The sequence below is a fragment of the Vigna angularis genome, chromosome 11, assembly GCF_016808095.1.
Source record: "Vigna angularis cultivar LongXiaoDou No.4 chromosome 11, ASM1680809v1, whole genome shotgun sequence".
Taxonomy (NCBI): domain Eukaryota; kingdom Viridiplantae; phylum Streptophyta; class Magnoliopsida; order Fabales; family Fabaceae; genus Vigna; species Vigna angularis.
In genome coordinates this window covers 22844823-22916172 of record NC_068980.1, presented here as the reverse complement: position 1 = coordinate 22916172, position 71350 = coordinate 22844823, and the positions used below count along the sequence as shown (strand labels likewise).

The 71350-nt window shown below is 38.7% G+C and overlaps 5 protein-coding genes and 3 long non-coding RNA genes across 17 annotated transcripts in view; 3 read left to right on the top strand and 5 right to left on the bottom strand.

Moving 5' to 3' along the window:
* LOC108332549 (protein ACCELERATED CELL DEATH 6) overlaps positions 1 to 7452 on the bottom strand; it is a 16820-nt gene extending 9368 nt beyond the window's left edge. The window contains exons 1-2 of the mRNA XM_052871113.1: positions 7301 to 7452; positions 6439 to 7198 (exon numbers count right to left, since the gene is read on the bottom strand). Coding sequence (XP_052727073.1) covers positions 6439 to 7126 — 688 coding nt within the window. The 5' untranslated portion in view covers positions 7127 to 7198; positions 7301 to 7452. The remainder of the gene's footprint in view (positions 1 to 6438; positions 7199 to 7300) is intronic.
* Positions 7453 to 11647: 4195 nt separating this feature from the next.
* LOC108332503 (uncharacterized) lies at positions 11648 to 18697 on the bottom strand. 10 transcript variants are annotated; one of them, XR_001832506.2, is made up of 8 exons: positions 18263 to 18695; positions 18080 to 18177; positions 13962 to 14038; positions 13175 to 13227; positions 12993 to 13070; positions 12837 to 12895; positions 12578 to 12682; positions 11648 to 11903 (listed from the first exon to the last, which is right to left on the bottom strand). It is a non-coding gene; the product is annotated as an uncharacterized LOC108332503 (long non-coding RNA). The 10 variants fall into 10 exon arrangements; XR_008246224.1 differs by having other exon boundaries at positions 12993 to 13227; positions 18329 to 18697; XR_001832500.2 differs by having other exon boundaries at positions 12993 to 13227; positions 18263 to 18696.
* Positions 18698 to 20140: 1443 nt separating this feature from the next.
* On the bottom strand, positions 20141 to 22697 carry LOC108332619 (protein ACCELERATED CELL DEATH 6-like). The gene is made up of 3 exons (XM_017567940.2): positions 22149 to 22697; positions 21197 to 21818; positions 20141 to 20479 (listed from the first exon to the last, which is right to left on the bottom strand). The coding sequence occupies exons 1-3, from the start codon at positions 22695 to 22697 to the stop codon at positions 20466 to 20468; spliced, it is 1185 nt and encodes a 394-aa protein (XP_017423429.1). The 3' UTR covers positions 20141 to 20465.
* A 15530-nt stretch (positions 22698 to 38227) lies between these two features.
* LOC128194772 (uncharacterized) lies at positions 38228 to 39759 on the top strand. Its single transcript, XR_008246130.1, has 2 exons — positions 38228 to 39172; positions 39272 to 39759. It is a non-coding gene; the product is annotated as an uncharacterized LOC128194772 (long non-coding RNA).
* Positions 39760 to 42185: 2426 nt separating this feature from the next.
* LOC128194673 (WUSCHEL-related homeobox 5-like) lies at positions 42186 to 42723 on the top strand. The gene is made up of 2 exons (XM_052870236.1): positions 42186 to 42474; positions 42563 to 42723. Exons 1-2 carry the CDS (start codon positions 42186 to 42188, stop codon positions 42721 to 42723), a joined length of 450 nt encoding a protein of 149 aa, XP_052726196.1.
* A 3572-nt stretch (positions 42724 to 46295) lies between these two features.
* On the top strand, positions 46296 to 47807 carry LOC128194770 (uncharacterized). Its single transcript, XR_008246125.1, has 2 exons — positions 46296 to 47240; positions 47340 to 47807. It is a non-coding gene; the product is annotated as an uncharacterized LOC128194770 (long non-coding RNA).
* A 2591-nt stretch (positions 47808 to 50398) lies between these two features.
* On the bottom strand, positions 50399 to 52657 carry LOC128194672 (uncharacterized). Its single transcript, XM_052870235.1, has 2 exons — positions 51707 to 52657; positions 50399 to 51595 (listed from the first exon to the last, which is right to left on the bottom strand). The coding sequence occupies exons 1-2, from the start codon at positions 52655 to 52657 to the stop codon at positions 50399 to 50401; spliced, it is 2148 nt and encodes a 715-aa protein (XP_052726195.1).
* A 309-nt stretch (positions 52658 to 52966) lies between these two features.
* Positions 52967 to 55528, bottom strand: LOC128194671 (uncharacterized). The gene is made up of 4 exons (XM_052870234.1): positions 55408 to 55528; positions 54337 to 55260; positions 53504 to 54087; positions 52967 to 53368 (listed from the first exon to the last, which is right to left on the bottom strand). The coding sequence occupies exons 1-4, from the start codon at positions 55526 to 55528 to the stop codon at positions 52967 to 52969; spliced, it is 2031 nt and encodes a 676-aa protein (XP_052726194.1).
* Between the last annotated feature and the right edge of the window lie 15822 nt (positions 55529 to 71350).

Here is a 71350-nt window from a genome sequence, read left to right as displayed (position 1 = left end):
ATTGTTTCTTATTAAAAGTCAAATTACTCAAATTAACCCGAATTTAAAGGTGGAGTTTATTTTGGTTTAAAATAAAAATTAAATTATTTTATCTAAAAAAAATTAAAATCGAAAATTACTTTATTAAAATAAACTATTTAAAAAATTAAGAGAATTCAATTACAAAAATTTTATGTACTTCCATTTCTTAAAATGGTTGAAATTTTTCATTTAAACACAAGATAATTTACAGAAGCACCTAATAAAAGCTTGTACTAAATTCTCCATGACACTGCTAGATTGTCTCAGATTGATGGTCTACTTATCCTTATGTAAAACTCTTTCATTATACCTTTCAATCATAGGATTTAACATAGTCTAATTTAAGGAGAACAAAAATACTTTGTGTTACGTGCTTGGCCACGTAACGTGTCTACTCCTATGAACAAACGTACACACTGAAAGAAATGCTTTATTATTGCAATGCTGAAAACACAAAACACAAAACACAGCCAATGACTGGGAGCAGGTTCTCCTTCAGTCACCCGAGAGCTTAACCTCTCTTACAGTAATAGATAATAAAACGTATATCCTAATCTTCTACAAGTCTTCCTATTAATATTAATCACTCCTTCCATAAAAGGTAAGGAATAATTAGTAATTATAATTATTTGGAAAGAATATAATTAGTAATTATAATTATTTGGAAAGAATCACTCTATCCTTATTTACTGTATTTATTGCTAATTTATTCTGCTGATCACACCTCCCCCACGTCCCGCCTGATCCTCTGCTTGTCAAATAGACGAACGCTGTCGTTCCTCCTTGTTGCGGACGCTCGTCCTTATTTAGGACGTTCGTCCTCGCCCCTTATCCCGGACGTTCGTCCGTGTCCTGCTCGTCCGTGTTTTGACGTTCGTCCTCGTCCCTTGTTGGGACGCTCGTCCTCGCCCCTTGCTCCGGACGTTCGTCCGTGTCCTGCTCGTCCATGCCGCTCGTCCTTCTCCCTTGTTGCCCTGCTCGCTCGTCCTCCTTCCTCCTATATCTCCTTCTTTCATACACTCGCCAGGTCCTAACATTACCCACCCCCTGAAGATCAACCTTGTCCCCAAGGTTGAAGTCGGGATACTGGTCGTGGATGGTAAGGGCGTCTTCCCATGTTGCCCCGTCAGGACCCTCCTCTTGCCATTCGACCAGGACTTCCTGTCGTACGTCCTCCCCCTGTCGTACTTGCCTGCTATCCAAAACTTTGACCGGTCGTGGAGACGGTTCCTCCATCTCCAACTCTATAGGCAACTCCTGCTCGACCTGGTGATCCCCTACTGCCTTCTTTAACTGGGACACATGGAACACGGGATGGATCCGTGCTGCTGTTGGTAATTGCAGCTTAAAGGCGACTGCTCCGACTTGCTGGATGACTAGGAACGGCCCAAAATAACGAGCAGCCAGTTTAGACTGTACCACGGACTTCATCGTCGTTTGTCGGTGGGGTCTAATCTTCAAATAAACCCAATCTCCCACTCCTACCTGGGACGGCCTTCTCGTCTTGTCTGCCTGCCGTACCATTACTTCTTGGGCCCTGGCTAGATGGAACTTCAGCTGGCGGAGTGCTTCATCTCGTGTCTGTAGCTCCTGACTGACGGATTCCACTAACGTTTCTCCTGGGACGAACCTATGCAGTGAGGGAGGTGGCCTCCCATAAACAGTTTCAAATGGAGTACATTTGGCCGATTCCTGATAGCTAGTATTGTACCAGTATTCCGCCCATGGTAAGACGATGCTCCACCCCTTGGGTTGTTCGGAACAAAAACATCTCAGATACCCTTCTAGGATCCTGTTGAGGACCTCGGTCTGCCCATCCGTCTCAGGGTGGTAGGCTGTGCTCATCTTTAGTTGAGTGCCTTGTAGTTTGAACAACTCCTTCCAAAAATTACTTAAGAACAGTGGATCCCGATCACTTACTATAGATAATGGCACCCCATGTAATCGAACAATCTCTTTCACGAAGATTTCAGCTATAGTGCGTGCGGAATAAGGGTGTTTTAAAGGTATGAAATGACCGTATTTGCTGAGACGGTCCACCACCACTAATACAGCATCATATCCCCTGGACCTGGGTAGCTTAACGATAAAATCCATGCTTATCTCCTCCCAGATGGCGTTGGGAATGGGTAGCGGCTGCAGCAGTCCTTGCGGTGAGGAGGTTAAATATTTGTGTTGTTGACAGATTAGACAACTGGCAACGAAGTCAGTCACTGCTTTCTTCATGCCCACCCAATAAAGAGATTGCGCCACCTTTCGGTACGTCCGGTAGACCCCTGAGTGGCCACCTGTAGGTGTGGAATGGAACTCGGCTATTAGCTTGGGCACCCAGGCCGAACGTGCTGACAGTACGAGCCTCCCTTTATAGTGTAAGCGTTCGTTCTCCAGTGTGAACGAGGGGTGGGAATTTGGGTCCTTCTTTAAGTCGTCAATCACCTTCCGTAACTCCTCATCCGCCTCCACTTCCTCCAAAATTTCCCTGAAATCTTGCCAATATGGCCGAGCCATCACCGTCAGTTCCTTCTCGTCCCGCGACTCATCCTCATCCTTGCGTGATAGGGCGTCCGCTACTTTGTTGGTCACCCCGGATTTATACACTATTTCAAAGTCATATCCCAAGAGCTTTGCAAGCCAATTCTGCTGGTTCTGCGTGGTGATGCGTTGCTCCAGGAGGTACTTCAAACTCCTCTGGTCCGTGTGAACCACAAACCGTTGCCCCAAGAGGTACGGCCTCCAGTGCTGGATGGCCAGAACCAACGCCATTAGTTCCTTCTCATAGATTGACTTTCCTAATGATCCGTCCGACAATGCTTTGCTAAAGAAAGCTATGGGCTGCTTTCCTTGCATGAGTACCGCTCCAATTCCCCTCCCGGATGCGTCACACTCAATGTGAAACGGCTGGTTAAAGTCCGGAAGAATCAATACAGGAGCAGTCGTTATTGCCTTCTTCAGCTTGAGCATGGCTTCTTCAGCTTGTTCCGTCCATACAAACGACCCTTTCTTAAGAAGGTCGGTCAAAGGCCGGGCAATCTTTCCATAATCCTTCACGAACCTCCGATAATATCCTGTCAGCCCTAGGAAACCTCTCAGAGCCTTCACCGTCTTCGGTTTCTCCCACTCCAGCACTGCCCGCACCTTGTCCTCGTCCATTTCTACCCCCTTCTCTGATATCCGATGGCCTAGATATCCTATCTAAGTTCTGCCGAACTCGCATTTCTTCCTGTTGGCTACCCAGTGATGTGCTACTAGCTCCCTTAGTACCGTCTCCACGTGCTCCAAGTGTTCTTCCCAAGTTCGGCTATACACTAGTATATCATCAAAAAATACCAGTACGAACCTCCTCAGATAAGGCTGTAACAGTTGGTTCATGGCGCTCTGGAAGGTGGCTGGCGCGTTGGTTAGGCCGAACGGCATGACCATGAATTCGTAGTGGCCTTGGTGCGTCCGAAAAGCCGTTTTCTCGATGTCGCCTGCTCCCATTCGGATCTGATGATAGCCGGATTTTAAATCCACCTTTGAAAAATATTTGGCTCCCCTCAGTTCGTCCAACAGTTCTTCGATCAATGGAATAGGGAATTTGTCCGGTACTGTAGCTCGGTTTAGGGCCCTGTAGTCCACACAAAATCTCCAACTGCCATCCTTCTTCTTTACCAAGATTACAGGGCTTGAATATGGACTCGTGCTGGACCTTATGACGCCTGCTTTCAGCATTTCCGCCACCTGTTTCTCGATCTCCTCTTTCATCACATGAGGGTATCTGTATGGCCGGACATTTACGGGATCCGTACCTTCTTTTAGGGGGATTCGATGAGTCATTCCCCTCGCAGGCGGCAGACCTTCCGGCTCGTGAAACACTTCCGCGTAACGTTCCAGGATTCGTCCCATGACGAACGTCTGCGTCCTGGTCAACCCCGGACCAAACGTGTCTTTTTCCGGAACGAACGGTCTTTGCTCCTCCTCCTTTTCTGTCTCACCCAGCTCCCACATCAGTAACCATATCTCAACTTCCTTCATTTTAAGCAACGCTGCAGGTTCCACCAACCTCCTAGTTAGAGTCGGATCTCCCTTGATGGTCACCTTGGTCCCGGCTTGTATGAATGCCATGGTTAGCTGTCCCCAATTTATGACTACCTCGCCCAGCTTGGCCAACCATTCCACCCCCAATATCACATCCACTCCTCCCAACTCGAACAGGTGGAACCGTTCCTTGATCACAATCTCTCCCACTTGAACCGTGACGGTTTCACAACACCCTCTTGTCTCCTTCTTCCGTCCATCTCCCAAACTCACACTGTAAGGTGAAGTATCCACTACAGGTAATGCTAGCTCTTCTACCAATTCCCGGCTTATGAAATTGTGGCTGGCGCCACTGTCAATTAGAATCAGAACCTGTTGCGTCCCGATATGTCCATGCAGCTTCATCGTTCTGGGTTGGGTGAGCCCTCCTGCTGAAAGAGCAGATAGTTCCATTTGTTCACATTCAACCTCCACCTCTTCTTCCCCTCCTGGCTCCTCGTCTTCGGCCAATATCAGCATCCTCAGCCCTCTTTCGGGGCAATGATGGCCCGGACCAAACGGTCCTCCGCACCGAAAACACTTCCCTTCCTCCCTACGTTTGACGTACTCCGCGTACGGTAAATCCCGCACGTTCCTGCTTTGAGCGTTAGAAAACGTACGCTCACCTTCTCTCCTTGGGCCTCCTCCCGCGTTTGCTCGGGTCTGGTTGTGGCGGTTAGGATCTATCCTTACCACTGTACCGCTCGGTTTTCCCCACGATTGCCCTTTGTTGACGTGCTCCCCGCCTGTCCGCGTGCCCGCTTGGAAAGCTTCCACGTCCCTTGCTAGTCTCATGGTTTCCAATAATTCCGTCGCGTCGAGCAACCGAAGTTGGTTGCGGATCCCCTCCTGCAGACCAGCCATGAAATATCCCATCAACTGAGCTTCGGGTATCCTTTCTGCTTGGCCCACCAGCACTTCGAATTCCTGAATATACTCCCCCACGGCCCCTGACTGTTTGCAGGATGCCAACCTCTCAAAAACTGTCCCTCGGTTTCTGCCTCCAAACCGTACCACCAATGCTTCTTTTAAACCTGCCCACGAACGGTTTCTGGCCTTCTCCCTCCAGAACCTGAACCAATGCCCTGCCATTCCTTCCATGCTGATGAATGCCAGCCGCAATTTTTCGTCCTCGGGTACTCCTTGTAGTTCGAAAAATTTTTCGGCTCTATAGATCCAATTCATAGGATCATTGCCTTCGAACATGGGTAACTCGACCTTCCGCCTCCAAAACGGCTGCTCCTCTCGGGGTCCTCCCTCAGGGCCTCCGCCTTCCCCCACGTCCTCATCATTTCTTCTTCCGTTGACCGATCCTTGACTACCGTCAAGGGTTCCATCGTACCGTCGACCTCGCTCCCCTATCACCCTTACCAGTTCCTGTACTGCAGCTTCCACCCCTCCCATGGATATTTCCATGGACTCCATCCTTCCTTCCATCGCGTTCATCCTTCCTTCCATGATGCGTGGTTCCCCGTAATTGAGATCCGGCAGGTCGGACCAATTGTTACGTGCTTGGCCACGTAACGTGTCTACTCCTATGAACAAACGTACACACTGAAAGAAATGCTTTATTATTGCAATGCTGAAAACACAAAACACAGCCAATGACTGGGAGCAGGTTCTCCTTCAGTCACCCGAGAGCTTAACCTCTCTTACAGTAATAGATAATAAAACGTATATCCTAATCTTCTACAAGTCTTCCTATTAATATTAATCACTCCTTCCATAAAAGGTAAGGAATAATTAGTAATTATAATTATTTGGAAAGAATATAATTAGTAATTATAATTATTTGGAAAGAATCACTCTATCCTTATTTACTGTATTTATTGCTAATTTATTCTGCTGATCACACCTCCCCCACGTCCCGCCTGATCCTCTGCTTGTCAAATAGACGAACGCTGTCGTTCCTCCTTGTTGCGGACGCTCGTCCTTATTTAGGACGTTCGTCCTCGCCCCTTATCCCGGACGTTCGTCCGTGTCCTGCTCGTCCGTGTTTTGACGTTCGTCCTCGTCCCTTGTTGGGACGCTCGTCCTCGCCCCTTGCTCCGGACGTTCGTCCGTGTCCTGCTCGTCCATGCCGCTCGTCCTTCTCCCTTGTTGCCCTGCTCGCTCGTCCTCCTTCCTCCTATATCTCCTTCTTTCATACACTCGCCAGGTCCTAACACTTTGTCTTCACGAAAATCTACTGATAAAATCCACGATAAATAATTAATACTCTTAAATATTTATTATCCGTGAGTAACTAATGTATTTTAATATATGTTTATAAACTTTTGTTGTTATATTGACTTTGTTAAAACTTTTTAGAAAAAAAAATAATAGGAGGAGGAAGTTTAAAGGTATGAAGAAACTGCGTACCTTCATTAGTTGGAATCATTCTGGTCAATACATCATCAACAATGTCCTCGTAACCTTTCTCAATCGCTAAGCCCAGAACTGATTTGTCGTTATTGTTTGAACTAACAAAAACAGTTTCCTCTGCCAATTGCTTGAAGCCTGGTGAAGAAACTAGAATGTTCATAACATTTTTGTGACCGTTCAATAAGGCCTCATGGAAGAAAGTATTTCCTTGTTTGTTGGTTATAAGGATTGCCTCTTTTGCTTCTTCATAATTTCGATGGAGAAGTGCAGCCACCAATTTCTCGAGAGTAGAGATTTTGCCAGCTCTTGCAGCAACATGCAGTGGTGTATCACCATTACCATTTATTGTTAGCAAAAGGTGTTCACCGATTTGAAGTACCTTTTCCACACACTTATCATTTCCGTAGAGAGCTGCTATATGCAGCACCGTGTTTCCTCTAGGCCTCTGTTGCAGTATAGTCTCTTCGTCTATTTCGCTCCAATCGGATTCAGGCTTGTTCTCTTTTATTGAATCGTATGTTTTCTTTGGCAACAACCACCAACCATGTGCTTTAGCTTCATCACTGCGTCGTTCTTCTGAGCTTTCTATCACATTCCTTGAAGGTTGTTCTTCTCCCTTGTAGTTATTTTCCACGTCATTATTATTCATACATATCTTCCCTCCACACCTTAGAAATTTCATCATGCTCCTTTTCTGTAACAATATATCAATATCTGTTCTTCACCTTTCTGCTCTGCTTCCACCAACTTTTTCTGTCTAAAAACACAAAATTGCAGACATATCAATCTACCCGTTTTTAAGAATAATTCAAATAAATAAATCACAACATACACAAAAACACAAAATTCTCAACTTCACCTTCAAGTCTTCATATCCCTCTGAGAGCTTCCCTCCCTTACTTAGAAAACTCAAAGGTTATAGACGCAAAGTATCATACACCAACAACATGTATATGTAGAATCACTTTGAGAGGTTGTTAGGAGCCTTCGAAGAGAAGGTCAAAAAGTAAAAGAGAAAACGTGCGACATTCCCCAAAACTGTATTTTTTTCTCAAAGGAACTTCTAAAACAAAAGATTACATAAGAAAACACTTTCTTTCTCAGTGGGCACCCCCTCTTCCAGAACCTACTATATCTTCCCTTTTTCTCCACAAGAAAAGAATATATAAAATAAAGTCTCCACCAGCTTATGTGTGACAGATCCAATCATCGGCTATGCGATCATTTCGTGTGACAATTAGCAAAATTAATTTAAAATACAAGTTCGAAATAAAATATTAATTCCAAAATTGAAAAGGGCTGACTTATTAGTGTCTAGTAATTAATTACTATGTAAAGTTTCATAAATTATCATTTTTGACATTTTACTAATATTTTTTTATTTAATAATAAATTTAGTAAATCCCTTCATTTAGGAAGTATAAATTTCCCTTACTAAGGAGAAATGGCTATAGCAGAAATGGAATTCCAAAATAGTGGGAGATGCTGTTTGTGGAATTTATATATGTTCCTCATTTCCCTGACAAAATGATTGTATAGAGAAAATAAAGTATAGAAAAAAAGTAATAGGAGGATATTTGTATGCAGGAACTTTATTCACTACAAAAATAATTAATTTTAGAAAGAGTTATTCTTCGGCGAAAACCCCAAATAATTCCCGACGATTTATGTCTAAAATCGCATATATATATTTTTTTATTATTGTTTTTAAAACTTTTTGGTGGTTATTAATAAAAATTGTTCCTAAAATAGATTTTTTTTTTAATTTTATAATACTTACGAACAGATATCCCCTCCCCGCACCTTCGGTCATTCATTTTAGGAACATTTATTTTAATTTCAAGGATACTTTCGAATCCTAAAACCTTCTCCCCTTCTTCATCAAAATTTCCCCCAAACCCTATCCCGCACCACAATCTTCTCTTGCTTGGCTTCTTCTTTGGTTTGGCTTCTTCTTTGGCTTGGCTTCGTGTTCATCTTCTCCTGCGAGGTGGAGCGTCGAGGTGGAGGCGTCGAGGTGGAGGCATTGAGGTGGAAGCGTCGAGGCATTTGTGGGTTGAGCGAGTTCGAGGTGCTCTGGCGCGCTCCTGCACTAACCGTCAAGGTAAGACTTTGTTCGATCTTGACTCTCCGGTTTTGGCTCTGTCGTTCTTTGTTCGATCTACTGATGTTCGATCTTTTTGTTGTAACTCAACATTTTGTCTTTGGTTTGATCTAACACTTTAATAACAATTTTTTAAACATTGAACTCCACAATCTAACAAGGCTCACGTATGTAGAAGTGATTTGCAATGTGGTCTATAAACATATAACTGTATCTAGGTTCTTCTAAATTTCTAGAATCATCGTCACCTCACACATGCTTCTTTAAGTTGACCTTAGTTTCTCACATATGCTTCTTTAAGTTGGCCTTAGTTTAAAACTACATAATCAATTTATAAAGTAAAGTTTATATCTAGTATTTGGTTATATCACTATCCAACACGTCTTTTTTATTGTTTATATTATGGTTGAAATTGAAACAAGATAGTCACAGATTTTCACGGATAAAGATATATCATAATGTTACTCAGTTACCTTTACACAATCTATACATCCATCAATACAATCTATACATCCATCAACCAAATTGCGAACAAGGGCCAGAGCTTGTTCTTGGACAAAAGGCTCTGGATCTGCAGTGTATAAAGAATCAATGAGAGCATTTAACCGTAAAGATGAATCCATAGACTTTGTCAATTGGACCCTTAATACCTCCACATTCTATGAATTTTGACTTCTGTGGAGTAAAGTCGATCACTAGGTTGCTAATAGCACCAAGGGCTGCAACCTGGTAACATGGGAAAAACTATGCTTACTAATTTTTATGAAAACTAACTAAGGGAAAATTCATTTGAACATGATCAATAAGAAAGAAAAGAGGGAAAACAAAGTTCTGTGGAGAAAATGTCATATTGGATATAATTAAAGTTAAGCTTTTAATTTAATCAATATAGGTTAACATGTATACCATTTGTGATAACCTCATTAAGACCAAGATAAAAAATGCTTCTAGAGCTCAGTAATTTGAGTTTATTCAACAATACACCAGATTCTCCTGTAACTTGTCCATTTTTTTGTATTTGACACAATAAGAAAATACTTCTGAATATTACGTTGTACAACAGTTTAATCCAAAAATTAACACTTTAAGTCAGATCACTCTACTCAGCATGAATTGCAATATATCTATGATATCATTCTTCCAAATCCAATGTTAACTTAACGTTACCTTATTTTCTTATTTTAACAAATATCGTGTTTCTCCTTGTGTGCACCTTATCTGCAAATTTGTTGGCTACATAATAGGCTACTGTTTTGTTAATTGATTCTGTCAATATTTGGACAGATTCTATCTAGTGGTTTCCTTGTTAAATGATTTGTCTTTTTTCTTTTTTTACTTGAAATAGTTATAATTTTGATATAAAATAATTAGCAGTATTTATTGGATTCAACGCACTCTGAAGCAAGCATGAGAAATTTATGTTTTACACCGATTAAAACATCCCAAATCCTCAACCCTAGATATTACACTGAATAAACCTTCAATCTAGGGTTCACCGTCGCGATTTGCCTTAGGGATTCTGAATGCAGCTCAGATTTGTGCGAATTGATTTATCTGGTTGCAGGTTTCTGAGCGCGATTTGAATGAAGAAGTCGCTATTGCGTTATGTGGTGGAAGAGATTGGCATCGTGGCGGGGTAGTTGTAGTTGTTGGTGGCGCTGTTGTGCTGGTTTCATGGCGGAGAAGATGATGGCGGGGTAGTTGTAGTTGTTCGCACCACTCATGGTACTAGACTATCGCGATTAGATTTCTCAACTCAAACTCAGGTCAGTTATAAGCGTTTTAATTCTCTTCATAATTACAATCAATGATTGCTTACAAGTCGTTCAGACTATTGCTCTCACAGACAGGATGTAAATACAATACAAAACAGTTTAAACACTCACAGATGCTTCTCTATTTTCTCTTACAACAGTAAGCAATATGACAATAAAACTCGATAATATTTCTTTTTCTTTTTGCTCTTCTCTTCTTCTCTTTTACAGCTCAAATATATTCTTTTTCTTGAGTTTTTTCTTCTCTTCTCTTTTGAATGCTTCTAGAATGGATATTTCGTTGTAAGATTTTTCACTTGACTATTCTCTTATCCTCTTGATTTTTCTTCTAAAAGCTCTTTTATTTAAAGGCTTCATGGTATGTTCATTAGACTTGAGCTTTTAGCCTTCATATTCATGTGTGTAGAATAGCTTATATGCAAATAGGAGAGTAAATTGTTCATGCAGTAGATAGGTCTTTTCTTATAACTTTTGTTATTTTTGAATGTTAAGTATTTAATGTCATTTAATGCTTGGTCAAAACAACAAAGTGTTTTTTTTTTTATTTCTTACTGTTGGGTAGCTTTTAACAATTAATCTCTTTTTCTAAAGATACCAAGTGTTGTATAAAAACTTTATCATTTGGAAAAACTACTGTTTAAGCTCATAGTATCGTTTAGCCAAGTAAACGCTTCTTTCGTATTTGTCTCTTCTTAGACAGATAACGTTTAGCTTGTTTCAAGCTTTCTTTTATATTTTAATATTGTGTTTTTTAGTTTGTTTTGTCAAGGACATCGTCTTGACCTATTTTGTTTTCGAGAGTTAAGTTGAATACATTTTTCAAGTATGATAAGCATGAAGCGTTTAACTCTAACTCTCTTAAACGCTTTAGGCACAATATCGTTTAATCACTACAAAAATTTAGATTTTTATCGGGGGTTATTTTTTTCGTTTATGGCAGTTTTAACCCCCGGAAAGTATGTTACCCAGGGTTAGGAAAACCCCTGGAAAAAGCTGTGAAAACCACTAGGAAAAGCTACGTCACTATTAACGAAGTTTTGCTAGAACCACCAAAATTAGTGAGGATTTTGCTGAAACCGCCAGAATTAACAAGGGTTTTGCTGAAACCGCCGAAATTAATGAGATTTTACTAAAACCGCCAAAATTAGCGGGAGTTTTGCTGAAACCGCCAAAATTAGCAAGGTTTTACTGAAACCACCACCGCCAGAATTAGCGAGATTTTGCTGAAACAACTGGAAATGTGTACAAATTTTCTTTTTTTAGTTTTTTATTATAATAAAATGAGATTATAATAAAATTAGTTTTATTAACCAAACAGACAATAAAATAATATAAAATAAAACTGAATATTATATATAAAATAAACTACATTGTTCATCATATTAATATGTTTATACAACTAATTATTCATATATTAAAAATAAAGATGTTCAATTCTAAATTAACATACTAAAACTATGTTCGTTACATTACTAAAAAAAGAAACTAATAAACAATGTCTAATTTTGTTTGAGCTCCGCTGGCTGTCCATGAAAATCAAATTTTGCAACTTTTCCTTGTACATCTTTTGGTATAGCAAATCCCTGAAATCAAAGACTATATTATAATCAAAACACATTAACCAAAAATAAACCAAAATTAATTAAAGGACTCTACCAAGCAATGCATGTTCAACATGAAAAACTAATGTTCGATATGTCAGATTCAGTATCATTTGCCCAAAGTTCCATCCACCATAAACATCTAATAAAGGCCATTCATTGTTGAACTTTTATCCCTAGGGCAATATTCCCTCGACAATTTAAAGCTCACTGAGCCCATTTTATTAGGTAATTGCATTTGCACCAAGAGCCAAGACTACCCTCTCCCCAAAAGATCTCATCGATATAGCCATTCAACGTTTAACAATAAGAAGCTGAAAATGCATGTGCCAGTATCAGGTTTGCACTTTAGTTATGTGGCAACAACTGCACACCCGATAAAGCCAAGTCCAGAATCACTAAACACAAGGAAGACAACAATACATTTTACATCACCCCCGAGCCAACCTCCAAATTTAATTTCTAACAAAAATTGGACGGTTTCACTAGCTGGACAGTGATTACATCCTTTGTTCTATATGCCATATACCAATAATACAAAAGGCTTAAAAATTGGTGGGGGTCTAAAGGCAATTTATCTTACTTAAAGGACACTGTATACATCAAAGTGAACATATTATTTTAAAAACAAAACAATGGAAATGCAATTAATATACCTGCTCATGTGCATATCTAAAATAATCAATCTTCAAAGGCCGAATGTCGGAGCTGCCACACAATCCAGGTAAAGGTTTGTTCTCAGGTACTACTAAGCTTTTCTCCTGAAAGACATTTCATGTCAAACTGAGGAAAGAGATCACCAATCCGTGGACTATTATGCCAGCACATTATGATGTATTGGATTATATTTAGCACTAAACAAATATTTCAGTATGAGAGAAAGCTAGGTAGATAGTTTTTTGCTGTGTCACTGACCTTCTTTTCTTTCGCTAAGATCTCTCGTATTGGGCAGTGAACTGCTGTGCACAAAGATTCTGCAATCAAAAGATAACAGTGAGAATACTTTCTGCAGAATTGAATGTTCCCTTCTCTAGAAACCAAGAAGGAAATGAAAATATATAGAAATACAACCTTTAGATCACTCCCAGAATATCCATCAGTGCTTCAAAATCAACATCAGGTGCCAAATCTTCTTTCGCTAAAATGACTCTGAGAATTTTTTTCTCAGTTTAGAGCATCCGACAAATTAACCATCAATAATTCAACAATCACGGCAAATCTCTGAGAATTCAACAAGCTCTCACATAACATACCGGTAGAAACTTAGAGGATTTCTTCATCACGGCAAGAGTGTTGCCAAGGCAACCTGAACGATGAAGAATAATAACGTTCAATAATCATTCAGTAGTTGAAGCAAAATCCAGATGAGTCTAGAAACACATTTTAAATCTAAGAATATCACATTTATGGTGAAATAAACCTATAAGTAGGCCCTAACTGTGAGAGTACTTTTGTCCTAGTAAGATAATATTAAACATTTCAGAATGACAAATGAAACATGCAACTGATTCCAATTCATATGTAAATTCCAGTATTAATTTTCTTGTGATGAATGTGAAAGAGGTCATACTAAATAAGACAATCACAATCACAATCACTGTGAATTTCGATAGTAAACAAGATCTATAGATAACATTGTTGACTAAGCATATCTGACAACATCTGACTAAAAACATAATATAAAAGCTATTGATGCATAAATAGAGACATGAAAATAATATATGCAAGAGAAGCACTAGAGTTTGATCAATCAATGCATAGTCATTAAGTATATAATTTAATATATGATCTTAAATTTAAATACTGTTAAAGTGATACCCATTTGGCACTATTGAATCAACCAATTATAAGGTACGCATATTGTTACTATTCCTGGTAAATAGAAGATTGTTCAACTATGCTTCCAGTTTCCCAACTAGCAGGGCAAGACACTTTCATATATACATTCATCCAGGTAAATTGAAGTCAAAGTAAATGATCAAAATTAACTATATTATATTTTAGACCAAGAAAATAAGTCAATTGCTGCGTTTTCATCACCTGACATTATTTCTTGATGTAAAACTTCATGTGGTCACGACCAACAGAACTTTATTAAAAGAGGTGTAGAAAATATTCTGAAAATACGTCATGTTATAAACATAACATAGAAATATATCTATACAATAAGACAATCATGTATCATTGTGAACCAAACGGTCACAGTATCAAGAAATTAACTATTAACATGAATTAATTTAGAATAAAATATAATTATACTGCTCAGTTCTGAAATCACAAACATACAGTTCCTCCAATAGAATTTTCCTTAAGAAACAGTGAAAAATAACTTTTTTGTCTTCATATATATTTTTCTGTACAAAATATATTGAAACAATAAACAAATTGAAAACAATATAATAAATTAATAACTATAAGTGAAATACAATTTGTTATAGAGCAATTAGAGGGATGAATAAGATGGTTATAGAGCCTAATGACAGATAAAATAACACGCTTGTTTTCTATACCTGAGATCAAACCCAATTCATGTCTTTACCAATGAAGCTAGCTGCCACTATATTAAAAGACCATTGACAGCATATGATGCAGGTATCAGGTTCAGAAACATATGTTGGATCCATCACATTCAAGAAACTAAAACTATAGTCTTGAAATATAAAGACTAAAGTTGACTTTATAAGATTAAAAAATGTAATTCAATTTTCATGTTTCTAATAATTTATTAAAGTACAAGACAGTTGATATAGAATGAGATATAAAACAGAACTTGAAATACAAAATATATGTGACCTCAAAAAGCTGGTTTACAATTGGCAAAGGAAATAATTCTTGTACTTATTCCAGGTCTAATAGGAAATTAAATAGGTAGAAAGTGTTGGGAGAAAACTTTAAAGGCTAGAAGGAAGTGTTTAATATTGGGAGAGGTTGGAAGATTTTGAGAGAAGAGGAAAGGCTTGTATTGAGTGCTTCTAAACTTTTTTTTGGCTTGTTATCAAATGATACAACCATCCCCTATTTATACTAATGGCACCTCCTTAACCAATGGTTAGGATCTTGCCACCTCAACATTCATCTAAGGGCTATAATTTATTCTCTAGAACTTTCTAAAACATTCCTATAATTCTAAACTTATCTAGAGACATCTTATGGATAAGCATCTCAAGATATTTTTCTAGAACATTCTAGAATCCTTCTAGATAGGATTTTCTAGAATGCTATTTGGGCCTTTGCTAATTTTGGGCTTTTATCTTTTAGGCCCAACATACAAAATCAATTTATATTCCAACACCCCCTCTTAAACTTGATTTTGTACTCCAAGCAAACTTCTCAACTTCATAAAGACTTCTTTCTTCAGCGGTTTGGTGAAGATGTCTGCTACCTGATCATGTGTCTTCACATATTCCATTTGCACATCCTTGTTGCTGATGCATTCTCTAATGTAATGGTAACGGGTGTGGATGTGCTTACTTCGATCATGGAAGACTGGGTTTTTTGCTAATGCTATTGCCGACTTGTTGTCCACGAAAATCTTTGTTGCCTCCACTTGTGGCAATCTTAACTCCTTTAATAGGTTGCGTAGCCAAACAGCATGACAAACACATGAAGTTGCAGCTACATACTCTGCTTCACATGTAGACAAAGTGACAATAGGCTGCTTCTTGGACATCCAAGTAAAGGCTGTGTCTCCCATGTAGAACACAAATCCACTTGTGCTCTTTCGGTCATCCATATCTCCACTCCAATCACTATCGCTATATCCAACAAGCTTGTAATCGTTAGAAATGGAGTAGTATAGGCCATAGCTTGTCGTACCTTGGATATATCGAAGAATCCTTTTCGCAGACTTGAAGTGAGTAGTTGTTGGAGCTTCCATGTACCGACTCACGACTCCAACGGCATAGAGAATGTCTGGTCTTGTACAAGTTAAATAGCGCAAACTTCCAACAAGACTTTTATAGAGGGTTGGATCTACCTTTTCTCCCTCTTCATCCTTACTCAACTTGATGCCGCATTCCATAGGAGTACCAACTGGATTAGCATCATCCATCTTGAACTTCTTGAGGAGGTCTTTGGCATAGCTTTCTTGAGTAATAAAAATTCCTTCGTTTCCTTGTTTTACTTCAATTCCGAGATAATATGCCATAAGCCCCATGTCGGTCATTTCAAATTCCATTGTCATATCCTTCTTGAATTCCTCAAACATGCTTGGATTGTTCCCTGTAAAAATCAAGTCATCGACATACAAGCATACAATCAAAATATCTTTACCTTGAGCTTTGATATAGAGTGCATGCTCATATGGACATTTGATGAAATTCGCATCTTTGAAGTACTTGTCAATCCGAACATTCCAAGCTCTCGGGGCTTGTTTCAACCCATAAAGAGCCTTCTTTAATTTCAAGACTTTATCTTCTTCACCTTTGACTTCATATCCTTGTGGCTGCTCAATGTAGACTTCTTCTTCAAGAACTCCATTTAAGAAGGCGGATTTAACATCCATTTGATGTATCTTCCAATTGTTTTGAGCTGCTAATGATATAATAAGTCTTACAGTTTCTAGTCGAGCAACTGGAGCAAATACCTCGTCATAGTCGATGCCAGCCCTTTGACTATAGCCCTTCGCCACCAATCTCGCTTTGTATCTCTGAACTTCTCCTTTGGAGTCTTTCTTTGCTTTGTAGACCCACTTGACACCAATTGCTTTGTGCCCTTTTGGAAGAGAGGCTAGCTCCCAAGTATCATTCTTCTTTATTGCCTCGATCTCTTCATCCATTGCATTTCTCCAACTCTTCTTTTCAATTGCTTCTTGGAAGTTCATGGGCTCACAGTCTGCAAATAGACAAAATAAGGTAACATTGTCTAGATTTTCAGTTACCTCATAAATTTCTTGGAGACTTCGGAAATCTTCTCAAAAGTATCTTCATCTAATCCTTGATAAATTAGACAGAGAGCTTTCTTGTCTCTCTTCCTTGAGTCTCTCAAGTTATCCTTTTGAGCTTGAGAAAGACTCTCCAGATTCTCTGGCTCAATGTGGCCCTTCTCGACCACCTCCCAGACATCATGTGCACCAAGGAGAGCTATCATCCTTAAGCTCCAATTGTCATAGTTGCTCTTGGTGAGCAATGGGACTTGAAAGGGAACTCCAGTATTTGCCATTTCTATGAAGATCTTATTGCTCTTGATACCACTTTGTTGGGAGAAAACTTTAAAGGCTAGAAGGAAGTGTTTAATATTGGGAGAGGTTGGAAGATTTTGAGAGAAGAGGAAAGGCTTGTATTGAGTGCTTCTAAACTTTTTTTTGGCTTGTTATCAAATGATACAACCATCCCCTATTTATACTAATGGCACCTCCTTAACCAATGGTTAGGATCTTGCCACCTCAACATTCATCTAAGGGCTATAATTTATTCTCTAGAACTTTCTAAAACATTCCTATAATTCTAAACTTATCTAGAGACATCTTATGGATAAGCATCTCAAGATATTTTTCTAGAACATTCTAGAATCCTTCTAGATAGGATTTTCTAGAATGCTATTTGGGCCTTTGCTAATTTTGGGCTTTTATCTTTTAGGCCCAACATACAAAATCAATTTATATTCCAACAGAAAGGACATGAAAAGTGGATGCATATATAAATGGTGTTGGTGTTGGAAGTAGGGGAGAATTGAAGAAAATTAACAAGAGTGGTTGAAGAAAATTAATAAGATAAGTATGAAATCCATATTGTAGATAATATTGTAGATAATTAATTGACTTAAAAGAAGATTCGAGCAATATAAAACCTGGGGATATTTTTGGATTGCTCATTTTTTTTCATTTATTTTACTCTCTGGGAAGAGTAATGAACCAGGTTGGAAATCAAAGACTAAAGAAAGGACTTTATGAAGAAGCAAAAATTCAAATGTTTTGCTTGCAGATGATGCTAACCTTATCTAGTAGTACAATGCATTTCAAGCCAAGGAATTGGTTGAAGAAACATATAGGTTAACCAAATAGCATGAAAGAAAGAAATAAGCAGATAAGAGTATAAGATGGTGAAAGAAAGACATAATACTTGTTTTGTCTGAAGATAAAACAAGATAATAGAAAATCGTGCACCACTCAATCAAGTAAGAACTGTGAAGAGGCCTAACGAAGTAAAACCAAATTTTACCTGTGAAAATAAGTCGACCAACCAAGTCAAAAGATTTTCCTCACCATCTACTCATCATACCTATGTTTATTTAGTGTTGCTTTGGGGACAATGTTTATCTGTAAATCATAATGAAAAACTAAAATAAAATGAAAAAATCATTGTTAATAATTCTCCAAAAATTAATCTCTAAAAAATAAACACCTTTAACAGGGATTTCTTTTGGAACCAAGGTCGTTGGTTTTACTCCAACAGACTCATGAGCCACACCTTTATCAATAGCAGGGTTACAATCCGACGCCTCAACGAACAAGAAGACACCTCGATGCCTTGCTCAGCCCACAAATGCAGCCTCGACGCCTCGTTCCCAAGCAGGGGAAGACCCTCGCTCAGTCCACAAATTACACAAAGAAAATTACTATCAAGATGTGAATGCCATACTGTAAGAAAAACCTACTTTAAGAAAATTACATGAAGAAAATTACCTGATAACGAAGCCAATAAGACAATAAGATGGCGCGAGGAAGGGGTTTGGGGAAAATGAAGGCAGCAGAGAGAGGAGAGAGCGATTTAGGGTTTGGGAGAAAAATGAAGACAGAAGGAAACAAAATAAAATGAAGACGAGAGGGAGGAACTACGTTTTTGGGAAACTTATTCTGAAAATAAATAAATAAAAGTTTAAATTTTAAGGCAGTTACTTTTATAAACCGTCGGACAATATTTTTTTTTAAAAAAAGGAAAATTGTTACGGACGGTTTATGACCTAAACCGCCGAAATTTATTCGGGATTTATAAAATTACCAAAAATAAAATATATTATTTTTGTAATGAATCTTGTGTCTGAGTGTTTTGAGTTAGATGTTTTTCTGATTACTAAGAATCTAGGTGTTTTTCTAAGGTTTTATGTTGGAGATTCAGGTCGTAGATAGTGTGTTTTCATTCTAAGTTGTTTTCATGTTATTTTATTCTTTTATTTTGATTGCTCACAAACATGTATAAATGTATATTTTTTTACTTCACTGCTATGATATATTTTTACGTACTTTTACCATTCCAACAACCTTTCACTTCCTATTACAATTACCACTTTTTATTTCAGCATCTATTTTCTATTCAACCAACTAAAACTATTTTATGATATAATAATTAAAACCATTTTCTATTACAATAACCAAAAAGTGAAATCATTAAAGTTTATTCATTGCACTTTATTTAGAATATCTAACATTGTTTCTCTTGAATTAAGTTTTTTATCATTTCTAATATTTTTTTGAACTTATAAAATAATTCATCTTTCACTGAGTTTATAAAAATATGATTACTTATAAAAAAAATTATTAATGCTAAATATTTTTATTAGTTTATTATAATTGTCAAAAATTAATATATATATATATATATATATATGTATATATATATAATTCTCTTTTGAAGTCGATTTTAACTGTAATTTCGTCAAATTAGTTGAAATCAAGATATTATTGACTAGGACATTTTTTTAATTAAAATTGATTATAATTGTTTCTTTATGATAATATATGTGGAAGGAATTTTTAGTTGTTATTATCAATTCAAAAAAATTAATAATAACAAAAAAAAAACTCCAACAACATTGTAAAAATAACTTTTATCAATAATGTTACCTAAGACATTGTGATTGATAACCGAAAGCAATTGCACTAATGTCTATAAAGAAAACGCTTTTGTTATAATTTGATTGAACTTTTTTTCAAAAAACTGTGACAAAAAAAAAGTAACATCACATAAACATGATTGAAAAAAGATTACTAATAACCATATCACTATTAAGTTTTTTAATTTAATAAAAATTAAAATACTTTATCTATGTGAGAAAATTAAATTTAACAAATTTAATTTATTATATTAAAAAAAATAAAATAACATCAATTCAAATTTTAATGAATTTAAATAAGTTGATGAAATTTCCTATCAAATCAAAGGAGGGTAACGGTTGAAGGAATGAGAAATTGTCCATTGAGTTTGCATAAGAAATTCTCTAATAATGACATATATTGTAGCAATCAGACTCAACAAAAACATAAGAAAGTAACCTCTTCAAAGAAGTATATCTTCTCACATTGTCCAAATAAAATGCATACACAACCAAACCAATATATAGGATCTCACACAGACAAGCCAAGAGTTTAGAGAAATTACATGTTTCCAACAAAATATGTTGGCCTTACAAACACATATAGCCATAACTAGATGACATCAACTAACTTAGACAAAACACCACAAGGGAGTGTCTTATTAACATCCGCTAATATCATACTATCAAATCACAATTCAAACATGTTGATATGCACCAAGCTCCTTACCCCTAGCTTGAGATATTGATCTAGGGTCACTTTCTAAGTATCATACAGATCAACGAAGGGGTCTTTCACATATTCTTATCTGAAAAATAGTTAGCACACATAATCAATAAAAGAAAAATAGTGATGAATAAATTCTCAAGAATAGAGTTCTCCAACTGTAATAACTGTAATGTAATATCCTTCCCTTTGAAAACATAAAGGAAATCATTCACAGAAAAATGAATCATAAGAGAAGGTTTCATCACACAAACACAATTTCATGGCATCTTATTATGACAATTTGTAGTAAACTTGTAAAATTTATAATGTCGCACATAGACAATTTCTTCCATTTGAATTCGAATTAAGGATTCTCATTCATCTGTGAAATTCAATAAATCATTAAACTCGGATCAATCAATATTCTTGTTAAAATGATAAGAATATAGGGACTAACACAACTGAAAAGCTTTTCAATTGGTAAAAATGTACAGAGTCATCATCCAAGACTTAATATTTATTAATATTTTGATACAATTATTGTTTACTTTTATTCTATATACCAATATATGTATATGAAAAATTCTTTTAGAAGTACTAGTATGACGTACTTGGTTATTAAACTTTCATAAAAGATTTTATATCTCATAAAGCCAAATGATTTTGTACACAAAAGTGATGAGTACGTAATATCATACAACTGTATAAGATAAGATGTACATGAAAACAAAGTTCAATCTCCATCTCAAAAAAGATAAAGAAGAAAACAAAGCCATAAAGATGTAGCATTTTGAATAATGTATCGGAAAGTACCTACCTTCAGTTGAACTTTTCTCAAATAACCATGTGAGAATCTTGAAAGGGACATAAGAAATCCATCGCATTATTGGGTTGCTTGATGCTGAGGGCAACCAGAGAAGAATGTATAGAAATAAAAGTAGAAGAATGAAGATCACACACAAAATCATAATAGTAGTGGCCAACCAACTGAGATCGCTTATAACAAGGTGGACACCAGCCAAGAATGCCACTGATAAGGTTGCAAGAGTGACTCCTAAAAGGGGTGTTGCCACATTAAGGGCAAAAAGAGCCAAAGTTACATCTCCTAATTGAGCCCAAATGAGTGTAATAGTGACACTAATACCACCGTACATGGATGTTGTGATGCAGAAAATAAATGGTTTAAACCACATGTGATGTAGCATAACAGCCATGCCTTCTTTTGGAGTAGAACTGTTAATTCCACCAGGCAAAGTAAAACCCGCAGCAAATGCTACTGTAGTTATAAGGGTCGAAACCACCATAAGAGTGTTGATTCTGTCTTTATAAAATTTTGTGTTTTTGGGTTCTGGCTTGCAGGGGGAAGGGATCTCGACAGAGTGTAACCCTCTTTTAGCTCTTTGTACGCCAGCAGATTTTAGTAGACACCATGTTAGCCGCTACAAATAAAAGTTGTGTTACAAATTTAAGATTCTAATAATAAAAAAATAAATAGTCCAATAATGTCGTAGGAAAGCTATGATGATGATGATAATTTTTTCTTCAGATAATCTAAACGATTAATGTGGACGAAATAAACCACCTTGCTATATTATGTGAGAGCTAATGAAAAATAAAACAAAAATAGTTCCCTGAACATAATCATTCGAGATGCATTTTGATCGATTAAGAACCCTGTTGAACATATATTATCATAGCAATCACTATAAACTAAAAAGACATTTAAATCTTGAAATTTTAAGTAAACACAATACTTTATATATACTTGCCTGTGGGAAGGGCGGATTATCTTCTTGTTTAAATTGCTCAAAAGCATCGAAAGCTGTTTGGTTGTTGTTGTTAAGCCAATGAAGATCAACCCTTTTGTCCCATGTCAAGACTTGCACAACTTTTGGATGACAATATGAGGCAGCCAAATGCAAGGGAGTGTTTCCATCATAATCCTTGCCATTTATCATACCTTTAACTTCATCTTTTGCATTTTGCAACAAGTACGTTATCACATTAGATTGACCCATTATAGCTGCAATGTGAACAATATTTCGACCTTTCTCATCAACTATTTCTTTGGGATTTGGACAAATTTCTAGCAATTTCTTTACTACTTTAGTATGTCCACATGCAGAAGCCAAATGAAGAGGAAACAATCCATCGTTGTCTCTTTCCATATGACATGTAACACAACTTTTAAGTAACAACTGAACACCATGTAGGTAACCTATAGAAGCCGCATGGTGAAGAGCATTTCTTCCTTTGTGATCCTTAACATGAATCCAATCTTTCTTTTTGTTTACTATTTCTTGTAGAATATCTAACATGAATAACCAATTATAAGCACAATCTTCCAAAACAATATTGAATACATGAATTATTTAGAGAAGAAATATTAGAAAAACCATTTCAAATAAAAATATGGATGGCAAAACAAATTAACCAATTACATTATATTTTATTCTCAATTCACCACATCTAATAGTTTCCTAAAGAAAATCTCTTAAATTTTTAAAAAAATTGAATATTGAACCGAGAAAATAGCATAACTTATAATGGATACAAAGTGTTTCTCTATTTTCTTTCACTAATTTTAAAATTATATAGTGAAGATTCTTTTTACATTCACTAAATTTATTAACTATAAAAATGTTAAATTTTACCCGGAATTATTTTTTATGTTACTGGCGTTTTTAATCTTTGATAAATATATTTTTCACTGTTACAAAAGCCATAAAAAAAACATCGGTAAATAATTACCAACGATAATTGTTTAACTATTACTAGTTACGGAAGTTTTCAGAAGAGTTGTTAGAATCTTTTAAAACTGTCTATACTTGTGAGAATTTTTAAAATAGTTGATACTTAATTATTCAATGGTTGTTACTGATTTAGTTGTTTCCTATTTTTCAATCAGGTCGTTAGTAGTGATTGTTAGAATCACAAGATGTGATCTTTTAGTTAGTTATTTCTAAATGTATTTAAATTAAGTTGCATTTAATAAGAAAATACACTTCCAGCACTAGTACAAAATGTGTTTTTAAATTTGCATATTAGATCTCTGTTTACATCAAACCGCTGCCTATTCAGACGCGGTGGCAGTTTCGTAATTAAAGAGACCTTATAGGCCTCGGTTCAAAGAAGACCGGTGCAGAACAGCTCTACTACTTCGGTTTCAAAGGCAACCGGTGCCTAAACATGGTCAGAAAAAATAATACTGCTTCGGTTGCACGCAGAACCGAAGCATAAAGATCTGCAACTCATCAAATCAGTCAAATCAATATCAATAGGCACCGGTTAAATTAAAGAACTAAGGCCGTATAGGCCCAGATCCTCTGTGGTATTACCAAGTGGGCCTAGACCTAATTAAGGGTGAAGCTTCTTTCCCTTAACGCACACCGCACCAGATCCCTTTCTTTCCCTTGCACCAGATCCCTCAGATCCTCCTCTTTCTCTTCAACGCGCCCCAGCAGCCACGCTTCTTCCCTTTCTCTTCTTCCCTTGAACGTGGACGAGCAGAGTGTTGTGATGGAGGTGAGTGGCCAGCGAAGACGTGGAGAGACGCGGCGAGGTCGCGTCTGATAGCGGCGAGGCGAGGCGCGGCGATGCGAGGTGCGGCGAGACGAGGCGCGACGATGCGAGGCACGGCGAGGCGCGACGATGCGAGGCACGGCGAGGCGCGACGATGCGAGGCACGGCGAGGCGCGACGATGCGAGGCGCGGCGCGGCGAGGAAGGCGGTGGCGTGTTGCGAGGAAGGCGGCAGCGGAGTGAATCGATTTGGCATTTTAGGGTTTCTGAAATTTCATTTTCAGATTTGGGATTTTGTTCTTGTTTTTGCAATTTAGGGTTTCAGTTATTCATCTAATTTTGGGGTTCCAGTTGTGTTATCTGAGTTTGTTGAGTTTGTGAAATAGTGTGGTGGTTATCTCCTCTGATTATTCATTTTGTTATCTGAGTTCTTGTTCATTTTTAACGTTTTTCAGTTTGTTTTTCAGTTCATTTTTCAGTTCGTTTTTCAGTTTGGGATTTGAAATTAAAGTTTGAAATTGAAATCTGAAATTGAAATCAGAAACGAAACAGGCTAAAGAAAAAAAATATACTACTACCTCGGTTTAGGTTCTAACCGAGGCTGTAGAGACAAACAAAATGACACGGTTTAGAACCGAGGCAAAAAGGCTATCACCTTTTGCCTCGTCTGAATATGCCTCGGTTCAAAAACCGAAGCCTGTGAGTGAAATTAACCGGTGTCATATCCTCTTCCTGCACTAGTGCAGCCAGCCAATATTCATTTGTTTTTATTCTCTAAAAACAAACAATTGGTATCTAGAGCCCTTTATTCTTAAGGGACCTCTAGAATGGAAGGAGAGTCAACTTCCTTTCCAATAGCACTTCCCATCTTTAATGGGGAAGACTACGATATATAGGCTGTAAAAATGTAATCCTATCTAGAGGAACTAGATTTATAGGAAGTTGTGGAAGAGGATTACTCTTTTCAACCACTGCCAGAGAATCCTACTACGGCTCAAATCAAAAATCACAAGGCAAAAAAAAAAAAGAAGGTAAAGGCAAAGTTGTCCTTGTTTTCTAGTGTTACATCTTCACCAGAATTATGACTCTTAAATCACCAAAAAAAAATTGGATTTTTTGAAGCAAGAATATGAAGGAAATGACAAAATAAGAAGCATGCAAGTGTTGAACCTAAGGAGGGAATTTGAGTTGTAAAGGAGGAAAGAGTCAAGCAGCAAGACACGATACAATTAGGCAACTACTTGCCATTATAGCACAAAAGGGGTGGCAAGTGTTTCATATGGATGTTAAGTCACCTTTCCTTAATGGATTTTTGCAGGAGGAGATTTATGTTGAACAACTAGATGGTTTTGTTATCAAAGATCACGAAAATAAAGTCTGCTTGTTGAAAAAGGCTTTATATGGTTTAAAGCAAGCCCCCAAGAGTGTGGTACAGTAGAATTAATGATCATTTACTACACCTGGGCTTTCAAAAGAGTGTATCCGAAACTACACTTTATGTCAAACATGATGGTGTTGATACTTTAATTATTGGGTTAAATATGTTTTTAGTCCCTCAACTATCATGCGATTTTAGATTTAGTCCCTCTTTCAAACTTTGATACAATTTCATCCTTATCCTTAAGAAAACTGTAATATTTCGTCCTACAAAACCAACGCCGTTAAATTTTCAGTGAACTGGCTAACGGTATGCTACATTTCATGCCACGTTAGAAATTGAAAATATGAAATTTGAGTGAAAATGCTTTGGACTTTTTGTCTTCATCGTTACCATGGATCATTCTCCCTTTGTGCGTCGCATATGGCCCTCCTCCCTCTCTTTGCCTCGGCCTCCACTCTCGAAATCACCACCTCTGCACCAACATTCCACCTCGACTTCGCCGCCCTTCGTCATTGTTGAGACTTTGGCAAGTGTACCAAATCGTTCAAGTAATAAAACCGGTAAGACCGGATATCGTTTCCCAAGAGACTCGTGTCCTAGACACTCGTATAATCTCTAACTAATTTAGACTAAAGAATGATTCCATGTTTTTGGGATTTTCATGCAATTAAATTAAAGATAAAACAAAAAGGGTAAAAGTGATCTTTGATTATGCAAACACTTTGAAATGGAAAGATTAGAAATGATATGGAATGATATTGTTGGGGGTTGATTTCACCTACTTCACTCTTATGTATAGAAAATCACTTCGTCTTCATTAATTAGCCAATGTCAATCTTCTAATTTACTCAAACCCAATCCCTTGGTAGAAAGAGCCTAGACTTACTTCTTAAACACCAATCCCTTGGAAAACCTAACAAGTTCATCCGCTTTAAGAATTGAGATTCAAGACAACCAAAGGTCCTAGTTCTATCCCTAGATACAATTTCCTTTAGGTGTTTAATCCAGTTCTAGATTCACCCAATATTTCCCAATATCAAGCAAACCCTAAGATCAAGATATGGTTGAATTACTCATACAAGCTTTAAGTAGAGGAATTAAACACTAACAATTAATGAAAGAGGCATATAATCATTCAAAACAACTGTAATTACATAAGAGATCCGTGGTTACATCAATCCCCAATAAGAATGAAACTAGCTCTCCATGAATGGAGAGCTTGAGCTTACAACAATGGTGGAAATGGAAGAAGGAGGAGGACCCAAGGATGAAGAAGGGTTGTTCCCACAGCTCCTAGCTCGCCTCTGGACGCTCCAATTGAGAGAAACCGTGTCTGGGATGCCAAAGATATCAAAGCCCTTCTAATTTGGGGTTAAATAAACCCAATCTGCCAAATCAGCAGCAGGCGCGCTTGAGACCGCGCTCCAGCGCGCGAAAACAGGAAAAAAGGCGCTCCAGCGCCCTTTTGTAGGGGGCGCTCCAGCTAGCTCCAGTCCTGGTGCAGAGCCCGCTCCAACGCCCATGGAAAAAGGGCGCTCCAGCTAACTTTTTTCCAGATTCTGGTTCTTCATATTTTTGCTGTTTTTGCTGTTTTCTTGTTTTCTCTGGTTCCAGCACTCTTCATTTGATGCAGAGACTTCTTCCAACTAATTAACTTGTATAAATAAAGGGGTTAATGATCAATTTATCTAATTAAAGCTTAAGATGAAACCACTTCTTAAACTAAATGAAAACTAGGATTTACAAGGTAAAAAGGATGAGAAAGAGTTGATATTTTCTCTAATTCAATACTGAATTCATAGCAAAATATGCCACTATCAGTCATCGTCTATCCAGAAAGCCTCTCATCCATCCTCTTCCTCTCCGTCTACAACGGCACATTGGGTCGTTCCTTAGTGCGCCAACCTATTGCTCGGGTTCATCTCACTTTTAATCTCTCCACTACCCTCTCGCACTCCAATATCTTCAACAACTTCACCTCATCGTTCGGTTCGAACTGAATCCCTATTTCATCTTTGAATTATGTAGATGAAACCAACCCTAATATGAGTTTCCATTGAAAAATAGGAGTCTTTGAATTGATGCATGCTTTCAAGAAAGTTGAATCCCTGAACTTTTCTTAATTTGCGATATTTGAGTTTGTCTTGTGATTCTAAAACAAGCTTAAATAACCTTATTTGTCAAATGCCGAAATTGCAAATTTTGAGATCGCAAGATTCCTATCTCAAGGGTCAGCAACAGAGCATATCTCTTTACTGCTTACTTAAAATGGATAATTCAAGAGGGCGCTTTTTCAATTTACTGGAGATGCTCACTTGGGTTCTTTTTTAGCATGTTCAGAGTTGGATTGAATCCAAGTCTTGAATGCTATGAGCTTATACACATACGAGAAAATTGGACACCCAATTAGTTATTTTATGGGCAATCAACTGCTTCAACATTCTTTGATTTCAACAAAACTCTATGATGCATGTGTTTATTTAAGAGGAGTGGAAGGGGGAATTTTCTGCTAATTCAACACTTAACTTGGTGATTGATGCATTTTCCGGTTGTCTCAAAGTGACCCATTATATTTCGAACTTGGAACGATTAATAGAGAAGTGCTCGCTTGATATTTTCACCTACAATTTGTTGTTGAAAGAATTATCCAAGAGTGATATGGACAAAGCTCGTTTGTTGTTTGGTCGGATATGTCAAAAGGGTTATGAACCTATGTTTGGACATATCATATCATGGTACGTGGTTTCTCAAATCATGGAAGGAAAGATAAGGCTAAGCAATGGAATAAAGAAATGCTCCAACCAGGATTTTCTAGATTTGAATATAGAATCTAATATTGTGATTTTTAACCATTTATTGGAAAATGGGCTACATAGGTTTTACATTTTCTGTCAAATTGTTATTCTTAAACAATCCTTGTTTCTTTTATTTTCCCTCCCCCTTTCTCAGTTTTTCCATTTTCGGGAGCTAATAGTCTTTGTGTCCTAAATTTGGCTTTTGCAGATTGAGTTGGCACCATGTAGCTTGGAAATGCTGGAGAGCTCGCAAGGCTCTAGTCGTCTCTCACCGATGAACCTGCGATCGAGTGCCTCCGAAACCGATCTGACTGGACACTCACCAAGCTTTTAGAGTCCTCGTCTGTAATCCAGCTGCCCCTTGGACTTGCCTTCTTTGATTTCTTAACAAATGCCGAAATTTGGACTCAAAGCTTGGTGAGCTAGGATTTTGGCTGGCTATTGGGGAGTTTTTTTCATAATTAAGCTAGAAACGAGCAAATGACTTGTTGATTTCTCCACCAGTAATGTTACAGCTTGAGCTTTTCACGGATCCATGATCATTTAACTCTTTATCCACCTGACTACGGTTCTCTAATGGTCGGGTTGTCATCCACCTCAGCCTCCACTTAACCAAACATGGTGGCACACCTCCGCCAAACCCAAGGCGTCGCTGGCGACACCGCACGTCGTCAAGGTCATCGCCAGGGTCCTCCCTTTCGCGGCGACTCAACCTCTCAACCTACAGTGGCCTTTTCCTACAGTGACATCATATGTGGTACAACGTTAGCCACATCAGATTAAATTTAACTAGTTGATTTTCGAGGACTACAAATTATAGTTTCTTAAGGTGAAGGATCAAAGTGTACCAAAGTTTGAAAGAGAGACAAAATCTAAAATCACATGATAGTTAAGGGACTAAAAACATATTTAACCGTTAATTATTTCATTATATGTTGATGATCTCTTGATGGCAGGAAGCAACCTAGCACTAATTGAGGAACTCAAGCAAGAAATGAAAAAGGTCTTTGAGATGACACATCTTAGTCTTATGACTTATTTTCTGGGCATGGAGATCACTCAAAAGAAGAATGAGATTTTTATTTGCTAGAAAAAATATGCAAAGGAGATTCTAAAGAAATTTCACCTTGGTGAATGCAAACCAATGAACACTCCAATGAATAAAAAAGAGAAGAATATCAAGGAGGATGGAACTGATAAAGTTGATGAAGCTTATTTTATAAGTTTGATTGGGTGTCTAATGTATCTTACATCCAGAAGGCCTGACATCTTATTCCCAATTAGCTTGTTGTTAAGATTTATGAATTGTGCTAGTGAACTGCACTTGAAGACAATCAAGAGAGTTGTAAGATACATCAAAGGAATTGTCAATTATGGAGTTAAGTACTACAAGGTACAAAACTTTAAATTATTTGGATACCCGCTGGATATCCGCATAAAAAAATCCGCGGATTTTTTTAAATCCGTGGAATACCCGTTTTCAACCCACAAATATTTAAAAAATATATTTTGTGAATTTTTAAATAAGGTTAAAATTAAATTACAAGTTAAAGAGAAATATTTAATATATTTGCTACATATTAAAAAGACACAATATAATTTTTAAACAAGTTAAAGAAAACAAATATTGAACAACTTTTGAAAAAAAAAGATATGAGAAAGAAACACCGGATAACTGAAGTCTCAATTTAGTCACATGATTAACCTACAAATATCTATCAATGTATGAAACATAGAGATAAAGAATTTCCAAGAGAACACAAACAGGAACCTTAAACCCAAATTCCGAAAACAAACACAATTACAAAAATTTCTAAACCACGATAACCACCAGGGTCTTCAAAAATCCAATCTTCAACAATAAACTAAAATTCAAAAACACTCAAAACACTCATTCAAATCATAACCCCAAAATCGCATCACCAATCAACAGGGAAGAAATCAAGAAACAAACTCCCAAAACGCGAATCAAAACGTACAAAAGAAACCCCCAAAATTAGAAAACAAATAAAACCCTAATTTCAAATCCCAAATCGGAACAAAACCCCAATTAGAACCAAGAGAGAGAGGAAGAGGGAATGAAGCCTACTCCCTGCGCAAGCTGAAGGAAGAAGAAAAGAATCCTCCGTTAAGAGAGAATTTTCTAATCAGTTCTATGTATATGTTTGATATCTCTATTAGGGTTAGCTCAAAAGTAATGTAACTCTTTTTTTTCTTTTCGTCTTTTAAAAAAAGCTAATTGAAAGGAATCTTAAGTCATTGTTATTAAAATTTCCCCTTTTTAAGAGTAATAAAAAAATTTTAATTTTAAAAAATATTAATTAAATTTTATTATTTTTTTTCGAGTAACAGGTATCCGCGAGTTGGATAGTATAATATTCGCATCCGACTCGTTTAGAAGCGGGTATTAAAATACCCGCTACCCGCGAGTAATAAATATCTGCAGATAGTAACTATCCGTCTTGGGTTTTATCTGCTGATATCCATGGGCGTGAATTTTTTTGTCATCCCTAATTTTTATTGGGTTAGTTATTTCCTATTTTTCAACAAATTCATTAGTAATGATGGCTAGAATCACAAGATGTGATCTTTTAGTTAGTTATTTCTAAATGTATTTAACTTAAGTTGCATTTAATAAAAAATACACTTTTAACCTGTCAATATTCATCTATTTTTATTCTCTAAAAACCAAACATACTTATAAAGGTTTCCAGAATGGCGCTGTTTTCAAAATTTTGAAAATGGATGAATTTTATTATTTTATTTTAAAATAAAAATAAATTTCAATTAACCTGCGAAAGTTTTTTTTATCAGGTAAAATATTTTTCTATCTGAATCTTTAAAATTGTCTTTATTTTTTAATTAAGTATTAACTGTCTGAAATTTTCGTTATAAAAAGCTAACTACAAATGTATGTAAATATGATAATGAAGATTCTACATTTTAAGGATCATCATTTTGAACTCGTTATTCTCAATCAAAAGTATATCTTTTTAAGGATCATGAATAAGTTGATTAGTGAATTGATAATAGAAAATGTACAGTTATACAATAAAATTTACCTTTATTCTGTTTTAAGATTGCCTCAATGGGTGGTGCCAGGGCTCGTTGACTTTGTAAGAACATCGACATGTTTTCCTGTGCCATTTCAATATCCAGTATCCCTGACTGGAGTTGGACGTTATGAAAATTTTGTTCAGTGTTGACTGCTACTAGGGATGAATATTGCTCTGTAATGCAACTATCAAGTCAATAAGATATTTATATATATATATATATATATAAATAATATATATATATATATATATATATATATATATATATATATTAGATATAGATAGATAGAGAGAGATAGAGAGAGGAAAATAAATATAAGTTTAGATGATTTTTCTTTTAATAAAAATGTTATTATATAAATTTCTTTTTTATATCGGGACATAATATAATGATTATCATATAAAACTGTAAAGATCAGACAAATTATTTAACTACCTAATTTGTTTTTTAATTTATGAAAGATTATTTTTTTAGATTTTAAATAAATTGTATGTATTAAATTCACATTGTAGATTATGCTATCTCGTAAAGCTATTAGAAACGTATTTACATTTCAATATTTTACAACTTAAGAAAACTCACTCGAACAATTTTTGGAGATTCATTAAATGTGTATTAATAGTGTATAGTATGATATCTAGGCCGACCGGTTAACATCTAAGACCGATCGCTCTATCTACTGTAGCAATGCTCATCAACAACAACGCTCGTCATTCAGCTCAAACCGCGACAACGTCAGTCAGTTGTACTTACCCCGATCGCTCTATCTACTGTAGCAATGCTCATCAACAACAATGCTCGTCATTCAGCTCAAACCGGGACAGCGCCAGTCAGTTGTACTTATTGAACGGTAATCACCGTTCGGTCACCACTATAAGGGCGATCGTTTTTATTAAAGCTGGGGCGACACCGCTCGTCAGTTATACTTACTGAACGGTCATCACCGTTCGGTCACCACTATAGTCAACAAGAGCAATCGGTCCGGGCCACAATTGGGCCAGCGCTTATTATTGGACCACGTGTCCAACGAATGATAAAATAGTCAAAGATATCTGATTAAAGATCTGATAGGCGGTTTATGAGCAATCAGCCGAATGTTAAGGTAACCAACCAGATTTTAAGGTAAATCTGTTTATATTTTATTGGGCTTGTATCAGCTCAGGATCCATGAGGTAAATTATAAATACAAAGTCAGGGCCGAAATCCAGGTACGTTTTCACTGAAGCATTAGATACTCTCCCCTACTCTCCAAATATTCAAACAGTGGGAATCAAGCACTGATTGTCCCATTAAATATTCAACCAAGAGCCGAGGCTCTTCAATAACACGCCTAACTTGAGCGTCGGAGTGCCTTTTGCAGGTACATCCCCCTTTGTCAAGAAGGATCAGACAGGAGTTTGGAAGCGAGTGAGCGATTCAGACACGTCAGCAGGTTAGTCTCTCGGTCCCGCAAAATATCTACCGAGACATTTTGGCGCCCACCGTGGGGCCGAGTGTCAAACCCAATTGTGACCACGAGGAGCATGGAGGAAGAACAGAACACCAGAGATCTGATACCGCAGATGCAAGCGCAGATACAAGCACAAGCAAGAACCATACATGCACAAACGCAAGCACAACAAGAGATGCAGCGAAAGCATGCTGAGGAAATTGCAACATTGAGAGTAGAGCGAGGTCGTGCCGAACGGTCAGCTCAGCAATCAGAGTCCACTACTGATCGGGATAACAACCATTAGAATGATAATGATGGAAGTCGTAATCGGCAGTCATCTCAGCATATTGACCCGAACGGTCGGGGAAGGAGAGAATCGTCACCCCGGCAAACCGATCGGCCCTCAAGTCTACTCCCTTTTACGAGGGTCATCATGCAAACTCCAATGCCAGAGAAGAACCCTCCTGTATTGGATAAGTATGATGGCTCGACAGATCCCGACAATCACCTCAGGATTTTCACCAATGCAATGGTGTTCTACACGGACAGTGATCCGGTTATGTGCAGAGCCTTCTCCTTATCACTCAAGGACGAAGCATTAGAGTGATATAACACTCTTCCCCCAAACACAGTGGATTGCTTCGCCACTGTGGAAAACCTTTTTAGAAGGCAGTACGCCTCCAATCGTAATCAGGAAGTAACACCAGCGGAATTGGTAAATACTAAATAGGAAAAAGGAGAAACTTTGAAGGCCTTTATGAAAAGGTATATGGAAACTGCACGACGAGCTAAAGATGTAAGTCAATCTTTTATCATCACCAATTTGCCATGTCTAAAACCAGGGTATTTTGCTGAAAAATTGTATGCACGACCGCCAAAATCTATGGAGGAGCTCCAGGAACGAATAGCTGAATTCATCCGCATGGAGGATATGCGAATCTTACAAAGAAAGCGACAACAAGAAGTTGAGGCAAGTGGAGGTAGAAAGGACGATAAGCGACCATTCGGCAATAATGGTAAAACTAGGGAGTTTCCCCGATCATTTAAGTTTCATCATTATACAACCCTCAACGCACCTAGGGCAAAAGTTCTTGAAGAAGCTCTAAACGCTGAACTTCTCACACTCCAAACGAAACCATCTCCAAGAAACGCAGATGAAAGGAAGAGCTGTCATTTCCATCACAATCATGGACATACTACAGAAGAATGCATCACGCTGAAAAACGAAATAGAAAGTCTCATTCGGGCAGGACACCTCCGTAAGTATATATAGGTGTTGAGACTTCGGCAAGTGCACCGAATCGTTCAAGTAATAAAACCGGTAAGACCGGGTATCGTTTCCCAAGAGACTCGTGTCCTAGACAATCGTATAATAACTAACTAATTTAGACTAAAGAATGATTCCATGTTTTTGTGGTTTTAAAACGATTAAAGTAAAGATAATGCAAGAATGATAAAAGTTGATCTTTGATAACTTAAACGCTAGAAATGCGAGTGATTAGAAATGGTATGAAATGGTATTATTGGGGATATGATCTCATCTACTTCACTTTTGCGCAAACAATTCACTTTCTTTCCATTAATTATCCAATGTCATTCAACTAAATTACTCCAACCCAATCCCTTGGTAGAAAGAGCCTAGACTTACTTCTTAAACTCTAATTCCTTAGAAACTTTAACAAGTTCATCCGCTTTAAGAGTTGAGATTTAAGACAACCAAAGGTCCAAGTTCTATCCCTAGATACAATTTCCCTTAGGTATTTAATCCAATTTCAGATTTGCACAACATTTCCCAATATCAAGCAAACCCTAGAATCATGCAATGGTGGAACACAACATCACAAGCTTTAAGAGAAGGAATTAAACACTAGAAATCAATGGAATAGACATATAATCAATCAATTCAACTGTAATTAGCACAAAAGATCCGTGATTACATCAATCCCCAACAATAATGAAACTAGCTCTCCATTGTCATGGAGAGCTTGATCTTACAAATTGATGAAATGGAAGAAGTGAGAAGACCCAAGGTGGAAGGAGAAGTGTTTCCACAGCTCCAAGATCGCCTTCAGCTACTCCAAGGTGTAGAAATCGCGTCTGGGCTGCCAAAGATGCAAACCCCTACGCGTTCCAGAACTAAATAAGTTGTTTCTGCCACATCAGCAAAAGTGGCGCCCGGCGGCCCGACAGACAGGCGCCAGGCGTGTCCTCGGTCAGCATTGTCACGCCCGGCGCCACCTAGGTCAGTAGGCGCCCGGCGTGACTCTCTGCAGCAGCCTGGGTTCTTCATCTTTTCAGCTGCTCTTCTCTCTTTTCTTGGGTTTTGGCAATGTTCTTTGGTGAGTATCTTCTCCCAGCTTCTTTGAATGGGGATTAGCCATCAAATGGGCTAATTACAACTTATAATGTAATCACTTACAAATACAAGAAATTGAGTTAAACAAGACTAAAAGTAAAGGAAGAGTTGACAAATTCCATCAATTTGATGTTGGATAATGAAGTAAAATTGGTCATTATCAACTCCCCCAAACTTAGAACCTTGCTTGTCCTCAAGCAAAAGGTAAACTATTCTAGAAAACAATCATTAAAATGCATTGGTTACAAATTTGAGATATCCTTTAAGTTCAAGAAGTGAAAATCCTGCGTTAGCATCTAATAGAAAGAACATAATGGATATATACAACTGTCATCAATCAAGCACAACAGAGGTGTTCACCTATCAACAATTATGGTCATAATGCAAAGGGTGCAAAAGAAATCAACAAACATGACAGAGTGTTTCACTTGATGTATGGAATCAATCCTCACCTGGAAAGTGTTTCACTCTAAAGCAATGGTGTATAGGGGTGTAAAAAGCTCACTCTACAATCATATTATCACACAATTTAACTTTGCCTTTCATTTCAATCAATTCAAAACAATTTACACGCAAGTTGATGTCACAAGGACTTTGATTGGCTTGTGTTGTGGTTGGGCTAAGAAAGAATCATGGTTTTTCTGGAAATCAACGGTTCTTGAGCTGAGAAATTACCTAATTCACTTCATGCATATAAGCTTCTCCTTTGCTCCTCATGTATCATTACCAATTTCAAACTTACACCCAACTGTTTTTCATTAAGTACTTTTCTTTTTCTCTTTTTCTTACTTTTCCATCTTTGTCTTTTTCTCAATACACCATCGTTTCCCCCCAAACTTGGATTATTCTGCTATAATGCAGATGCATGTTCTATTCAGCTCAAGGTAAAAGGTTCAGGGAATTTTCAATAAGCTTAAGGTACAAAGAGGAAAGATCTTTTTACATTTATGGTTGAATGGCTAATGTGTATGTAAGGTGAGAAAAGAATGCCTTGATCAAATTCAACAAGCAAGTAGATAGTTCAAATTATAGAAACTCAGGCAAAGTCAATTGTGATCTAGCATGATAGCAATCACACAGCAAAAGAATATGAGGCACTAAATCTCACCCTGTTAATTAAGATTCCATACTCTGCTAAACACAATGTCATGAATTTTGACTGCAATCGACTCCCCAAGCATTAGCATAACTCAGTGAACACATCAACAATCAATGCTCAATCAAATAAGCTATTTCCACACGTTCAATCACATACAGAAAGCATAACAACCAGATTTTCACACATCAACTCATACTGTCAAACCAAATGCATAAAAGATGTTTATGTTCAAAAAATTAAAGAACCTAAAAGTAAAATAACGACTGAGACAAAAGAAAAAAATAAAGAAAAATCGACTCCTGCTGTGATGGCCATCAGTCAGTCTGAGTCCTCGTCCTCGTCGTCATCATCATCCTCATCCATAGCAGCAGTGCCATCCTGAGGTCTACCCCCCCCAGAAGGAAAGGACTGGTCCCCAGGCCAAGCAACGAAGGTGATGTACTGGTCAGACGTCATGAAACCTGGATGGGATGCTGCATAAACATGCCTCATCATCTCTGCGTGGGCCTAGCCGATCCGATTCACCGCCTCCAGCTTTGATTCAATCAGTGCAAGTCGCATGTCCATCATCTGGTAAGGATTGGACGGAGGTGCTGGTGGTGGTGGCTGAGGACGTCTGGGGATAGGGCGCTGTCTAGCATGTATCCTCGGTGATCTGGGTGGTGGACTGGCAACTCCATCATCTGCATCCAAACAAAATGGGGTATAATACCCCATATCAATCGGTTTCCTGGGATGCTCGAACGGTGGAATAGTAGTGTCCACTCCTTCTTGCTTGCAGAGATGTGTGATCAGAGATGGATGTCCAAGGGGAGCTTTTGTTGAATTCGCACAGTTGCGTATCTCATTAGCGATTAGTTTCCCCAGGTTTACAGAGCGTCCAGTGAGAATGGCATATAAGATGACAGCTCTGTTAACCGTGACATCAGAGACATGTGTGCATGGTGAAATGTTGGAATGCACAAGAGGCATTGATACGGGTCGCACCGCATACAAATTTGATTGCATAGTTAAGAATGCAGTATAGCTAGGATGTGACTCCTAGGTCGTCTCTCAAGGACCAATATTTATGGTTCGGTTTCAGATCAACACGTAATGGGGGGGGTTTGTGATATTTGATTTTATGCGGAAAGATTAAATTGAACAGAAAATTAAACACGATTGAATTGAAAACGGCAAAATAAATTTCAAAATAGTAAAACAAAATTAACACAGTGAAAATGAAATTAGAACAGTAAAATGAAAAAAACAATAAACACCGAGAAAATGTACCACATCCCTTTAAAAGAATTAAATTTTTAAATTGAAAAAAAAAAACAAATCCTCTGCGCGTAACGTGACAAGTTGCTTCCATGGTTTTCATTCAAATAAAAATAGAATACGAAATTGTTTTCTTTTCTCATCAAAAACCGTAGCCTCCCAACATCCAAGTAAATAGATCAATTAAGCCATGTGCCCTTTCATTCATGGGAGCCGTGCCACTTCTTCATACTTCCATTCTTCAAATGAAAGAAAACAATAAAATATTCAAAGTGGTATTCAACTTCACGTAACCATTCCACATTCTTTAATTAAAGAATTCATAAATTCTCATCCAAAAGAATTCTCCCTTCTATTCTTAAGCAATTCCCGAGCACACCAACCAGCACCTATCCCAAGCCTACGCGCTTCTTCATTCTCAACAATTGGACAAAACAATTCTCTGCATAAGACTAAAGTGAATATTCTATATTACTGCAAAATCAATGTTGCAACTTCATGTGGACATCACACGGTTATACTTCCAGCTTCCATTCTCCATTCAACTCAACAAGAATAAGACAAATTCATCTCTACCCAATAACATGCTACACATGAGCTCCCACAAGGAATTAAAATACACTTCTTTTCTCTCCCAAAACCGTAAATTACTCTAAGAAAAGGAATAGAAACCATGCAATATTCAAGGCCAAGACCCCACTTCCTTTTCCTTTCCAAAACCGTGACACCTAGTGCTTCCTAGTTTCCATCTTCATTTTTTATTCATCACCACAAGCTATACTTCTAGACAAACCTTTTCAGATTTTTAAAGAATGATGTGTTGTTCATTGTAAAATGCCGTGACTACTTTTCTGTCATCATATCACACCGTCTTCTAACATAAAACCAAGAACTTATCTTCCTAAAAGCAATTAAATAAATATTCTACTCTTTCCATCACAACAACATTGAGTACAGCCGTGTAGAAGTAAAAAGCTCATGGAATAAAATAAGATGCAACTAGTAAAATAAGCAACCAAATTCAATTCAAATTGGAAATGACAGTACACAACACGTTAACAGCAAAGAAGGAAGTGTACGTATTCTTCCACATGTTTAGAACAATAACTTCACTCTTGGTTCAAGCATTAATAAACAAACCAAACCTATTCAAACTAAACCCCATTCCATTATGCAGACAGAGAATCCAAACCAGAGTTCTTGCTTGTGGTGGCAGCTAACGCATTTCTCCTCTCTTGCTCTCCAAACAAATTGTTTTTTTCTTCAGAGAACTCCAGCCCCTCAGAGTAGTCTCCAGACTCCAAGTAGCAGCCCTCCAACAAAGACGTTCACAGCCAATAGTTTCAAAACCAAAAACCCAGAGTGTGTGTAGCCGTGAGTTCTGTAACTAAGAGTAGTGTCCAGAACCTCTGAATGTAACCGAATGTGTATAGTCGTTCCTCCTTTTGAGCTTGTAAGTCTCTTCTTTCCAAAAAGGAAAACCCAGCCAGCTATGAGCCATCTCTTTCCGTTCAATCATGGCCTGCTCTCCACGTCCTCTGCTAAGCTTTTCAGTGAGGATAATATTCCCTTCAGTGGCTGCTCCCGCTTTTTATCCCTTCATATATTTTGTTGATCCTTAGTTGTCCAAGGGCCGTGTGTTTTAATCTTTGCTGCACTGTGGCTTCTCTAATGAAAGGGGTAAATCCTCAACTATCACTCACTTACTTCAATCTCTCATGCGCTGCTTCGAGAGTGGTGGCCCTTTTTATTCAAGCATTTGTGATGTTTTGGTGTGTGCCAACGTGGTTGTCATGGGCCATGCTATCACTTTCCAATCAATTTCTGAGAGAGCCGTGAACATCTCCACCTGATACCAATTCCATTCTCCATTTTGCAGTTTTAACCGAGAGGTAGTGAAGTATTTGCTTCCAACTGTGATCTTTCTTGGCTGTTGTATTTGCTGCCATGCACCTCAAAGAAACTTGTGACCTCTACTTTTCTCCATGCAGCTTCTCAGGTTGGTCCGTGAAGTGTATGGGCGTGCTCTGCTTCCAGCTATAAAACAATCAAACTAATTAAATATGGCTTAATCTCCCAAGCCGTGACACATGTGTGCTTGTGTTGTGCTCTTTCCGTAACAGCCCCAAAGGAGAATGTTTCTCCCAAACCATTTGAAAACCACGTTCTCAGCAGAAAGTTGGAATGCCCACTTGAATATTGCCTAAAATGAATTGTGGGGGCCGTGTGCTTTTATTCTTTTCAGAGCAATGACACTTCAAAAACCACTCAGCAGAATTCCGAACGTGATTTGTTCCCAAGCATCAAAAATGTGGCAGCACATTTGTTATCTTTCAGCTATAAAACCGTGACACCACCTACAAACAAAAATATTCCACTCCTAATTTTTCACTTCCACACACAAAATAAATCAATCCAGTGTATCTTTTTTCTATTAATTAACACAGTGTAAAAGTGAATATTCTTCCAAACGTCCCAATTTATAATTCCAAAATTTTCACTATAATTAATAATGCAAATAATTAACTCAGATAATTCAAATTAGACAAAATAAGAATTACTGATCAAATCAAGCTCATTTAGCAAATACGGAAAAATATCGGACATTTTAGCACAATTCCCTGATTAAATTTGGTACAATAAGCTAAGTGAAGTGAATAAAATATTGATTCATCAAAATAGACCACACTTAGTCTTTTGCACTCCTGGGCAAAATCAAGACGCAAAACAGGGAATAGTTCAAAGGACATTAGGTGTTCAACACTAAAGTTCAGCACACAGAAAACAAAGACTTGCCATGAGACAAACAAAATTTACACAGTTCTCAAGAATTCTGGACAGAGAGTGGAAGTAGGCAATATCCAACACAGAATCAAAGAAAAGCAGATACTCACAGAAATCATCCAGGCAATTCAGTACGTGGTAAAAGAATTAATCAGTTCAAGAGGTGAATCAAAGGTAACAAGACCTCACAGATGCACTAACAATGTTTCTCTCAAGTGTCTAGGGTAAATAATAATATCAGCTCAATGCACTCAAGAAAGCAAACACAAATAGACTTGGCAAGCCTCTAAAATCAACACTCAGAAGTATATGCATGTTTAAATCAAAAGGTCTTTAATGGCTGTAATGGGGCCAAGGACACAGGAGGATAAAATATGGATAAGTAGCTACAACCCAGAAGAAATAAAGGAGCAATGGGGAACAAGTGTAAACATAGTCAAATCGCACCCAGCCCTCTAATTCAATCCTCTTCTTGACTCCATTATTCACAAAATTGTTTTTTTTTTTTCAATTTTTTTTTCATTTTTTTTTTCAAATTTTTTTTTTCAATTTTTTTTTTTCACTCAACAAGATCATATTTCCAAATCAAAAACAAGCTGATGAACCAACTAGCCAATTTATAAGAATCCCCACGGAGACCACACTTGTTCCCAAAACACTTCCAAAGCTCCAAAATTTCCTAAGGTTAAGGTAATCATAGTTTTCCACTTAGGTCGAGTGTATGAGCTTCAAAACAAAGAAATGGATACAGTATAGGCTCAAAGGGGTTATCAAATGATAATAACAGGGTAGGCTTATTTGGCTAACGAGGCTCAAGAAATGAAATGCCTTTATCATTTCTAAACATGCATATCAATCAAGAGTTAACAATAAGAGTCAAGCCAAGGCAAATGTGCAAGCAATCAAGAGATATGTCACACACAAGAAAGAAATAAAGTGGCTCAAATCTCGCACAGGGTATTTGTCACAATCAAATCAACCTCTTAAACATCATAATCATTTTTCAAGCAGAGAAGAGCAAAGATTTCACGCCATGAGTATTACTGAAGTGAAGGAAAATCTACAACTTAGACATCATCCAGAAATCAAGAGAAAAAATGTAAAATTTATTGCACACAAAACACACTAAAAACAACTTAAATCAGAAAAAATTTCACACTCAAAAACAAAAATTTTTTTTTTTTTAACACACAACACAAAGAACAATCAGAATCTCTCCCAATAGACCACACTTAAACTACACATTGTCCTCAATGTGTTCTAAGCATACATCATCAATCAAAACCGGAAACATATTATGGACAAGTGCAATAAAAAGTAGGCAAATGGGAAGAAATTTTCAGTAACATCCATCAGTAGATGTTGTCAGTGACATCCATCAGCAGATGTCTAAACACCTAGCATCCATCAGTAGATGCTAATAATTTAATTTCAATTGTTTTTTTTTTTTTTTTTTTTATTTTTGAAAAGGGACGACCGGCACTGTGACAACAGTTTCGGTGGCGACGACCGGAGCTGTGGCTACAGTGGCAGAACTTTGGCTACAAATAGGCTGCTCCTCCGGTCTGAGCGGCATTTCTGACTGCCCACTCTCTCTCTATCTTCTCTCTTCTCTCTCTTCTCTCTCTCACTCTCTACTCTGAGCCGAGCGTCTGGAAACCTGCAGGGAGCCTCTGCCCCCCGCGTCCGGTGCTCTGAAGGTGTCTGAGAACGGCGATGAGCCTCTCTGCCAGCTCTTCTTCTCCAAGTAAGTATCTGCACCTGGATCTCCCTTTCTGCTTTCCTTTCCTTCAAATTTTTTTCTACGCTTTCCTGCTCTTCGTTCCCTCTCCCAATTTTGCTTTCCAGAATTTGCTTATTATTATTTTTTCGTTATTTAGATTTTTTTTTTCCTTTTCTGCTTTTCCAGTTTTCTTATTATCCACACTAAAAATAACTAAAAATTAATCTAAAAACAAAGTAAGGACAAAACACTTGACCTAGATCCGTTAGGACCCTTTGCAAGGATCAGAACCTAAAACTGGACAAAAACACTAATGGACCTAAAACTGGAAAATGGACAAACCTGACTTAAAAGAAAAACTAATAAAATATTTTTTTTTTTTAGAACACAGAAAAAATATGGACCAAAATTTACCAAATCTGCAAGTTCAGGACAGGAAAAGGTATAAAAGATGGTCTCCAACTAAAGAACAGGTGGCCTTATTAAAGGCATTATTCGTGCACGGGATAAGAAACCCGAATAGAGAACAAGCAAACAAAATTTCAGAAAAACTTAGGGTTTATGGGGAGGTCAGGGAATTTAGTGTCCAACACTGGTTTCAGAACTATGGGTACCGCTACAGACAGAAACGCCGGAAGCGCAACACAACTACCATATCCTACTCCCCCATACCCCTTCTTTTGGATGGTAAGAAAAAATTTATTTTTATTATTTATTTTTTTTTATTTTTTTTTTATTTTTTTCATGCATTTTAACTTTTCTAATTTTTTTTTAGATCTATTAAGGACATTGCCGCCAGTGCCAGATCGAGTGACACTCGATCTTTTTCCAATCCCACATGTTCCAGACAAAGCTGAGGTCCCTCCCGTCCTTCAGTTTCAGGAGAAGCCTCTTTCTGTCGAACTCACCCTACAACTGCCCTCGGCCGACGAGTAGTCTCCCTGAGGAGACTATAAGAACCATATGTATTTTATTTGTGTGTTATTTTATTTTTATGTTTTTTTTTATGGTGTGTAATATTAACGATCAGAAATGATCGAACCCCGAACACTTTATTATGTTTTTGTGTATTTTATTTTTATTAACAATGTAAGATAATGTTTTCGATGTATTTGGTTATTTCAATTGCACTTAGATTATATCTGCTCAAACTCTCTGCCATTACATGTTAATCTACTCTTTGTTGATTTTTTTTTTTAACAAAAACTAAATAAAAAGAACAGAACACAAATTAACAAAACAAAAGACCTAATACCGAACACAGAATATCAAAGCAGACAGAACACAAATATCAAAAACAGCAGACAAAACATATATTTACAAAACATACATTAACAAAATAACAGACTTGAAACAGAACACAAATAATTTTTTTTTTAAATAACAAACCGTAAACTAAGAAAATCAGAATTCTCCCCTAATTCGCAAACTAAGAAAATTAAGGGAGGAAGGAACATGAAAACTCCCCTGGTTATGGTGGCAGTTGCTAAACTTGGACTTGTAGGGAGATGTCTTCCTCTTCAGGATCCAGCACGAAAATTTTTAGGAAGAACTGCTTCATCCTCCAAATCTGATCAAACAGTGAAATGTTTTTCACCGCTGGATCTTTACAGCAATTGTTGATGAGTCGGTTCAGCAGGTGCCTATTGATCTTTGAGCTGTTAGTGCTAGCTCCTATGTTTTCCACTGCGGGTGCATGTTGGTCAAATTCATATGTACCTCCTGCAATAGGGTTAGTGCAATATGCCTCCAAAGAAATGTCATGCAGAGGTAAAACACCCAAATCCAGTGTAACAGGCTGAACCTTAAATACATCCTCAGAACAAGAATCAATTTGAAAATTAGAAACTGTATTAACCGCAGACTCAGATTCATGTTCAATGCATGGAGAATAATCATTCAGATGTGATAGTAAAAAGCGGTTCTCATCATGCACAGAGGAAAAATTAAAATCAGACTCAGTAACAATATAGTCATCAGCATACCGATCATCATCACAATCAACAAAATAATCAATTTGCGGTATGCTTACCTCCACTTCCTTGAAAATTGCTAAAGTGTGGGAAGATGAAGGTGGTCTACCGGGTTTAAAAGTGTTGCTCATATCTGTCTGGTCCTCATGATTTTCATCAGTCTCCTCCGGTGCGAGAGTAGGTTGCACAGTGATAAGCTCATAACTTTGCTCCTCATCCCCTATGTTGATGGCACTGCCATCGTCATCAGGAATCTGAACAGTCTGAAATGGTATCTCTGAATCTTGAGACTGTTCTTCAGTGAGTTGAGTAGTCAACTGCCATATCTGATTATTCGTACTCTGAATGAGAGCTTGTGTCTTTTGTTGAAGCTCCATGATTTCTCGCTTAAACTGAATGCTCTGCATGGTTTTCTGCTCCAATAACTCCTTCAATGTAGGTTCAGAAGTAGAAGGCTGAGGAGATATTTGGACAGGAGCATCAAACTGCTGATTCTCGTATTGATGGACTGGCGGAGGCATAAAAGTATCCTGAGATGGTGCTTCCTGATGTTCCTGTGGAGCTTCATACCATCCCAAACCATGCCACTCAGGATCGTTGATGTATCCATACTGCTCAAGGGAGAATTTTCTCAGAAACTGACGCTCAAGATATCCCCAATTGGTAACGGATCCTAACGGAAGAGAGTCTTGCCAATCCTTAGCTGCTCCGTGTAATGAGTGCGGAAATGCCCTCAAGAAAATGTGATCAAGAGGGACATCTGAAGGCTTCATTGAAGAGCACATAATGTGGAACTCCTCCAAATGTCTATGCGGGTATTCTCCTGGGAATCCATGAAACTTAGGGAGCAAATATGTCAGTCCAGTGTTTAGATCGTAATAAAAATCATCCTCCGTAGGTGGAACCGGCTCCCAGAGAGAGCTCTCAGGAAATTGAGGATGATCCATATAATTGTCATCATAAAAATCAGCACAGGAATCAGAGTAACATGCAGAAGGGTAATCATAATCACAGTCATTGGTAGAATAAGCAACATTCTCATAACCAGAATAGGTAGACATGGAAAACTAAAAATAAAACAAATAAAAAGTAAATACTAAAGATTACGAAACAGATAATTCACAACACATTTATACATGTTACAAGTACACAAGACCAAATTTTTTTTTTATTATTATTTTTTTTATTTTTTAATTTATTTAACAGACATAATACAAAACACACATATTAACAGAACAAAAATTTACACAACAAAATCTAAAACCAAACCTCCATTGGTCCCCGGCAGCGGCGCCAAAATTTGATACGGGTCGCACCGCATACAAATTTGATTGCATAGTTAAGAATGCAGTATAGCTAGGATGTGACTCCTAGGTCGTCTCTCAAGGACCAATATTTATGGTTCGGTTTCAGATCAACACGTAATGGGAGGGGTTTGTGATATTTGATTTTATGCGGAAAGATTAAATTGAACAGAAAATTAAACACGATTGAATTGAAAACGGCAAAATAAATTTCAAAATAGTAAAACAAAATTAACACAGTGAAAATGAAATTAGAACAGTAAAATGAAAAAAACAATAAACACCGAGAAAATGTACCACATCCCTTTAAAAGAATTAAATTTTTAAATTGAAAAAAAAAACAAATCCTCTGCGCGTAACGTGACAAGTTGCTTCCATGGTTTTCATTCAAATAAAAATAGAATACGAAATTGTTTTCTTTTCTCATCAAAAACCGTAGCCTCCCAACATCCAAGTAAATAGATCAATTAAGCCATGTGCCCTTTCATTCATGGGAGCCGTGCCACTTCTTCATACTTCCATTCTTCAAATGAAAGAAAACAATAAAATATTCAAAGTGGTATTCAACTTCACGTAACCATTCCACATTCTTTAATTAAAGAATTCATAAATTCTCATCCAAAAGAATTCTCCCTTCTATTCTTAAGCAATTCCCGAGCACACCAACCAGCACCTATCCCAAGCCTACGCGCTTCTTCATTCTCAACAATTGGACAAAACAATTCTCTGCATAAGACTAAAGTGAATATTCTATATTACTGCAAAATCAATGTTGCAACTTCATGTGGACATCACACGGTTATACTTCCAGCTTCCATTCTCCATTCAACTCAACAAGAATAAGACAAATTCATCTCTACCCAATAACATGCTACACATGAGCTCCCACAAGGAATTAAAATACACTTCTTTTCTCTCCCAAAACCGTAAATTACTCTAAGAAAAGGAATAGAAACCATGCAATATTCAAGGCCAAGACCCCACTTCCTTTTCCTTTCCAAAACCGTGACACCTAGTGCTTCCTAGTTTCCATCTTCATTTTTTATTCATCACCACAAGCTATACTTCTAGACAAACCTTTTCAGATTTTTAAAGAATGATGTGTTGTTCATTGTAAAATGCCGTGACTACTTTTCTGTCATCATATCACACCGTCTTCTAACATAAAACCAAGAACTTATCTTCCTAAAAGCAATTAAATAAATATTCTACTCTTTCCATCACAACAACATTGAGTACAGCCGTGTAGAAGTAAAAAGCTCATGGAATAAAATAAGATGCAACTAGTAAAATAAGCAACCAAATTCAATTCAAATTGGAAATGACAGTACACAACACGTTAACAGCAAAGAAGGAAGTGTACGTATTCTTCCACATGTTTAGAACAATAACTTCACTCTTGGTTCAAGCATTAATAAACAAACCAAACCTATTCAAACTAAACCCCATTCCATTATGCAGACAGAGAATCCAAACCAGAGTTCTTGCTTGTGGTGGCAGCTAACGCATTTCTCCTCTCTTGCTCTCCAAACAAATTGTTTTTTTCTTCAGAGAACTCCAGCCCCTCAGAGTAGTCTCCAGACTCCAAGTAGCAGCCCTCCAACAAAGACGTTCACAGCCAATAGTTTCAAAACCAAAAACCCAGAGTGTGTGTAGCCGTGAGTTCTGTAACTAAGAGTAGTGTCCAGAACCTCTGAATGTAACCGAATGTGTATAGTCGTTCCTCCTTTTGAGCTTGTAAGTCTCTTCTTTCCAAAAAGGAAAACCCAGCCAGCTATGAGCCATCTCTTTCCGTTCAATCATGGCCTGCTCTCCACGTCCTCTGCTAAGCTTTTCAGTGAGGATAATATTCCCTTCAGTGGCTGCTCCCGCTTTTTATCCCTTCATATATTTTGTTGATCCTTAGTTGTCCAAGGGCCGTGTGTTTTAATCTTTGCTGCACTGTGGCTTCTCTAATGAAAGGGGTAAATCCTCAACTATCACTCACTTACTTCAATCTCTCATGCGCTGCTTCGAGAGTGGTGGCCCTTTTTATTCAAGCATTTGTGATGTTTTGGTGTGTGCCAACGTGGTTGTCATGGGCCATGCTATCACTTTCCAATCAATTTCTGAGAGAGCCGTGAACACCTCCACCTGATACCAATTCCATTCTCCATTTTGCAGTTTTAACCGAGAGGTAGTGAAGTATTTGCTTCCAACTGTGATCTTTCTTGGCTGTTGTATTTGCTGCCATGCACCTCAAAGAAACTTGTGACCTCTACTTTTCTCCATGCAGCTTCTCAGGTTGGTCCGTGAAGTGTATGGGCGTGCTCTGCTTCCAGCTATAAAACAATCAAACTAATTAAATATGGCTTAATCTCCCAAGCCGTGACACATGTGTGCTTGTGTTGTGCTCTTTCCGTAACAGCCCCAAAGGAGAATGTTTCTCCCAAACCATTTGAAAACCACGTTCTCAGCAGAAAGTTGGAATGCCCACTTGAATATTGCCTAAAATGAATTGTGGGGGCCGTGTGCTTTTATTCTTTTCAGAGCAATGACACTTCAAAAACCACTCAGCAGAATTCCGAACGTGATTTGTTCCCAAGCATAAAAAATGTGGCAGCACATTTGTTATCTTTCAGCTATAAAACCGTGACACCACCTACAAACAAAAATATTCCACTCCTAATTTTTCACTTCCACACACAAAATAAATCAATCCAGTGTATCTTCTTTCTATTAATTAACACAGTGTAAAAGTGAATATTCTTCCAAACGTCCCAATTTATAATTCCAAAATTTTCACTATAATTAATAATGCAAATAATTAACTCAGATAATTCAAATTAGACAAAATAAGAATTACTGATCAAATCAAGCTCATTTAGCAAATACGGAAAAATATCGGACATTTTAGCACAATTCCCTGATTAAATTTGGTACAATAAGCTAAGTGAAGTGAATAAAATATTGATTCATCAGGCATCCATAGACGGCTGAGAGAACTGAGGTGTACCCTCTTGATATGAAGAGGTTGTTGCTGCCTATTTCTTTGAAATGTGCCTCCTGTGATACATAAGGTTTGCTCAATCTCCTCATGGTCTAGCTCAGTCGCCATCAGCTCGGCGTAGCCACATATCTCATCATCATCTTCCCACTCTGTGTTGAGGAACTCATTTATAGTGTCAGCATTGAATGGAATCCGCTGACCACGCACATAGCTCCAGAAGGGTTCTGTGTCCGGGGAGAAGGATTTGGCATTTGCATAAAATTCTTGGACAATGGCTATGTTGGCTGGTTCTGGGTATGTGGTTAAATGGCTCCATTGCCTCTCCATAATCTCATTGGAGAAGTCTGGCACATCTTGAGGTAGAAGGGTGACTTTCCTCTCCATCAAAAGTTTTCTGTTCTGGACATTGGAGAAGTGCTTCTTATGGTCCTTGGTTAAGAAGATATCAGAGTATATCTTCTCTTTCCTTCTGTTTTCCCTTAGACCAGCAGTGGTCTTAATCCTCTTGGACCCAGATGAAGAAGCCATAGCTGCAAAATAAGGTAGAGTTCAAGAAGATAAATGTGTTTAGATTCATGAGTAAATTCATCATTAGCTTACATCATGATGTACCAAATGCTTTCAATGGTATGCACACAAACCACACAGTCAAAACATATCAAAGAAAAGCCCTGATCAGTGAAGAAATGAAGCAAAGCAGCAAAACAACAAAAATTCTGGTTGCTGTCAGGGGTGGTCACGCCGGGCGCCGCACAAGTCAGTAGGCGCCGGGCGTGACAGCATTTTATGCAGATTCTAGCTTTTTGGCTTCTCAGCTGCTGGCTCAGTTTGAGTGTATGAGATTAAGTTTAGATGATGTAATGATGCATAACTCAGTGAAAACAAATCATCAATGGCCAAGGCACAAGCAAAACTCCATGAATCAACACACTTTTGCTACTTTAATATAGGTCAAACTCAGATATAATCACAGCTCAGTCAAAAATTCATCAAAAACAACATTTAAACAACATACAAAAGCTGCAGGACACACCACAACAAAGTTCCAAACTTGGGCAGAGGGAGTCGCGCCCGGCGCCGTACCAGCCAGCAGGCGCCTGGCGCGACATGCAGAATTGGGGCAAACCCAGATTCTGCATTCCAGCCACTGTGATTGTGTGTGTGTGTTCGAAACTGACTAGGAAAGCAAGAAGTTGAGTCCTAACCAGCAGCTATCACAAATAACACTCTAATTGAACTGAAATCAAACTACCCTAGGTCAAAATCAAAACTTCTAAATGCTAAACAACCAAGATCAGGCATTGTGAAAATCATGGCCATAGTAAAGAGTGAACAACCTACTTGATATGCAGAGAAGATGATTAGCTAGATTTTGAGACTTTTGAATTTGGAGAGTGCTTGGATTGAGATGGCCCGAGAGTGGTTAGGAATGATGAGCAATGGGTGCAGCAGCAATTAGGTGTGGAGGTTGAAGATTTATGAAAATGGAGTGAGTGTGGTGGTGGAGAGTGAAGAAATAGATGAGGCCGTGAAGTGGAGAAGAATTAGAAGGAGTGATAGTGTGTGTGAGGAGTTTCTGAACTGAGAGGAGTGTTAGGGTGAGTGTGGGGTTAAAAGAATTTGATGGGCCAAGCCCACTGTGAACTCAGACTTAAGTGAAAAAAAAAAAAATCTGCTGCAGAAGTCGCGCCGGGCGCCTGTTAGGTCATGCGGCGCCGGGCGTGGGATCGTGACCCAGCCAGATGCTGAATCTGAGAGGTGATGGTCAGAGTGTGCAAGCTGGCGCCAGGCGCCGCCCAATGCAGGAGGCGTCGGGCGTGAGTTTCTGCAGAATTATGCAGAAACTGGTTTTTAAGCTACCTAACTCGGGTTTTTGAGAATTTGAACTTCAAATCACTTGAGATGCTCCAGAATCTCATATTATCATTAAACAAACTTGTTCAAAACCTAAGGAATTGAATTGAGCATTCAAGTTGCAAATTGAAGTCATTCTTTCAAAACTTTAAAATTCCACAAGTTAGGCAACATTTTTGGCTTTTGGCTTGAGTAAGGTAATTTGAAATCAAGTAAAAACAGCCCAGAAAATAGCCAAAACAGTTTCACATCTCCTATTCACATCAATTCACTATAGCCTTCACATATTTAACAATCAACTCTACAAATCACCTTGGTTGTTCCTCACACAAACATGCTTCAAAAACAATTAAATCACACCACACATTACAACATATAATCACACAATCAATCACACTTAAAAATTGAAAACACACAAAAGAAAAGGTTAGAAAGCTGGGTTGCCTCCCAGTAAGCGCTTGTTTAACGTCATTAGCTTGACACCATTTAGCTCAAGGGTCAGAGAGGTGGATGATTGTGGTGAGACGTTGGATCTCACCACCCAAGTAATGTTTCAATCTCTGCCCATTAACCACCCAACTTCTTGCTGGATCATCTGAAGTAGGGTCAACCAATTCGATTGCTCCATGAGGTTTTACCTCCTTGATGGTGAAGGGTCCGGACCACTTTGACTTCAACTTTCCTTGAAAGATCTTGAATCTAGAATTGAAAAGGAGAACTTGTTGGCCAGGTTGAAATTCTCTCTTTAAGAGCTTTTTGTCATGATATAACTTGACCTTCTCTTTGTAATTCTTGGAGTTATCATAAGCTGTCAATCTCATTTCTTCCAACTCCTGTAATTGCAGCTTCCTCCTTTCTGCAGACAAGGTAGAGTCAAAGTTCAAAAACTTCAGGGCCCAATAAGCTTTATGTTCCATCTCCACCGGTAAATGACAAGATTTGCCATAGACTAGTTGAAAGGGAGTCATCCCAACAGGTGTTTTCATTGCAGTCCTGTAAGCCCACAGAGCATCATCCAGCTTTAATGACCAATCCTTCCTTGAAGAAGAAACAGTTTTCTCAAGAATCCTTTTGATTTCTCTATTTGATACTTCTGCTTGCCCATTGGTTTGAGGATGATATGGGGAAGCAACTTTATGTTTCACCTCATAGTGTTTTAGTATCTTTTCAAGCTGATAGTTGCAGAAATGTGATCCTCCATCGCTGATAAGAATTCTTGGCACCCCAAATCTTGAGAATATATTTTTCCTCAAGAATTTAATCATAGTGGTTGCATCATTCTTTTGACATGCTACTGCTTCCACCCATTTGCTGACATAGTCTACTGCAACCAGAATATACTCATTAGTATAAGATGAAGGTAGGGGACCGACAAAATCAATACCCCAGCAATCAAAAACCTCAACTTCCAGGATGCTTTGTAGTGGCATTTCATGCCTTCTTGAGATAGTGCCCACTCTTTGACATTTATCACAACGCTTGGCGTGGGCATAAGCATCCTTGAATATAGTAGGCCAGTAAAATCCAGATTGGAGGATTTTGGCAGCTGTTCTTTCACCATTGAAGTGTCCTCCATAAGGTGAGTTATGGCAATGCCACAAGATTCCTGCTGATTCTTCTTCAGTAACACACCGCCTCAAGAGATTGTCAGCTCCTAGTTTGAATAAATAGGGGTCATCCCAAACAAACTGCTTAGCATCATTTAAGAATTTCTTCTTTTGTTGCCATGAAAGATCATCTGGAAGGATTCCCGCAGCTTTGAAATTAGCTATGTCAGCAAACCAGGGCCTTTGTTGGACCATCATCAAGTTCTCATCGTAAAACTCTTCACGGATTTCTCTTTCTTTAGTTGTAACTTCATCATTGACAAGTCTTGAGAGATGATCAGCAATGACATTTTCGCTTCCTTTCTTATCCTTGATCTCCAAATCAAATTCTTGCAACATAAGAACCCATCTTATCAATCTTGGTTTGGAATCAGGCTTGGTAAGCAAATACTTGATAGCAGCATGATCAGTGTAAATAATCACCTTTGATCCGATGAGATAAGGTCTGAACTTCTCTAAAGCATACACTATTGCCAAGAATTCTTTCTCAGTGGTGGCATAGTTCAATTGAGCTCCATTCAATACCTTGCTAGCATAGTAAATGCTGTGAAACACCTTTCCTCTTCTTTGGCCTAGGACAACACCTATGGCATAATCACTGGCGTCACACATTAACTCAAATTCTTGTTCCCAATTTGGACCAATTATCACCGGTGCAGAAGTTAACTTGTCCTTGAGAACCTTAAATGCCGTTAGACACTCTTTATCCAACACAAAAGGAGTGTCTTTTACTAAGAGGCTGCAGAGTGGCTTGGCAATCTTGGAGAAATCTTTGATGAATCTTCTATAGAAACCAGCATGACCGAGAAAGCTTCTGATTCCTTTCACATTTGTTGGTGGTGGCAGTTTTTCAATAACTTCCACTTTAGCTTTGTCAACTTCAATTCCTCTCGAAGAAATCTTATGACCTAGAACAATACCTTCAGTAACCATGAAATGGCATTTTTCCCAATTGAGAATAAGGTTTGTTTGAATGCATCTTTCAAGCACAATCTCCAAGTTTGATAAGCACAGGTTAAATGAGCTACCAAACACTGAAAAGTCATCCATAAAAACTTCAATGCATTTTTCCACTAGGTCAGCAAAAATGGCTTGCATACATCTCTGAAACGTTGCCGGTGCATTGCATAATCCAAAAGGCATCTTCCTATAAGCGAAAACACCAAAAGGACAAGTAAAAGCAGTCTTTTCTTGGTCTTTAGGATCCACCACAATTTGGTTATAACCAAAATAACCATCCAAGAAGCAATAGAAAGCTTGACCAGCTAACCTTTCTAACATCTGGTCCATGAAAGGAAGGGGAAAATGATCCTTCCTTGTAGCCTTGTTCAGCTTTCTATAGTCAATGCACATCCTCCACCCAGTTACTGTTCTCGTGGGTATGAGCTCATTTTTATCATTACACATTACGGTCATACCACCTTTCTTTGGCACTACCTGTACTGGACTCACCTATGTGCTATCAGATATAGGATATATGATTCCAGCTTCTACCAATTTCAGAACCTCTTTTCTTACTTCTTCTTTCATTACAGGGTTCAATCTCCTCTGTGGTTGAGCTACTCGTTTGAAATCCTCCTCCATGAATATCTTGTGCATGCAGTAAGAAGGACTTATTCCTTTTAGATCAGATATTGACCACCCGATGGCTCCCTTATTGGCTTTGAGAACTTCAATTAATTTCTCCTCTTCTGCAGGAGATAAAGAATTGCTGATGATGACTGGTTTGCTACCCGCTTCTTCTAGAAACACATACTTCAAATGAGGGGGTAACATTTTCAACTCAAGTTTGCCATCTTTGACTTTTTCCTTGGAATTTATATCTTCCATCTTTGCTTCATGAGGGGGAATTTCCTTCAGAGCATCCAAGTTAGTCAGGCATTCATCAATCAATTTTTCTTCTTCTTCATTAAGAGCTTCACAAGCATCAATAAGTGTCTTCTCCAGAGGGGATGAAACATATGCTATCTTCTCATTATTTGAACATACCTCATCCAGAACATCAACTTGAAAACATGATTCATCGTCATTGGGGTGAGACATAGCTTCAAAAACGTTGAAATTCACTTCTTCATCCTGTACTCTCACCTTGAGTTTGCCATTGTCTACATCAATTAGAACTCTTGCAGTCTTCATGAATGGTCTACCCAGAATGAGAGGAACCTCAGTATCCTCCTCCATCTCCATTATTACAAAGTCCACTGGAAAGACAAATTTGTCAACTTTAACAAGCACATCTTCCACCACCCCATGAGGGTATTTAATAGATCTGTCTGCTAATTGTAAAGTCATCCTTGTAGGTTTCAGATCTAACTCTCCAATCTTTCTGAACATAGAGAGGGGCATTAGATTGATGCTTGCTCCCAAATCAATCAGAGCTTTCCCAATAGCTAGATTCCCTATAGTGCAAGGGATAGTGAAACTGCCCGGATCTTTGAATTTTGGTGGGAGAAGCTTTTGGATGATAGCACTACAGTTGCCTTGTACTTCAATGGTCTCTGCTTCAATATACTTTTTCTTCTTCGTGAGTAAATCCTTCATGAAGCGAGAATAGGCTGGAATCTGTTGAAGAGCTTCAGAGAAGGGAATTTTTATTTCCAGCTTCTTGAATATATCTAAGAATCGCTCAAATTGCTTCTCCTTCTCTTTTCTTGTATACACCTTTGGATATGGCAGGTGTTTCACTATTTCTTTTTCTTTTTGAGGTATTTCTTTTTCTTGTCTTTTATTAGTCTCTTCTTTTTTTCTAACATCCTCTTCTTCACTTTCTCTTTCTTTTTGATTTTCTTCTTCTATCTGGTTCTTTTCTTCTCTTCTTGTACTTTCTTTCTCAGTTATTCTTATTTCCTTCCTGCTTCTGGTGGTTATAGCTTTGCATTCTTCCTTTGGATTTGTTTGAGTATTAGCAGAGAATTGACCACCTTGTTGATTTGCCAATTGCTTGGCCAACTGACCTACTTGCACTTCTAAATTTTTGATTGAAGCGTCAGTGTTTTTCTGATTTTGGATGGATTGTTGTATAAACATCTGCAAAGCATCTTCTAATTTTGCTGTTCGGTCATTTTGAGATGCATACTGTTGCCCAGGTTGATAAGAATTTCTACTACCTGAAGCTCCCTGTGCTTGTCTCCATCCTTGATTTGCAGGATTAGGAAAAGAATTGTTGAAGAAATTTTGACGTCCTTGGTTCCCCATATAGTTGACTTCTTCAGATTGGGAACTACCAGGAACTTGACAATGACCATTAGGATGATCATCTCCACAAAAATCACATCTCATGACCTGATGATGTGGTTGTGACTGAGCTTGCAGTGCTTGTAACTGCTGAGGTAACTTAGCCATGCTTTGAGTTAACAGCTCCATTTGTTGAGAAAGAAGCTTGTTTTGAGCAAGTAGTGCATCTTGAGCACTAAGTTCATACACCCCTCTCCTTTGTGCTGGAATTCTCCCATGTTGGCTTCTCATGTCGGTAGAAGCCATATTTTCTATGACGGCAATGGCTTCATCAGCAGTCTTGAAAAGTACTGAACCACCAAATGATGCGTCTAGTATCATCTTAGTATGAGGTTGCAAACCATTACAGAAAGTTTGCACTTGCATTTCTAGACTGAATCCATGGCTGGGACACTTTCTCAATAAAGACTTGAATCTTTCCCAGGCTTCACATAGTGGTTCCTCTACTCCTTGTACGAAGGTAGCAATGGCAGCCTTCACCTCTGTGCTCTTTGATGGAGGAAAGAAGCGTGCTAGAAATTTGTATTCCACATCTTCCCAGCTTGTAAGACTTTGATTAGGCTGTGACTGGAGCCAAGCCTTTGCTTTGCCATTCAGCGAGAATGGGAAGAGTCTCATGTATAATGCTTCTTCATCCTCCCCTTGTACACCCATAGTACCACATAGCTCATAGAAAGTGACCAGATGAGCATGGGGGTCTTCATTGTCTAGGCCAGAAAATTGATTGGAACTAATGAGCTGGAGTAGAGCAGGTTTCATTTCTGCCAGCTTGTCACTCATAGTGGGCCTCACAATGCTTGAGAAATTTCTCGGGCTTGTGTAAGTGATTGAGTCCCCTATGGTTGTCCTTGGAGGTGGTCCTGCGCCAGCCATCCCGTTCACAGAAGAAGAATCAAAAGACTCTATGTCTTGATTGTTGAAAGAAGATGAAGATTGAGGGGCAGCTTGTTGACTTAGAGCTCGTTGTCTCCTTGTGTCACTATTGTTTCTACGAGCTGTTTTCTCGATCTCAGGATCCACAAGGAGTGGTTCAGATGACACAGTCCTCCTTGTACGGATGTTTCCCTGCATACACTAGAAAACAACCAAACTCGTGCCACAAGTCAGCCTAAAAATAAAGATAATAATTACAAAAAAATTAGAAAATTATACACAAAAAATAAAGTCCAAATCGGTTAAGTAATTACACAAAAGTCTAACCCGGCAACGGCGCCAAAAACTTGTTGAGACTTCGGCAAGTGCACCGAATCGTTCAAGTAATAAAACCGGTAAGACCGGGTATCGTTTCCCAAGAGACTCGTGTCCTAGACAATCGTATAATAACTAACTAATTTAGACTAAAGAATGATTCCATGTTTTTGTGGTTTTAAAACGATTAAAGTAAAGATAATGCAAGAATGATAAAAGTTGATCTTTGATAACTTAAACGCTAGAAATGCGAGTGATTAGAAATGGTATGAAATGGTATTATTGGGGATATGATCTCATCTACTTCACTTTTGCGCAAACAATTCACTTTCTTTCCATTAATTATCCAATGTCAATCAACTAAATTACTCCAACCCAATCCCTTGGTAGAAAGAGCCTAGACTTACTTCTTAAACTCTAATTCCTTAGAAACTTTAACAAGTTCATCCGCTTTAAGAGTTGAGATTTAAGACAACCAAAGGTCCAAGTTCTATCCCTAGATAAAATTTCCGTTAGGTATTTAATCCAATTTCAGATTTGCACAACATTTCCCAATATCAAGCAAACCCTAGAATCATGCAATGGTGGAACACAACATCACAAGCTTTAAGAGAAGGAATTAAACACTAGAAATCAATGGAATAGACATATAATCAATCAATTCAACTGTAATTAGCACAAAAGATCCGTGATTACATCAATCCCCAACAATAATGAAACTAGCTCTCCATTGTCATGGAGAGCTTGATCTTACAAATTGATGAAATGGAAGAAGTGAGAAGACCCAAGGTGGAAGGAGAAGTGTTTCCACAGCTCCAAGATCGCCTTCAGCTACTCCAAGGTGTAGAAATCGCGTCTGGGCTGCCAAAGATGCAAACCCCTACGCGTTCCAGAACTAAATAAGTTGTTTCTGCCACATCAGCAAAAGTGGCGCCCGGCGGCCCGACAGACAGGCGCCAGGCGCGTCCTCGGTCAGCATTGTCACGCCCGGCGCCACCTAGGTCAGTAGGCGCCCGGCGTGACTCTCTGCAGCAGCCTGGGTTCTTCATCTTTTCAGCTTCTCTTCTCTCTTTTCTTGGGTTTTGGCAATGTTCTTTGGTGAGTATCTTCTCCCAGCTTCTTTGAATGGGGATTAGCCATCAAATGGGCTAATTACAACTTATAATGTAATCACTTACAAATACAAGAAATTGAGTTAAACAAGACTAAAAGTAAAGGAAGAGTTGACAAATTCCATCAATTTGATGTTGGATAATGAAGTAAAATTGGTCATTATCAATAGGAAACAAGAAGAAGTCCCGAACGGACGTATCGGAAGAACGAACGCAGGCGAGACTATAGTCGCAGTCCCAGTCGTCATCGTGAACGATCGGTTCGTGGAATTATAAACTGAAGAGAGAAATCCAAAACTCTATTAATGTCATATTTAAATTCTTGATTTAGACTTTTGTTATTTTCTTAAACTTTCATCATGAAATAAATAAAACCGAGCAATTCACGCTCGGTCATTGGTTACCAATTTTGTTCAAGAATTTCATAGTCAACACTGAAGCTTAAAGCCGAATGGTAAAGCCCGTTCACTAGGAAGCACTCCTAGCTCTAAGCAAAAAGGTAAAGCACTCTCAAAACTGAGCGGTAAAGCCCGTTCACTAGGAAGCACTCCTAGCTCAAAGCAAAGAGGTAAAGCCCTCTCAAAACCAAACGGTAAAGCCCGTTCACTAGGAAGCACTCCTAGCTCAAAGCAGAGGTAAAGCCCTCTCAAAACTGAACGGTAAAGCCCGTTCACTAGGAAGCACTCCTAGCTCAAAGTAGAGAGGTAAAGCCCTCTCAAAACCGAACGGTAAAGCCCGTTCACTAGGAAGCACTCCTAACGCAAAGTAGAGAGGTGATAACAACATATTTTACCATGATTTCAGTGTCGAATTGAGAGAAAATATCCACTCTTTCTTAGCTTTTTTTTGTAAATCCTAGTTTTGTTTAGTTTCTTAAATGGTTGCATCTTAAACTTTAATGATTCAATTTCATCACTAATCCCCATTTTTTAGTATGTTTTGGTCATTTACATCCAAGCTTGTATGCCAAACTGAAGAACCATATAAGCAAGAATGAAGGTAAAAGAGGAAGTTTTGAGAGAAAAGATAAATGCTGAAGCTGGGATGCGGCTGGCGTGCAGCTGAGCGCCACCTGACAAGACTTGCTGTAGCTGAGCGGTACAGTTCTATGCAGCTGAGCGCCACCCGATCCGACTTGCTGCCGCTGAGCGGCACAGATTTTGTGCAGCTGAGCACCAGCTCTCAGGAATGCTGTCGCTGGGGTAAAGCTGGCGTGCAACTAAGCGCCAGCTCTCTGAAATTCTGCCGTTGGGGTGCAACTGGGGTGCAGTTGAGCGGTGGCAATGCTGATGTTGCAAAGTTGGTCTATTTAGGGATGAAACTCGAAGGGCTTTGGATCTTTGGCTGCCCAAACACGATTTCTCTCATTTGGAGCTCTTGGAGACGAGCTAGGAGTTGTGGGAACAGTCCTTCTTCACCCTTGGGTCTTCTTCCTTCTTCCATTTCCACCATTGTTGTAAGCTTGAGCTTTCCATTCATGGAGGGCTAGTTTCATTATTGTTGGGGGATTGATGTATCCACTAAACTCTTATGTAAACTATTGTGTTTTGAATGAATATATGCCTCTTTCATTGATTGTTAGTGTTTAATTCCTTCTCTTAATGCTTGTTGTGAAGTTGCTACCCATGACATGATTTTAGGGTTTGCTTGATATTGGGAAATGTTGGGTAAATCTTGATTTGGATTAAACATCTAAAGGAAATAGTATCTAGGGATAGAACTAGGACCTTTGGTTGTCTTAGATCTCAATTCTTAATGCAGAAATAATTGTTAGGTCTTCCAAGGGATTGGAGCCTAATATGGAAGTCTAGGCTCTCTCTACCAAGGGATTGGGTTTGAGTAATTTAGTAGATTGACATTGGCATATTAATGAAGAGGAAGTGATTTTCTATACATAAGAGTGAAGTAGGTGAAATCATACCTTTCCATATCATTTCTAATCTTTTCATTTCCAAGTGTTTGAGTATCTAAGATCACTTTTATCATTTATGTTTCATGTTTACTTTAATTGCACTAAAACCCAAATTATGAAGCATTCTTTAGTCTAAAGTAGTTGGAAATCATACGATTGTTTGGTGACACGAGTCTCTTGGGAAACGATATCTGGTCTTACCGGTTTTATTACTTGAACGATTCGGTACACTTGCCGAAATTTCATTAACAAGAGGTAAAGCCCTCTCAAAACCGAACGATAAAGCTCGTTCCCTAGGAAGAACTCCTAGGTTAAAGTCAAAGACCGAGCGGTAAATCCCTCTCGGCCGAGAGGTAAACCCCTATCGCCAACAACCTAAAGACATAGACCGAGCGGTAAATCGCGCTCGGCACGACCTTCCATTAGGACGTTCTCTAGAATCTCCTAGTGTAAAGTCGAACGGTAAATCCCGTTAGGAAGATCTCCTAGGTAACAAGTCAAAGACCGAGAGGTAAATCCCTCTCGTCAACCATCTTAAGACAAAAACCGAGCGATAAATCCCGCTCGGCAGAAGGTTAAAACCCTCTTAAAGCCTAACGGCCTATTGAAAAGTTACAAATTAGAACAACCTCCCCAATAGAACGAAGACGACCTTCCCCGAGCTCATATAAGTCCTATACTTAACCTTCTTGGCTAAAACCAGATGATTAACTTGGACTTGGGGGGCATTATGTATAGTATGATATCTAGGCCGACCGGTTAACATCTAAGACCGATCGCTCTATCTACTATAACAATGCTCATCAACAACAACGCTCGTCATTCAGCTCAAACCGCGACAGCGCCAGTTAGTTGTACTTACCTCGATCGCTCTATATACTGTAGCAATGCTCATCAACAACAATGCTCGTCATTCAGCTCAAACCGCGACAACGCTAGTCAGTTGTACTTACCAAACGGTCATCACCGTTCGGTCACCACTATAGCTAATAAGGGTGATCGTTTTTATTAAAGCTGGGGCAACACCGCTCGTCAGTTATACTTACTGAACGGTCATCACCGTTCGGTCACCACTATAGCCAACAAGAGTAATCGGTCCGGGCCACAATTGGACCAGCGCTTATTATTGGACCACGTGTCCAACGAATGATAAAATAGTCAAAGATATCTGATTAAAGATCTGATAGGCGGTTTGTGAGCAACCAACCGAATTTTAAGGTAACCAACCAGATTTTAAGGTAAGTCTGTTTATATTTTATTGGGCTTGTATCAGCTCAGGATCCATAAGGTAAATTATAAATACAAAGTCAGGGCCGAAATCCAGGTACGTTTTCACTGAAGCATTAGATACTCTCCCCTACTCTCCAAATATTCAAACAGTGGGAATCAAACACTGATTGTCCCATTAAATATTCAATCAAGAGTCGAGACTCTTCAATAACATGCCTAACTTGAGCGTTAGAGTGCCTTTTGCAGGTACATCCCCCTTTGTCAAGAAGGATCAGACAAGAGTTTGGAAGTGAGTGAACGGTTCAGACACATCAGCAGGTTAGTCTCTCGGTCCCGCAAAATATCTACCGAGACAAATAGGATGGAAAGAGAAGAGGTTGGACATAATTTGAGAAATATTTATCCAAAAACTTAATTATAAAATAAAATATTAATTGAAAAAATTGGAAAGGCCTAATGTAAGGACCTAGTATTTTATTTTTATTTTTAATATTATTTTAGAAGGGGTGGGGGGAAGCAATTAGGAAGTCACGGGTTTTGTTTTTTTTGGAAGTGGGGAGCAAAGAACGCCCGTGAATTCCCTCTTGTGTTTGGCACCATGCAAGCTTGGAAGATAAAAAGAGTTGAAGGGTTCTGCACTGGGAGAGTTTCTGCACTGGAAGGGGAAGAATCCTTGCTACCTTGCTGCCATTTTTGTAAAAGAAGGAGAAGTTCAAAGCTTGGTGGAATTGCTTGGAACTGCAAGTTTTGGAAGAGTTAGACTCAAAGAATTCACAAAGGAAGTCTTCAAGAGGTAAGGGGTGCTAGATTTTTGTTTTGATTAGTTAACCTTACTGTTTTTGTAGAAATCTAAAAGCTTTAGAGTTAAAAATGGAGGTTTTCTGGTTTTCTGGAAAACCTGCGATTCTGCAGAATATGCAGAATCGCGTTCGTCCAATTTGGTTTCAAATTGGACGTTCGTCCAAAACTAGACAAATTGAACGTTCGTTCAAGTTAATTTGAACGTTCGTTTTCTTTAGCCTGACGAGCGTTCGCTCATGCGTTGCTCATGCGTTCATCCATTGTAGCTTGGTTTGGACGAGCGTTGACGAGCGGGGGATTTATAGTGGAAAGGTGTAATTGTGTACGTCTGTGAACGTTCGCCATTTTCCAGGTAAGGGAAGCTTATTTAATTTAACTGGTTTGATGTATGTTATGTGAACGTTCGTTATTAGCTGCATGAAAGTAATGCATGATGTATGAAATGATGATATGAACGTTCGTTATTTTACTGTATGATGTTTCTGGGGTGATTTGCATGAACGTTCGTTATTTTGATTATATGAAGCTGTTATGTTTGATTTATGATGGAACGTTCGTTTTTATGGAATGAGAATGATATATGACTGAGAGTAGTGTCTGGTAATCGTTTACAGCAACCCTGTAAACGATTACCCGAGAGAGTTAGCCAATATGTACAGAAAGTCCAACACAGGTACTCAGTCAGATGAACAGGGGTCACCATTTGACACTCTGTGGTTGAGAACGAACGTCCTCACTGTTTGAGCGTTCGGTTTAGCACTGTTGAATCTTGTACGTTTGATAAACTTCTTTCTTTTTGTGTAATTGTATATATATATACGTAACAGTGCATCTTCCCGTTCGTATTACTTCTCCAAAAATTCTCTTCGTTTATTTTCAAGATTTATCAAATCTGAGTTACTGGACGTTCGGCCTTACACCAGATGTTCGCCCAGAATAGCGTTCGGTCTTACACCGGACGATCGTACTGGAAGGCGTTCGGTCTTACACTGAACGTACGCTCAAAGTGTCGTTCGGTTTCATACCGAGCGTTCATTATGAATAGTTCTCGGTATGAGCGTTCGTCCTAATAGTGCTCGGTCTCCAACTGAGCGTTCGTCCGAATAGTGCTCAGTATGAGCGTGCGTCCTAATAGTGCTCGGTCTCCAACTGAGCGTTCGTCCGAATAGTGCTCAGTATGAGCGTTCGTCCTAATAGTTCTCGGTCTCCAACTGAGCGTTCGTCCGAATAGTGCTCGGTATGAGCGTTCGTCCTAATAGTGCTCGGTCTCCAACTGAGCGTTCGTCCGAATAGTGCTCGGTATGAGCGTTCGTCCGAATAGTGCTCGGTATGATTTTGAGCGCTCGTTCTCTTTTCCCACTAAATAGCGTTCGTCCAATGAACAGTATTAGACTTGGCCATTTCTGAACTAAATAGCGTCCGTCCTTTTGGTCTCACTTACAGCGTTCGTCCTCGGTCTTTGGGGACAGAACATTCAGGCTTTTGGTGATTTTCTTATGAATGATGAAAAGGATTATGGAATGATGAATAGTGAATGATGAACAATAAATGAGAGGAAATGAAAGTATGAATGTTTGATGAATAGTGAATGATGAACAGTATATGAGATGAAATGAAAGTATGAATGTTGAATGAGAGTTCCAAGGATGATTATGAGAATTTGTAAAGTGTAACCGTGGCCAGACTTAGCAGGCGATTCGATCCTGATATTCCGTGACTACTCGTCTTCACATAGAGGGGGTATGTCATGCGTGGGAATGGCAGGATGTCCCCGTCACATAACTGTAATTTGGACGGAACCGTCACATAACTGTAATTTGGACGGAATGGACTAACCTCGGGTGGCAACTGATGAGAATGCCAGTTACCACACCACCCAGGTGCGCGATCGTCGTAGCTACACAGAGAAATCTTACAGTCCGGACAGTCAGTCGTGTTGAGTTTTATTCTGTACGTGCGTTAAATTATGTGATGTATGATGAATGCGTATGTTGCTATGTATGTGTGAAATAAACTGTTGACTGGAACTTATATGTTAATGCATGAGTTAAATTACGTAAGCTTACCCTTTCGTTTTCCTTGTGTTGTCCACTGTCCTTGTACGTCCGTCTTGTCATTGCGATGATCATCCGTGTGGATGTGAGCAGAGGGGGATGAACCTTTGGAAGAGGCGCTGAATGAAGAGAACCTGGTTGATGTTGAAGTGAAGACCGAGCAGTGAGACGCTCGGCTAGTTAGTTATTGGCGTGAGTGGTCGTCCGACCACCTCTAATTTTCATTTAAGTTGCTTTCGGCCGTTCGGTAATTGTTTCTGTAAACCGTTCGGTCATATTTTCTTGTACGTTCGGTTTTACATTGTAAACTCTTGTGTGGACGTGCAGTTGTGCACGCTCGTCCCTTAATGTTGTACTGTACTCAAGGACGTTCGTCCTTGATCATTGTTAGAGGGTCGCACCTCCCACAAAATTTGTGCATTAAAAGAATGCAGTATAGTTACTAGGATGTGACTCCTAGGTCGTCTCTCAAGGACCAATTTTTGTCGGTTCAGTCTCAGATTTTTTACGAAGTGGGGGGTGTTTTTTTGATTTTGGTTCTTGTGCGGAAAAATTAAATTAAAACTAGAATTTAAATAAAACAGAATTTAAAAACACTGAAATAAATTTTAAAGACTATAAAAACTGAATGATAAAAGACGGTAAAAATAGAAACACTTGATTGCAAATAAAATTTATCAAAGATTAAAAACGACGTTGAAAATAAAATGGAAAGTAAAATACAATGACAGAATTTAACGGTGCAGAAAACCATAAATGATAAAATAAAACAGATAACAAAAATAAAACAAAATTCATCAAAGTTTTAACATTTAAATTAAAATTCTTGATAGTGAAACAACTACACGAAATGCTCTCCAAATACTGACACATTACAGAAATAAAATTCTAAATCTTGTGCACTGTTTGGAAAAATGGAAAACCGAGAGGGAGAGCTCCTAGAAGAGAAGGAACCGTGACCCCTTCCAGGCCTCAAGGCCGTCCCTCCTTCTTCTGCTGCTGCCCCTTTTATCTCCAAACTTCAAAACATACTGTGCGTCTTTTCTTAATTCCAGCCGTATTTCAGCCCGCTTTTCCGTTTCATTGTCTCCCTAGCACCTTTGTCTTTCTCCTTCCTTCCAGCAGTATTCCAGGTTCTTGGTCTGCCTTCAATCTCAGATTTTGCGTTTTGTGTCCCCGTAGCATGAAGACTTTCTTCTCCTCCTAGTATTGCCAAAGAAATAGGGTGGGACCCATCCAATGTGTCATCTTCTACACCTTGGAGCCGTGGGCTCCTTTCTTCATTCCAATGTTTCCCTTTCACACATCCAACCACTCTCCACGTTGCTGGCTGCTACTTCCTCCATCTTCATTTCCTTGAACCTCCAAGCTTGCTGTACCGTTTGCAACTTTCTTCTCTTGTTATGCTCACCCTTTTCCATTCCATTCAGCCATGGCCTCCTCATGTTGCAGCTGGTTTTGGCTATCTTTAGCTGGCCGTGAATCTTCTTCCAGCAAGGCCGAGACACTCCTCTCAAGCTGGATGCTCTTCTTCTCCAATCAGCCGTAGCCTCCCATGCTCCCAAGCTATTGTCCGTGTTCTTGCTTCTACTGCTGGGCGTGAAGTGCTCTTTGCTTCCAGCCATGCTTCTAGCTCAGAACCGTGAACTTCTTCTCCTTAACGTGGTGCTTTCTGCAAAAACCGCTGGGTTTTCTTTCTCTAACACCAAGGCCGTGTGCTTTTTTATTTTATGAATCAAAACCAAAAGTTTGTGGCACCGTGAAACAAATCTGCACATTAGTGCATTTCTTATGTGTGGGGCCGTGACATTATGTGGCAGCCATTTCCAAGAATTACACTTCTATGCATTGTTTCCTTTCAAAACCGTGAGCTCCACTAAGTGGTGGTGGCCCCTCTGTTTTTCCATCCAACATATATGTAATGCTTGGTTACAAAAATTGAATGATCGTGACTTATTCCAAATTGCTACGTGAATTGAGTAAATAGGTGGGCCTTAATATGCTTTCTCCCAACAAAATCGTAGTCTTGCATAAGTGGTGGCTCCCACTTTAATTCCAAATGCGTTGCTAAATGTTTTGCTCAATTTTCCAAAATTGGAACCGTGAATGGCTTTCAACTATATACCTTTCTTTTAGTTTCTATTTGTGGCGGCCCCATGTGTCATGTGTTTTCCAATTGGTCTTGTGCTTTGTCCTTTTGCAAGATTCTTCATTTGAAAGAAATGACTTATGAGCCCCGTGGACATTGCCATTGACCGTGAGTGTTTCAAAATAAATATGGCAGCCCACTAAAATCTATGCCTTGCTGCACGGTACCCATAAGCCTTGTGCACCTCCATCTAATGAGAATGAATTGCTTCTTCCGCAGACTAATCACATATTAAAATCACTGCAAAATTCATTGAGCTCTCCTTCTTGTGCACACTCTATGGAGAGTCTTAAATTATGTGACAACCCTCCAAATATCCAAATTTTTATTTCCAAAATTTTTCCTACAATCAATAATGCAAATAATTAACTCAGATAATTCAAATTAATTAAAATAAGAATTTCTGATCAAATTAAGAACAATTAAGAAAAATGGGAAAATACTCGACAATTAAGCACAATTCCCTGATTAATTCTAGTACAATAAACTAAGTGAAGTGAATAAAATATTGATTCATCAATCATTCGTTCGTTTTTAATTTTTTTAGTGGAAAAACTGTACTGAATTATTATTAAATGTGATTTTCTGAATTTATAGTTATGACTGTATTTTTGGGATGTCACATTAGTGGTATCAGAGCAGTTTTGTTCTTTTAAGGACATTGTAGGTTGTGAGTGCACCATGCATGTTTTGCTGTGTGCTCGACATTCGTCTATTGAGTAATATAGACTCTTTGAACTTATCTAACGATCATTTCCTCTACTTTCCAGTGAACCAATGGCACCTAGACTTCCTCCTCCTCCTCCACCACAGACCAATGAACATGATGTGCCCAATAACACGAGGCTGTTGGAATCTGTGATCGAGAAGCTACAAGAGCAGAATGCTGTTCTAATGCAGCAGAACGCGACTAATTCACAAAATCTCGAAGCTGCTCGCGCCAATTCTGAAATTACTCAGAGGCAGCTGATGGAGATTCTTGCAGCTACTAGGGGTACGCCGGGAGCATCTGCTTCAAATGCTACTCATCAGGCTGAGTGGACTTTGGAGAACTTTTTGCAGCATCGCCCTGCAAAGTTTGATGGGAAGTGCCTTCCTGACGGAGCTGATCAGTGGATAAGGGACATGGAACAGATCTACGATGCCAAGGAATGTCCGAACGATCGAAGACTGGCATTCACTGAGTATCTGTTGACTGGAGAGGCCAGTCATTGGTGGTTGACTGCGAAGATGTTACTAACGGAATCTCACAGCCCTATTTCCTGGCAAGTCTTCAAGGAAAAGTTTTATGAGGAGTATTTCCCGGATAGTGTTCGCTTCGGCAAAGAAGTGAAATTTCTCCAGTTGGTGCAAGGTAATATGTCTGTTTCTGAGTACACCAACAGGTTCAAACATCTGGTTCGTTTTAATACCCTGGCAACCAGTGAAGTGTGGCAGTGTAGGAAATTCGAGAATGGGCTGAGAAGTGATCTGAAGGTACTGATATCCAGCCTTTGCATTAAGTCTTTTCCTGCCATGGTTGAGAGAGCAAAAGTGTTAGAGAAGAATGTGGCCGAAGCAAAGCAACAAAAGAAACAGCAACAAGCAGCTAAGGGGTCGATCATGTCCAAATCAAATTTGGACCGAAATAGGGTACCTTACGCTCGTCCAGTACAGCCACCAAATTCAAGTGGGTCTCAAGCTTTGGTTGTTGCCAGACAGTCTGGACAACAAGGGACGGTCAGATGTTTTCAATGTGGAGGACCCCATTTCAAGTCAGTCTGTCCTCAGTTAACTGGAAGGAAGTATTGCAACCGTTGTAGAAGAAGTGGTCACTGGGAAAGTGAGTGCTATATGGACGAACGAGCGACAATGACACCGCCAAATGCTGGGAGAATGCAACAAGGAAGGGGTGGACAAACGCAGGCTGTTGGTAGAGTGTATGCGATCACGGGCGTCGAAGCTGCCAGTTCAGGTACGTTCGTCACCAATATCTGTTTATTATTTGGAAAGCCTTGTTGTGTGTTGTGTGATTCGGGGGCGACACACTCCTTCATTTCGAAGGCGTGCGTTGGGGAATTGGGTATAGTCGAACGCGAGATGCAATACGACTCGGTAGTGCCAACCACAGTGGCTGGTGAGGTTAGGGTGTCTGCAGTATGCTTCAGATGTCATATAGAGAGTGAAGGCCGTAATTATAAGGCAAATCTAATCTGTCTACCCTTAAAGGAATTAGAAGTGATTTTAGGAATGGATTTGCTGACCCCAATCGCATTCTTATTGACTGTGGTGCAAAGAAATCGGTGTTCCCGGACAAGTATGAAGTGGATCTGTCTGTGACGCTCGGTCAACTAAAGGAAGACATCGTGGAGGACGCCAGTTAGTTTCTGATCATGACACATCGGACGAATGATTTGAAGGTTTGAGTCATGAACGATCGTCCAGTAATTTGAATAGAGGACGATCGGTCGCGAATGAATTCTCTGACGTATTTCCTGATGAAGTGCCAAACACCTTGGTGTTAGTTTCAGGAATGGGAAAAGGTGTTAACAGGACCAGAACTCATTCAGCGGACGAGTGAGAGGGTGAAGTTGATTCGGGAAAGGTTGAAGACGTCCAAGAGTTGATAGAGATCCTACGCTGACAAGAGGAGAAGACCCTTAGAGTTCGATGCCGGAAATCATGTTTTTCTTAGACTACATCTGACCACTGGTGTAGGGAGAGCTATTGACCCAAGAAGTTGTCTCCTAAGTTTATCAGGCCTTATCAGATCTCAAGGAAGATCGGACCAGTTGCGTACGAGTTATCTTTATCGCCTCAGCTATCAAATTTTCATCCAGTCTTTCACGTTTCTCAACTCCGAAAATACGTATCCGACCCTTCTCACGTATTGGAGTTAGAAGATATTTGTCTTCGTCAAGACCGTACATTAGAAATGCAGCCGGTACGCATTGAAGATAGCAAGACAAAGTACTACAAGAGGAAAGCAATCAGATTGGTGAAAGTCGTCTGGGACGAGAAGACGGGCGACTCTACTTGGGAAGTGGAAAATGCTATGAAAGATTTATATCCCCATCTGTTCGAGACTCCGTCCTAATTTTCGAGGACGAAAATTTTTTTGTTGTTGGGGAGAATGTAAGGACCTAGTATTTTATTTTTATTTTTAATATTATTTTAGAAGGGGTGGGGGGAAGCAATTAGGAAGTCACGGGTTTTGTTTTTTTTGGAAGTGGGGAGCAAAGAACGCCCGTGAATTCCCTCTTGTGTTTGGCACCATGCAAGCTTGGAAGATAAAAGGAGTTGAAGGGTTCTGCACTGGGAGAGTTTCTGCACTGGAAGGGGAAGAATCCTTGCTACCTTGCTGCCATTTTTGTAAGAGAAGGAGAAGTTCAAAGCTTGGTGGAATTGCTTGGAACTGCAAGTTTTGGAAGAGTTAGACTCAAAGAATTCACAAAGGAAGTCTTCAAGAGGTAAGGGGTGCTAGATTTTTGTTTTGATTAGTTAACCTTACTGTTTTTGTAGAAATCTAAAAGCTTTAGAGTTAAAAATGGAGGTTTTCTGGTTTTCTGGAAAACCTGCGATTCTGCAGAATCTGCAGAATCGCGTTCGTCCAATTTGGTTTCAAATTGGACGTTCGTCCAAAACTAGACAAATTGAACGTTTGTTCAAGTTAATTTGAACGTTCGTTTTCTTTAGCCTGACGAGCGTTCGCTCATGCGTTGCTCATGCGTTCATCCATTGTAGCTTGGTTTGGACGAGCGTTGACGAGCGGGGGATTTATAGTGGAAAGGTGTAATTGTGTACGTCTGTGAATGTTCGCCATTTTCCAGGTAAGGGAAGCTTATTTAATTTAACTGGTTTGATGTATGCTATGTGAACGTTCGTTATTAGCTGCATGAAAGTAATGCATGATGTATGAAATGATGATATGAACGTTCGTTATTTTACTGTATGATGTTTCTGGGGTGATTTGCATGAACGTTCGTTATTTTGATTATATGAAGCTGTTATGTTTGATTTATGATGGAACGTTCGTTTTTATGGAATGAGAATGATATATGACTGAGAGTAGTGTCTGGTAATCGTTTACAGCAACCCTGTAAACGATTACCCGAGAGAGTTAGCCAATATGTACAGAAAGTCCAACACAGGTACTCAGTCAGATGAACAGGGGTCACCATTTGACACTCTGTGGTTGAGAACGAACGTCCTCACTGTTTGAGCGTTCGGTTTAGCACTGTTGAATCTTGTACGTTTGATAAACTTCTTTCTTTTTGTGTAATTGTATATATATACGTAACAGTGCATCTTCCTGTTCGTATTACTTCTCCAAAAATTCTCTTCGTTTATTTTCAAGATTTATCAAATCTGAGTTACTGGACGTTCGGCCTTACACCAGATGTTCGCCCAGAATAGCGTTCGGTCTTACACCGGACGATCGTACTGGAAGGCGTTCGGTCTTACACTGAACGTACGCTCAAAGTGTCGTTCGGTTTCATACCGAGCGTTCGTTATGAATAGTGCTCGGTATGAGCGTTCGTCCTAATAGTGCTCGGTCTCCAACTGAGCGTTCGTCCGAATAGTGCTCAGTATGAGCGTTCGTCCTAATAGTGCTCGGTCTCCAACTGAGCGTTCGTCCGAATAGTGCTCAGTATGAGCGTTCGTCCTAATAGTGCTCGGTCTCCAACTGAGCGTTCGTCCGAATAGTGCTCGGTATGAGCGTTCGTCCTAATAGTGCTCGGTCTCCAACTGCGCGTTCGTCCGAATAGTGCTCGGTATGAGCGTTCGTCCGAATAGTGCTCGGTATGATTTTGAGCGCTCGTTCTCTTTTCCCACTAAATAGCGTTCGTCCAATGAACAGTATTAGACTTGGACATTTCTGAACTAAATAGCGTCCGTCCTTTTGGTCTCACTTACAGCGTTCGTCCTCGGTCTTTGGGGACAGAACGTTCAGGCTTTTGGTGATTTTCTTATGAATGATGAAAAGGATTATGGAATGATGAATAGTGAATGATGAACAATAAATGAGAGGAAATGAAAGTATGAATGTTTGATGAATAGTGAATGATGAACAGTATATGAGATGAAATGAAAGTATGAATGTTGAATGAGAGTTCCAAGGATGATTATGAGAATTTGTAAAGTGTAACCGTGGCCAGACTTAGCAGGCGATTCGATCCTAATATTCCGTGACTACTCGTCTTCACATAGAGGGGGTATGTCATGCGTGGGAATGGCAGGATGTCCCCGTCACATAACTGTAATTTGGACGGAACCGTCACATAACTGTAATTTGGACGGAATGGACTAACCTCGGGTGGCAACTGATGAGAATGCCAGTTACCACACCACCCAGGTGCGCGATCGTCGTAGCTACACGGAGAAATCTTACAGTCTGGACAGTCAGTCGTGTTGAGTTTTATTCTGTACGTGCGTTAAATTATGTGATGTATGATGAATGCGTATGTTGTTATGTATGTGTGAAATAAACTGTTGACTGGAACTTATATGTTAATGCATGAGTTAAATTACGTAAGCTTACCCTTTCGTTTTCCTTGTGTTGTCCACTGTCCTTGTACGTCCGTCTTGTCATTGCGATGATCATCCGTGTGGATGTGAGCAGAGGGGGATGAACCTTTGGAAGAGGCGCTGAATGAAGAGAACCTGGTTGATGTTGAAGTGAAGACCGAGCAGTGAGACGCTCGGCTAGTTAGTTATTGGCGTGAGTGGTCGTCCGACCACCTCTAATTTTCATTTAAGTTGCTTTCGGCCGTTCGGTAATTGTTTCTGTAAACCGTTCGGTCATATTTTCTTGTACGTTCGGTTTTACATTGTAAACTCTTGTGTGGACGTGCAGTTGTGCACGCTCGTCCCTTAATGTTGTACTGTACTCAAGGACGTTCGTCCTTGATCATTCGTTCGTTTTTAATTTTTTTAGTGGAAAAACTGTACTGAATTATTATTAAATGTGATTTTCTTAATTTATAGTTATGACTGTATTTTTGGGATGTCACACCTAACTTATTAATAATTAGCAATTAATTATTCAGTAGTACAATTCTCGTTCTTCGACCAAATGACTGTGAAATTAAAGAAAAAAATAATTGGTGGAAATTAAAGTGTGTAGGAACTTTTATACCTTGGTAACGAGGAATTACTCTGGTCAATAAATCATCA

Excerpts from the sequence above, each read along its gene's own strand:
- LOC108332619 (XM_017567940.2), bottom strand. The coding sequence starts at position 22,697 with ATGTTAGATATTCTACAAGAAATAGTAAACAAAAAGAAAGATTGGATT. Across the intron at positions 21,819-22,148 it reads ATAATCCGCCCTTCCCACAG|CGGCTAACATGGTGTCTACT; the intron begins GCAAGTATATAT and ends TTTTATTTGTAG.
- LOC128194673 (XM_052870236.1), top strand. The coding sequence starts at position 42,186 with ATGGACCAAAATTTACCAAATCTGCAAGTTCAGGACAGGAAAAGGTAT. Across the intron at positions 42,475-42,562 it reads CATACCCCTTCTTTTGGATG|ATCTATTAAGGACATTGCCG; the intron begins GTAAGAAAAAAT and ends ATTTTTTTTTAG.
- LOC128194672 (XM_052870235.1), bottom strand. The coding sequence starts at position 52,657 with ATGCCTTTTGGATTATGCAATGCACCGGCAACGTTTCAGAGATGTATG. Across the intron at positions 51,596-51,706 it reads ACGATGAGAACTTGATGATG|TTTGTTTGGGATGACCCCTA; the intron begins GTCCAACAAAGG and ends GATGCTAAGCAG.
- LOC128194671 (XM_052870234.1), bottom strand. The coding sequence starts at position 55,528 with ATGAGTGACAAGCTGGCAGAAATGAAACCTGCTCTACTCCAGCTCATT. Across the intron at positions 54,088-54,336 it reads AAGAATAACTGAGAAAGAAA|CTCTTCAACAGATTCCAGCC; the intron begins GTACAAGAAGAG and ends CCTTCTCTGAAG. Across the intron at positions 53,369-53,503 it reads AAGTTGATGTTCTGGATGAG|GAAATTCCCCCTCATGAAGC; the intron begins GTATGTTCAAAT and ends GATGCTCTGAAG.